General features: G+C 41.8%; 1 protein-coding gene across 1 annotated transcript; it reads left to right on the top strand.

The window, feature by feature from the left end:
• The first annotated feature begins 38194 nt into the window (after positions 1–38194).
• On the top strand, positions 38195–55312 carry SERTM1 (serine rich and transmembrane domain containing 1). The gene is made up of 3 exons (XM_027470533.3): positions 38195–38343; positions 45254–45352; positions 52689–55312. The coding sequence occupies exon 3, from the start codon at positions 52874–52876 to the stop codon at positions 53195–53197; it is 324 nt and encodes a 107-aa protein (XP_027326334.1). The 5' UTR covers positions 38195–38343; positions 45254–45352; positions 52689–52873; the 3' UTR covers positions 53198–55312.
• Positions 55313–72089: the final 16777 nt, after the last annotated feature.

Here is a 72089-nt window from a genome sequence, read left to right as displayed (position 1 = left end):
AATAAAAGTAAAGAATTGCATCAGAAGAAGTAACTCTCTAAATAAATTGAGAATCTAAGCTCAGGAGGAGCCAGCCATGGTGCTGCAGCCAGTCATTTGCATTTCTAATATTGCGCTGTGCTTTTGTTCCTATTGCTCTTTGTGTTTGCTGCTGATTGACAGCTCTGTGTCCTGTTGGCCATGCATAAAATTTGCTATTATCACATGAAAACTATCATAGCTCAGGTGACCATTATATTTGCTGCACATCTAGAGAAAGCATTGATGTTTCAGAGAGGCCATTCCTCATCTGATGATGAGGACACTGGTTGGTTGGGACAGCCCTCCTACAAGCCACTGAACAGATGTCTGATAACATCTGGCCAACCAGAGCCACAGAAACTCAGTGGAGGAAGCCAGAAGCTCAGCTTTGGTAACTGGGATCTACAGAGCTGAGCTCTTCTGCTGCTAGAGGGATGGTCTGTTTGTTGCCATCACAAAGGTGGGACCCAAGGTCAATTTTTCTCTTCTCTGGCTCTGAAATGGCTTGTCCTTCAAGTCTAGTAGGAGGGATTGCAGAGACTACAGCTTGAACGCTTTCAGCTGTCATAAAAGCAAGACCTACTTTTCCTCTTCTTTGCTGACAGCTGCACGCTAGACCAAAGGGTCAATAGCAACACAAGCACGCTCCTACTGAAAGGTGCAGAAAGATTTCAGCATGCCCCCGCTTTCCTTATAATTTTCCAAGCTGTGAGTCAGCTCTGGGAATTGAATAACCCCATCACATAAACTGCAAAGAAGAGGTCCTGTCTGTATGTATCGATGGAGACAAGCCATGACTGTCTGTGACCTTGCTCATGATACATTAAACAACCACTTCAATCACAGTCACTCCACTGCTTCCAATTCGATTCATTGCTTGAGCATGAATTTTTCAGGACTAATTACATCTAATCACGGGTGACTTGGACACGTGAGCAAACTAAAGGTTCAGCAGCAAGGCATGAGATGAATGAGAAATTGGTTGGCAAGGACAAAAAGCCAAATTTTAAGCTATAAACAGAGAAAACGTAAAAAATTTCAAAGAGACAGAGGAAAGCTCTGACTGTCCAGGAAAGCTGGGAAATATGCAGGACCCACTTTTAATACATAAGGTGGTTAAGAAAGGGGAGGCTCTCTTCATCTTTGTTTTGAGCCAACTGACAGGATGCAGGGGAGCATTCCTTGACTGAGTTGCCTCAGATCATGAGGAAGGAGGGCAGCAAGATAAGGTGGACTTTGAGGAAGGAAACTGCAGTAGACTCAGGCAACTGATGAGTAAGATCTCAGGGGAGGCAATCAAACTGAAAATGAAGTAAATGGCTATTTCTTTAAAGAAATACTCTAAAGTGCATTCCTGCCAACTGTCCCAGAGGGGAGGAGGAATAAGTTTAGTAAGAAGTTAGCCTATCTAATTACTGAGCTCCTCATTGACCCAAACTCAAGGGGGCACACAGAAAGAAAAATGAGAAATGATTGCTGAGTGCAACTCTAAAACATTAACATTAAGGTGAAGGGAAATCAGAAAAAGAAAGGCAGAAAGTAAGATACTTTCTATCTCTTGTTATAGCATAATTTCTTGTTAGCTTCTGTAGGAATGGCAGTAATAAGGAGATAAACAGGAAATGTGTAATCCATTATCAGTAGAGGGGGAAAGCTATTAACTGATTATGCTTAATGTCTTTTGCCCGCATCAGTGTTATTTTTTGTTTGTTTTTTTTGTTTTGGTGGTGGTGGTGGTGGGTTTTTTTTTTGCATCCCTTAGTAAAAAAGGTTAACTGCAATCAATTGGCTAATCATTTCATACCCATGACAGAGCGACAAGATGCACCTTGGGGTATATCATTGCTGAAGCAAGCACAGACCTGGGGAAAGCTGGGAGAGAAACGGGCTCCTGGGAGACTGGAAAAGGCATGGAGAATGCTGAGCTTGGGTGAGAAAACAGGGAAGAGCCAGGCATTTCCTGACCTGATAAAAGCTTATCTTCAGGTCCCAGAAAGATCCTGCAACAAATAAGCCAGCTCTCTGGAAGTACTTAAAATAAAGCCAGGTATATCAACTCTCATGGGTTTGCTGAGATTACTTAGGAACAAATGTCCCACTCCAAAGATAATTTGGTAGGAGATGGGTTGTGTCACAATCAGCTGAGATGTCCTTCAGCTCTGTGCCCTCCAGGCCTCTGTCAGAACCAGGGTCCAAGGACCTGGCACCAAGTAGCCTTGTGGACAGAGGGGGCAAGTCTGATGAGCTGGGGGAGAAAAAGCAGTGCTTCACAAGCAGGGCTGCCTGGCAGCAGCATTCCCACAGGGGTATGAGCTATGTTTAATGGTAAGTGTGACAAGGTGAAGAGTCACGTGTGCTTTTTGGCACAGTCCCTTGGAAATTTTGGTGGGCATTGATGTCATTCAGACAGTGAGACATCAGCAGCTAACCCACGGGGCAAGCCAAAGAACCCAGTCCCTGCAGCTCCTCCATGTGTGAGGTGGGATTGGATCTGAGACCTTCCTGATCTCCCCAGCACTTTGCTGCTTTTGGCCCAGCCACAGAAGTGAGTCTGAGCAGCTCCCAAACATAAGCCCACTAACATAAATCTCTGTAAAGGCCTTGCAAGTGCTTTTCTTATTTATCACAAACATGATATTGATAGAGGAACAGAAGGCAATGAGAAAAGCAAGGGAAACTCAATTTGTGAGAAATATCTGTGAAGCCAAATCACTGCTACCCATGCATCCTCGTGGGTATAGGCCTTTGTCATGACAAGCTACTGCCAAATTTTCACTCTGATTACTGTAGTCCAGCCTTGCCAAATCAGCTCAGCCAGTGGAGCCACATATTTAGCAGGCAACGAGACTGGCTTCCCTTAGAGAGTGTTTTGCGGATGGATGGAGCAGTGATGGCATGAGGCAGGTGCAGAAACCATCCCACTACCCTTCCAGTGGTGGAGTCTCTGAAATATTAAGTTAAACGAGAAAGGTTTGTTGGGCAAGAAAAAGTGGCTCTGAGGAGCTGTGGCTCAGTGAAAGCTGGCACCAGCTGTTATTTAATGGGTCCAGCTCAGATGTGCATGAGGTAGCTCTAAACCAAAGAGGTGGCCCACATGGTGGTAGCAGGCCAGGTGTAACTTCTTAGGTTCTGTGTGGCTGGTTTCCAAAAATCCTGTGTGGGGCTGGGAGGATTCACTGGTTACTGTATTGTCATCTAAAGCATTCTCCCTACCTCAGAAAGGATTTTATTTACATAAAATGAAGCTTCAGCCTGGTTATGCCATAAAAATAAGACCCGACTGCAGAGTGTTTGCAAATCAGGCACAATCCTTCTGTGCAACCTTTGACATGAGGTGGTTACTTCTCATTTTGGTATGCAAAGTTTGCCTTGGCCAGACTGCTGAGCTGAAAAAAGCACATATGCCACCCTCAAAGCCCAAAAGCAACACTGCCAATTTCACAAGTAGTTAAACTAACCCTGGAGGACTCCTGCTTTCTGAGGCAGGAGCCAACCGTCTCTAATAGGTCCTTTCCATCCCCAGCTTCTCTGAAGATGCAGTCTTTGAAGACTGTGACTGACAGGCTCATTAACACTGAACAGCCTCAAACGCACGCAGAATAATGCGGTGAGCTAATTAGAGGAGCACTGGGATAAAGAGAGCATGACAATACAATATTTCTGACGTTAATTAGAGGAAGGGAAAAAAAGCAAGGCTGAGCTTCCTGACTGAAACACAAGATCATGGTGAGCAGTCCTGCAGGATGCTGAGGACTGGGGACCACATCCAGCAGGGCCTGTGTGGAAGGGGGAAGTGCCCAAAGCACTGAAAAAAAAGATGGGAAATAGGTTGTAGAAAGGACCAAAAGGGTAATTCCTTTCTGCCTGTTTCCAGCCTGCCATGTAGGTTTTCATTCATGCAGACAAAGACAAAATGTAAAGGATGGGGGAGGAGAGCAAATCTAACTCCCAAATACACAAAACTCAGGCTAAGAGTAAGAAAGAACAAGAAATAGAGAGCAGCTGTAGGGCTTGAAAGGCATTAACATGGGTTTCTGTGTGTCTTAACCATCTCTTGCAATGTTTAAAGAATGAATCCATGCTTTTTTTTATCCCCATTCCTGGCCTCTGGCTCTCTCTAATTGCTTCCAGTTGGGTGTCCCCAGGACACATTTTTCCCAGGTGTGCTCCTGCAACTCTGCATGCTGAATTTCCTCCCCATGGGGTTTGGCTGTGGGCGGATGCTGGGGAGAACCAAGCCCTGTGGAAGGGCAATGCCAGCTGCTGGCTCTGATGGGAGCTACCTCCAGGCTGACAAGGGAGTCAGGGCAGTTTTGGGGAGCAGGGACAGCTCCCTAAGAAAAAAATGAGTACAAAGCAAATGCTTGCTCTTCCTTCTTCCTATCTGTGTCACTAGTATGAAATACATGCATATCTGCATGTGCCTTTTCTCTTTTAAATAAAAGAGAAGGAAAAGCACCGGTAACTTTCAGAGACTAACCCTGTGGATGTACTGAGAGGTCAGCACAGATGCAACTGCTGTGTACATCCCAGAAGGCAGTACAATTTCACCTGCCACATGCAAAACAGATGGGAGATGACGTGGTTCACAGCAGATTCAACCCTCTGGTAACCTGCTTTCTTCCTCATATCCTTACATCTCTTTTGACCTGGACATGATGTGGCTTTTCTTATTTTGGGCTTACACTTGAGAAATTTCTCATATAAAATCAATAGATGTCTTTTTATCTATTGTGGTATTAAACTATTATTTGTGGTATCTTTATATTTGATTAAAGGCCAAGGGATTGAATGTCACACTTCTTTGGTGTGTAAAACAATCATCCTCTCTTAAAATTCATTATTTTTCACATAACAACTAATTGTAACATTTGTCATAATTATTTTATGCTTATTTCTGATTAAATAGCTTAGAAGAAGCCAGACAATATGGTTCATCTAGGGATTAGAAAAATATAAATAACAGAAAACTCACCAAAACAAATTTATCAGGGAGAATGTGTCAGCATTTTTTAAAGGCTTTTATGACCATCACATCTCAGCTCTGTTTTTATATTCAATGACCAAAGGAAAAAGAGCTGTTATTCTGCGAGGCATGGTATATGTGTTGCATAAGACTTTCTGAAAACACAAGAGATGGTCAACCAGCTGTCAAGGTTACTTCAGTTAACTCTGTGCAAAGAAATATGTTCTGCATACATGTAAAGCTTAAAATCTGGTGATGTGACAGCCTTCCAACGAGGGTGGATTTCAGCAGGAAAAGCCTGTCACTTCCCAGCAGTGGAGATGTGGTCCTTTCCATCTGGGGAAGCCAGAGTCCCCTTGTCAGCTCAGCCAAAATGGTGACAAAAACATGACTTTGAGAGCTGGAAGAAGAGAGATTCTTTCTCTCTCTCTCTCTCTCTGTCTCTCTTTCTCCCTCTCTCTCTGTATTCCTCAGGTTTTATGCTTGCAAAGCTCTAAGATGTAAACTCTTGTTTTGAATAAGAATTAGAAACACAGAGGTTTTAGCTCACTCCCTCCTTGGCCAGCCACTGTTTGGAAACAATAATAAAGAGGCGGTAAAGAGGATAGTACATGTAAGAGTGGGCAGGGGGTGAAATTCAGGAAAGCATCCTGTCTTTGCCCGTAATTAGTGTCTATTAAATATCCTGCTGCTTCCCTGGTGGTGGCTCCTCAGCAGTGGAGGTCTAAGTACTCCTGAGCCTGTCCACAAAGAAGTTTTTCTTTAACACAGCAAAACATGGGCAGCACTGAGCACATTTATTTACCTTATGCTCTCTATCTTGGCTTCTATATCTCATACAGTTTGTTTTGTTTGTTTGTTTGTTTTTCTCCATTCATTTCTTTCCTCATTTTTCTCTCATTAATTTTATGAGAAATTTCCTACCTTCTTTTTTGTCTCTACTGAAATCTCAAATCATGTAAATAGCTGCAAATACATGCTCTATTTGCAAAATCATAGGAAAACACTCACATCTTCAAATAAACCCCAAGAAGCAAATAAAGAAATATGAAGCACAGAGAGTTCCTCTTCCTCCAAATCTGAAAATAAATAAATAAATAAATACATAAATAAATCAGATAACAATGAAATCAAAAGCTTTGACATTGCTTCCTGTATTTTTATCACTTTACAGAGCCAGAGCCAACCTTTGAGAAGTTCCAAATCTTGGAACTTAGAAATCGTCACCCAGTAAATAAAATTAATCGACTTAGGAAAAAAAGATCAACAGCCTGATCATATTATTCAATTCTAAGTGTTTAAATGCATTAATTACTGTCTGTATCTATTTGTGATCAGTAAATTTGTTCTGAAACTCTCTGTGAATCAAGTCTTTATACAACAGGGGACTGTTGCTCTCTTTCTGGAAACCAGGGGAGCAGGACAAGTAAATGAAGAAAGATATTTCAAGGGATTTAAAGACTGAACCAGACAAATTCATCAGTGTGCTAAAGAAATAGAAAGCACTTTTAGGAGAAAATACATGGAGAAAAATACCCTAGCATATGTATTAGAAAATTACAGTCTTTCTACATTCCTTTCCAGTTTGCCACTTTATTGACCTAGCAGGGCAATACATCTAATGGACTTTGAAGGTATCATCTCTGGAAGACTGCCAAAAAATCAGTCAAGTAAACTATTCTTTTATAGCACAGATGATGTCATTTAAATATATATTTCTCTGTGGTCATATGTTTCATGGTGTGTGTGAGGAACCTCATTCCACTGGTTAAGCACAAATTTATTTACATTACAGCACTTCTGTAGAAAAAAAAAAAAAAAAAAAAAAAGTTATTGGGGTCCAAGTGAACTTAAGAGTACATAAAACACCAGCCCTGTTCCCAAATGGCTCATCAGACCACGTCATCCTGGCTAAACACATCCTAACCCAGCAGTCATGATTTCATCACTCTCTCACTGGATTAGCAAAGATGAGCAAGCAAACAGAACTGAATTAATCTCTGTTAATGAGTTTTCCTCCCATTTCTGTTATGTAATGCATTGCTAAGCCCTCCTTTGTCAGGGATCCAGATCCTTCCCTTGCACACCTTTACAGCTACCAACAAGCTGCATAGGACCAGGATGGCCGGAGCTGTTAGACATATGAGTATATAGTGCTAATTCCTTCTTTGATCTTCAGTAGCAATTGTTGGCTCCCAATTTTCTGGAAATATCTGAGAGATGGAGACCTATCACTTTCTTTGATAAAAGATATATTTAATTCTAGCTATGGATATTGAAAGATAAGTGAACTTCAAACATACTTATTGGCCATCAGATGACCTGATTAGAGCTCTTCCAACTAAATTTTCCCAACTATCTTTTGTATATATTCTATATACAAAGTAGAGTTGAACCAAGTCAGCGTATCTGTTTGTCCTTTAACCTCATGCTAATGACAGACATAGGCCTGGATGTATACACATACACTACTGATGTAAAGGAGAATGACAGCTTTTTTTCACTGTAGTCTTGCTGACTTGTCTCTGTGTTGAGATGCAAAGACTGTTATCTGGCTAAACTCCAACACCTGAGTCACAGCTCAGGATATGTTTCAAAATCTACTTAAGCTATTTTTTCTTATAGCTCATCATAATTTGGCTACTACCTGCTAGTGAGCTATGTGTCTGCATAAAGCATGACTTTCAGTGAATTTATTGTGAATTCTCATTCACCAATTAATCACTTCATCCTCCAATAACTATGCTATGAGAAAAATTAGCTCCTACCTTGCTTTTGAATTGGAAAGGTATGAAATAAAATTGTTCATTTCTTTACATTGAGTGACAAAAACTGTTAAGGATAAATTGAGGACTGTGCACATCCTTGGAGAAAAATGCCTGACTTCATTAGAGTAACTTGTCTCTCATAGTCTGGTTTTAAAGTCATTTCAGAAAAATAGCCTAATCGTCTGCACAGAAGCTTATATTATATGGTATTTGATCATTTTATGTTACTCATAAAAGTGGAAAGTTGCTTGAGTACACCTTCTTGGCTAAAAATCTTGCCTTGGGGAAAAAATGACATTTTTACTGATAATTAGATGGTAGGTAGAATAAATAAATAGTATCTGGAGAAACAACTTTTAGAGGACAATTACATTTTCCTGTACAACTAAAATAAAAAGGCTGAGACACAACTGATAAAAATTTACAACAGCTGTAAAATTGTTGTGATTTTAAATTTAAGCATTGAGAAAGGAGTTATTTCCTTGTTAGCACAGTAACTTTTTTTTTTTTTTTTTAATGTGAGGCTAGAAATATTTAGAAAGGTGAAAACATTGTTCAGAGTGTTGTGATGCTCTATTCAAACGGTCAAAGAGCTGGTGGGAGTACTGAAGAGGCTAAAATGAAGGCAGATTACTACTGGTACTAGGACTTTGGGTACCTCTGTCACCAAAGCATGGGGGTCACTAAGGAGTGATTATAACAGATTAGATGACCAACACAGTTTAGTTGTCTATTTCATAATGAAGTGGATCACCAACTACAACTGTTTGTCCTGGTCCCTTGACTTGGACAGTCTGGTTCAGAGTCTGCATTGCAGGTGCCGTGTTTGGCCATACCACTCCCATCCTTAAAATTCACAAAAAGGGATGGCAAGGCTGTGTGACCTGCAGCAGCATGAATGCTCCCAACGAGGCTGGAAACTCTGCCCATCTGCAGGAACTAGAGAGGAGCTTTCAGGCTGCGTTGCAGAGGCAGAGGTTCATACCTCTAAATATGTGTGAAAAGTCACTGTAAGAAATAGTAGGCTTACTTGTATGTGCAATGGTTATCAAATTGGAAACCAAACAATGCTTAGCTCAATTTTCTTAACTGTAATGTATGTCATTGTATTCCCTGAGTTGTCTAATTCAGGCATTAATTAATACCTTATATGGTAGGAGTACTGTGCCACACATCAGGATACCCTATTCTGTTGGCTAACCACTATTTATATTTACACCACATCACCATTACAGGCTATAATGTTACTTTCCTTGATCTTAAAGTAAATGTCAGGCATTAGGATTCAAAACAGCTTGAATTCTGTAGCTATAGTACCAGTTGTCAGAAATGTAGCTCTCTAAACTTAGTCTAAACACATTCTCATTTTAACACATCAGCTGTATCAGCACATCAGAGGGTTTGCTACTTTGCTATCTAATTAGGAAAAAAAAAAAAACTGTTTTTTTTTTTTTTCTTGGAAGTAACATTCATGTTCCAATCTCTTCTACTGCAACTATCAAACTCCATTTCAGAAATTGAGTCCCCTTTGATTTACATGACTACAATTGCTGGAATTTTAATGGAGAGAAAATAGATCCTATACATTAACAAGTAATAGGGAAAGACAAAGGAATTAATTTATTTTAAATATTTTTCTCCTGTTGTTAATCATGGGTATAAGAATATGTAGAAACCTACAACCTGAAGAGCAACGCATGGCAGAGTCTTTTAAATGTTTTGGTGTCTATTCCTATTTCAGGACTTATGATTTTGGTAGAATTATAGAAAAGTCAAAGTGAAGGGCTATCAATTCACTGTACTAAAAAGATTCTTCTTCTTTCCTAGGCCATGGAAAGGATGCCAAGAGCAAGAGGCAAGAAAGTGGAGTCCATCTTACTTGAAAGGTAGGAAGGAACAGAACAAGCCTGGGTCAAATTTCATTCTTCTGTCATCTAGTGCAGCACATGTCCAGGCTGCACCATACTTAGGGCAAGTTACCTAGTCATGACCTCACTGCCTGAAAAGTTTGTATTCATATTTGGGCTGTGGCATGGAAGGTAGATAGCAGCTAACTGCTGGAATTTCTGGTTTTGCATGTGATCTCATGCAAGACACATGTTCTGCTGAGGCTGATGATATACAGCCAGTGTGCTAGGTACAATTATTACCTAGTCCCAAAAAGTATTTGAAAGTTTGTCAGCACCTGACTTACAAATCAATGCAGGAGGTGCAAGAGATCTGTGGCAGTGCAAGTAAGTGTTTAAAGTGCCATAAACAAATGGGGTTTAAATGCAAACAATTCTGAAATTGTAGTTTTGGAAAAATTGAAGGTGGGAGTGCTGCAAGCACAGCCCCCCTTTTGATGATGTGTGGATATTTAGGTTGATGTTGAATATTAAGGAATACTAATTAACTGGACTTAATTGTTTGAGAGAGTCTCCCACCTATTTTTTGAGCTCCAGGAGTTGATGAGCCAGCTAATGTAATTATCACCTTTAGGAGCGGTCACTAACTAGTCGCTACCAAACCACTTAACCTGGATTGCAGCCTAACCCTAACAGATTGCAAGAGATCTCTTTCTGCAAGCCTACACATACCATATACCTAACATAGTTTTGCTGCCATGTACATTGAGCAAGCAGGGAAAAACTAACTGACACAGACTTAATACAGTGCTGTGCTACTGTATTGGTGCAATGCTATCCAAGCCACCAAGTGTTCACAGAATCACAGAATCACAGAATTTCTAGGTTGGAAGAGACCTCTAGATCATCGAGTCCAACCTCTGACCTAACACTAACAAGTTCTCCACTAAACCATATCACTCAGCTCTACATCTAAACGTCTTTTAAAGACTTCCAGAGATGGTGACACCACCACTTCCCTGGGCAGCCCATTCAAATGCCTGACCACTCTTTCTGAGAAGAAACGTCTCCTACTTGTTTTAATTGTTGAAGAGTAGTGCTCTTTTTTCAATTCTTTTTTTTTTTTTTTTTTTTTTTCTTTTTTTTCTTTTTTTTCTTCCTAATCATTGAAGAGTACAGGGCATGAAGTTTCCCTTCTTCCACTCACCAGGAACATCACCTGACTGCCAGGACTTTTCAACTATGATGGAAAGAGGCTTGGCAACTACATCAGGCAGTTTCCTCAGGACCCTGGGATGCATGTCATCGGGTCCCATAGACTTGTACCTGTTTAGGTTCATCAGGTGGTCTCGAACCCGCTCTTCGCTTACAGTTGGTGGGACTTTGAACCCCCAGCCTCCATCTACGGGTTCAGGGAAATGAAAGACTTGGGAAGATCGCCTACCAGTGTAGACGGAGGCAAAGAAGTTATTGAGTACCTCAGACTTCTTCATGTCTGTCATTACCAATTACTCAGATACAGAAACTCACTGCTAATAGAAGAAACTAGCCACCTATAATCGCTGACACACTCCTATTTTCACCCCTCGGTGTATTTTCACAAATGTTAAAGGTGCACTGTGGCCCCTGGGGGCTCCTGCTGTCACCCCAGTGCAGCAGCCCAAAGGAAGCTGGGTCCTCTCTTGTGCTCTTCCACGAGGCTCTGTGCAGAAGGGATGCCACCTCTGGCACAAGGGCTGGGGGATGGGAAAAAAAGTACTCACACAAGCCCTGAGAATTGGCAACAGAGTGGTTTATTGCCGGCATGTCTATGGTGTCTGGGGGCTCCAAGCTAATGCTTGCGATGGAGCCTGTGCGACGACAAGTAGGGGGCTGGCCGGACACTCCTGAGACGCCGTTTTTGTGCACGGAGAGCAGAGAGAAAAGATGCACCGCGGTAGTCCCAGGTCTGTTCTGGCTGAGGTATATCCACTTCCATTGGTTCGTCCACGTTTGCTGGAGGTTCCACTTCCATGGGTTCCTCCGTGTTGGGCAGAAGGCTCAGCCAGTCCCTGCCTGGGACTGCCCAACCAGGATGCCTTCCATGCGTAAGGTTTCCAGGCTGGGGTGCCGAACCACGGGCTCGTCCAGTTCCACCCCTGTGTGCACTGCCAGGTTGATTTCTGTGCGCGGCTCCGATGTTGCCATCTTGTTTGTGGCCGTGGCTGGGTCCCGCACTGTGGTATGGATGATAGGCGTGCCTGTGCTCCCCGCGGCTGTCTGCCTGGTCCTGCTGCCTTCTCCCCGTGCTGCCGTTGTGCCCCTGGTAGTAAGGCGCAGACCCGCTGTTGCTGTGTTGTCTCTTGGAAGGACTGTTCATGGCCTGGAGTGCCTGATGACCGAGTCCATCGTTTCTTGGCACAGGACGCACAGTGTGCCTTCCATCTGGGAAGTTTTGAGACCGGGGTGCTGAACCGGAGGGTTGTCCACTTTCACGCCTAGGTGCCATGCCACTGTGTGTTTGTTTTCCACGCGTGGGTCCGCTGCTGCCATCTCTGTTACGGCCGTGGCTGGGTCCCGCACTGTGGTATGGACGATAGGCGTGCCTGTGCTCCACACGGCTGCCTGCCTGATGCTCCTGCGTTGTCCCCGTGCCCCCGTTGTGCCGCTGGGAAGGCGCAGGCCCCCTGTTGTTGGATGGCTGAGGGGCCGGCCCGTTCCCTGCGTCCTTGCGGTGCCAATGGTAGCGCTTATAGGTGTTTGTGGGCTGCATGCCAGAGCTCCCTCCTCGGGCACTGGTGTCAGTTGTGCCGCCAGCGCTCTGCCTCCACCCGTAATGCTTCTCCTTCTCGTCAGCTGCCTTCTTTCTTGGTGCTTGCTGTGACTGCATAGCTGTCTGCTCACACCAAAAAGGGCTGCCTCTCGCTTCGCTGCTTTGGCTCTTCTTTGCCACACAAGTTGGCTCTCAGAGTGCCTAGAAGCTCAGCGAGTGGCGGGCCAGTGGCAGGGGGGGCTTTTTATAGGGCCCCGAGCAAAGGCGGGGCAGTGGTGGCCACTGTGACCTCAGCCAGCCTCTGTGACGGAGTTGCCCATGCGTGGCCAAAGGCAGCTGTGTTGGGAGCAGCCTGGAAGATGGCCTCAGCTGGAGGAAGGAGGAGGGTTGGGGGGGCTGAGGGCCCCTTTTCTGGGGCTGGGTCCCCCGGGCCATTTGGCTTGCCAGGGAGAAAGGCTGTCCTTTGGCCACAGGGACTGCCCTCCACCTCCCATCCTGTGCCCTGGCTTTATGTTTAACACTGATTTTTATGTAATTAGCATTAATTTACAGAGAGGAACAGAAGCAAGGTGCATCTTCAGCCCTAATTTCCATGTGCGCTTTGTGTTCTGAGTGAAGAATTTCTTCCTCACATCACATCTAATCTAAGTCTTCCCTCCATTTACTCAAAGCCATCACTCCTTGTTCCGCTGCTACACTCCCTGACAGAGTCCGTCTCCAGCTTGCTTTTAGGCCACCTTTCTAGATTAGGTTAGGTGGCAAAACCGCAGGACCTTGCAAATTGCAGCCTGATCTACCTTGTTCCACATGTTCCACGCAACATTTTCCAGCTCAGGCTCGATCCTCTCTCTCACCAGTGTAACAGAGAAGCATAGAAACAGTCAGGTTGGAAAAGACCTCCAAGATCTTGCTTACAAGCTAGGAAGACACAGCACCATTTTCCAGTCTACATGTATGAAAACTTGTTTGGGTAGCAAATAAAGACACAAGTGTTATCCAGAGTTTAGCTGTATGTTTTGTTCTTCAACTTCATCTTGCTGTAAGACAGACCTGGTTTCTCAGACACGCAGGAGAGCTCTCTATAGAGCCTCTGGAATGGGCAAGTAGGTACAAGTGGGAAGGAATCCAGCCTGATGGTTGCCTTCATGCCGCATTACAGGGCTAACAGTTTGAAAAACCTTATAGTAACACCGTGTGCCTAAACTGAACCTGGCAGCCAGAGATGCTATGACTCCAGACTGCCATGCTGCTCAATAAAAACAAGCAAAGAAACAAAAGCAAAACAAAACAAACAACAACAACAAAACAGACAAAAAAAAAAAAAAAAAGAAAAAAAGAAAAAGAAAAAAAAAGACACAACCAACCCACAAACAAATACGTCGTTTAGAGCAGAAAGACTTTTCGTATGTAGAATAGTCTGAGGGGGAGCAGTGTTTTGCTGAGAAGCATAAGGTGGCATGTTGTGCTTCCTTTCAAGGGTAAAACCTCCATCACTGCATACCGTAAAAGTAACTTTTGTGTTTTTCAGGAGGAAAAAAAAGGTTTAGCAGTATCTTTGTCCTCCCATTCTCAAGACAGCACTGGGCACTGCAGCCCTGCAGTCATCCTTGTAGGAGCTCCAGACTTGCAGTCTCAGCCTGTGCATTGCTCTATTGGTACATATTGTGGTTTGTACATGCAGGTGAACAAAAGATGGCTTTAGTGTACTGTCTAGTTGTTGCATTCAAGTAAAGATGACAATCAAATTGAAGACTGTGGTAGAGTGGAGAAGCGTGAAGCAAGTTGCTGTATATCAAATTGCTCAAGTGGTCATGTTTACCTTTTATTTCTGCTTGCAACATTACGGGACAGAAATAAAAAATATGCTGTGCAATATATCCTTTCTGCATTTGCATAACTTACCACTTCTAAAGCAACCATTCCATCTAACGTAAGATCTTTTCAGGTTCCAAGTTCAGAAAGCGGCTATTTTTATCACAGAATCACAGAATCACAGAATTTCTAGGTTGGAAGAGACCTCAAGATCATCGAGTCCAACCTCTGACCTACCGCTAACAGTCCCCACTAAACCATATCCCTAAGCTCTACATCTAAATGTCTTTTAAAGACCTCCAGGGATGGTGACTCCACCACTTCCCTGGGCAGCCTGTTCCAATGTCTAACAACCCTTTCAGTCAAGAAGTTAAATTGTTGAGCAACAGGAAGACATGAAAAGACTATGCTCTGGCTTTTCATAGTCTACTGTGACCACAGGAGACCAGCATTCAGAACTGGACATACTTTACAGAATTATGGCCTTGTAATATGTTTGGTCTTCCCAAACACTGCACAAAGAAAGAGGAAATAGAAGGGAAGGTGGTGGGTGGCTCAGATATGTATTTCATGACCCTCAGCATCCAAAGAACCTGATAAAGAAGATCAAGGAAGTTGCTTGGAAGCTTAAATGAAGAAAATAAGCAACCAATGAATAACACCAATGATCAGAAAGTGTGCTGTGGGTCAAAACAAATTTTGCACTATTTTTTTTAAATGAAAGAAAAAAAACAAACAGTAATTTTCTCGGGTTATATGCAACCAGGATGAAAGTGAAAAGTTAAGATGCAAAAAAACCTCCAGGAACCTTAAGTTTTATTAGGCAAACAAGGACCACATGACTTATGTCCACATGTAGATAAAACTGAGCGTGGAGTGTGAATTCTCTCACTGGATAGACAAGGCTGGAAAGGGCAAGAGACCTTCTTGCAAACAGAAGGTTGTTAATCATACATGGATGAAAAAAAATTACTGTGAAAATAATATAATGTGCTAATTAATCCTACAAGCAGAGAGGAGTGTTCTCTTTTTTGCACCTTATCAAAATAATAGAACACAGACTGCTCTGCCATTTGGTTTAATAGGCTCATACAATTTGCAAGCAAACTCAGGTCTGGTTAAAGAAAAACTCACATAACAGAAAAGACACTAATTCTTTTTAATATATATATATATATATATATACATAAATTAAAAATATTTTTAATTTAGTCAAACAGGCAGACATTTAAAACATATATAATCCCAAGTACTAGTTTTCAGCATAATTTCCAAAAAGTCTGTGCAATTCATTTGCACTTTGTGGTTAATCACTGTGACTGACAGAGTAACTTGACTGATAATAAACTAAAATATGCCACAGATATCTTCTTTGCTGAAGCATGATAAAAGTCTGGACACGAAAAGCCTTACTTACTGCAGGCAGAATTATTTCTCCCTGGAAATGTAAGCTCCTATTTGTAAGTATTGATTGCAATAGGCTCTTTTTGCCATTCACAACGAAGCTGTCTCAATATGAACTGGAATTACTAGTCATGGTGGTATATTGGTAAAACAGGTCCACAGAAGTCAATCTGTCAAAGTGAAATTGGACTAGGGAACACATTTTACAGGAAAACCATCAGTTAATACGTGAAGTAGAACAAGTTTTGTATCCCTTTCTGTCCGCAAACATCACAGCGTGTAGAAAGCCTGATCTGCACCATCAGATTTTTGTTGAAGAGATTTCTTCCTATAAATGTGAAAAAATGGAACTGTGCAAGTTCTGAAGCGTGCTCAAAACCAGAACTGCCCCAGTGAATGCAACAAATATCAATTCCATCAAAGTGATAAGGGGGTGAGGAAACTAAGAAAGCTTCAGCAGTGGGGGGAAGCATATGTTAACAAGACATATGTGGGTATTTTCTTGCATAATGTATCTCTTTTAGCAAAGGAAATAAGGAGAAATGTTTATAGTTTCTGCAAAATATTTTGAAATAAGAGAGAAGCCCTTGCTCTTGTGCTCTGCACTGCAAGGATAATTTGTGTCATAAAAGGTCTGTATCTGCATTTTTTGTATTAGGCAAATTGTGTTCCCCCAGATATAAGTATTGGAAATGGATCTCTCAAAAATAATAGTGGCATTGAAAGAAAAGTAGGGCACTGAGTTGTTTTTTTTTAATGTGAAACTGTTATGACCTGGGTCCTAAACTGTTTAATGTCAAATGGAACCATCAGCAAATACACAATCAAGTTGTCTTCTAACACATCCCATAAATACTTATTTGGAAATAGGATTTTTGATTATGGGTAATGGAAAGGTGGAAGTTGTAGACGTGGATTTTCTGTTTAACAGAAGTAGAGGTGTGTGTATGCAGAGGCATACAGATGGGACAAGCATCTATAACAATGTCTAAATTAGCTCCAGCTAACATAGAGAATCACAACACAAAAATGCACTTGATGTTAAAAAGAAAACAGTTTTAGTAAGAAATTATTAACTAACATGGGAGCCTAATTAACTAGAAATTAGTCTTTGACCCTCAACAAGAAGACACTTGCAGGAATTAGCAGTTTACAAAGGGGAAGATGGTATTGCTTAGTAACAGTCATCTTAGAAAGTATAAGTCACTTTGCTTGTAATGTCCTTACTCCAGACTTCATTTTCACTCTCCATATACAAGACAGCGTGGGCTGAACTATAATTACATGTTTTCCAATCTCTGCAGTGAATTCATTATCTAAGGGGAACCCCACTGTGAGAATGAATTTGGCACTGTATATAAATAAACCTGCTTTTGACATAAGATACAAGCCCATTAGCTTGAAAATGGAAAGCATTATTTGATTACAATTATGGCTGTAATACTAACATCAGCAATTGCATACATAAAGTAGAAGAAACATGAAATGATTTTGCATGTGATGTTGATTTAGAAACACATCTCTCTCATATGTGTATGAAAATTAACGTGGCAGTCCTTTGCAGTCCCAAATGCTCTGAAGCTGTAACACGACTTGAAGTAGTGGAAGTTTCTACTATTGCACCATGGAGTAGCTAGTGCAAACCTGTTATTCAGATATGTATCCGGCTTCTTCCATTAGAAGTCTGTTGGTGCTAGAGTAAATTTACAAAAATCAGTAAGTTACACGCATGGTATTCACAATTTATTGAGGTAACACCAACAGAAAGAGCAGCAGAAGTGGTAATTATTTATCTTTTTTATTTTATTTTTTTTTACTGGTGAGTGAAAGCAACGTGACAGATTAGTGAGTCTCCAAATATTTATATTTTATATATTTGATATAGAGAAATTAATTTACTTCTTTTTCTGCATTTTAATCCCATTTGCTTTTGTATAAACTATGTAAAACCACAATTATATCATCAATTCCTTGCCTTTGTAGTATGACTTCTTATTGAAATTAGTTAAATTAATTAAACTAATCAATTAAACTAATGAAATAGTTTAACTTTGGAATCTCAGTTCTTTGTACATACAGATCCAGCAAACACAAGATCGGTTTTCTTCTGGTGCCTGTGAAACAGGAATGTTTTGGTAGGTACAGTTAGCACAAGGGCCTTTGAAGGTTTGCCAAAATCTGAGCTATTAGGAACAAACCAAGATGACAAAAAGGTGGATGAGATCTGTGAGACTGTGAAGAAATATGCAATTTAAGCAAAACTGATGGCTGGAGAACTGGATGAATATGTAACAACTCTAACATCACCCATTCTACTGGTAATATATGGACTATTCTTTTTCTGCTGAGTACTATTAAATGCCACTGACTTACAATGTTTATGTGACATGTTATTGATCCTCTTTGGTTGAAGAACTGGAAGTTTTTTTCATCAGAAAATTTTTTGCTTACATGCTGGTAAAAATGCTAAAAAAAATAAAATTTACCCCATTATTTGGGAAGGGAATATCTGTTTTCTAGATGAAAAAAAAAAAAAAAAAAAAAAAAAAAAAGCTTACTTAATACATATGACCTCTTAAAGCTGTTTTTTTTCTTCTACCAAAAATATACTGTTGAATACCAGTAATTGTGTTTTATACCAACATGCTAGAGTTTTAGGTGACTTCAGATATTTGCACACAGTGACAGCCAATTCCTATGGTGTGCTTCTTCTTTCACAATAAAAGCAACACCAAGTCCCACGTCCCATCCCTTCGTCATATACCGAAACTACAAACTTGTGGTCAGAAGCAATTTTCTTCGTAACAACATTTGGGAAGAAATACGTGACTGATCCAGAAATAGGTTTGATATTTTGAGGTATGGAATAGCTTTGCAAGGACATGAAAAAAAAATAAAGCCCCATTTCAAACATGATACTCACAAGAGTAAGGAACACTTATTTTTACAGTGACTATGGAGCTGGGCCATGTATTATTGCTGTGATCAAGATAAATCTGCTTCCTAAGGGAAGTGAAGAAATATATCCTAAATGAATTTTAATTTCAAGGACAAGACCTCAGTCCTGCAGAAGCCTGTTTATTTAGTCTCTTTCGCCATGCAAGAAACTCTATTAACCCTCTAATGAGCAGAGGCAAGTAGGTTGGAATGGGGATTGTGTTTTCTTATTAGGAGTTATTGCAACAAAGGCTCTTATATTACAAGAAAGTGAATTTTACAGATTATATTCCTGACTAGCTACAGACATAGAGCTGATACAATCTTTTCTCATCCATGTGTAATTTCCTGCCTTTTTATATCTTTTCAACATTGTCTAGTTTCAGTAAAATTTTACAGAGGAGTGTAAAATCTTAAAATTACTAACCCCCATTAATTTCATGCAAATTGGCAAGGCGGTGGAGGAAGCAGATTCCAATTACTTAATGGACTGAAGTGAAGGAAAGGCTGTAGGATGAGCTCTGTCACATTATCAGATGTTGGAGAATCCACAGGAAAAGAAGCCATATAGCTGAAGATGACTGTTTGGTCTTCTGGTATAGACAGAACTACAGCTTGAAGAAAGAGGCAGCCACTGCTTCAGTAAGCATCTGTCTGGCTGTGGCACAAAAATACTGACACTTTAGACCTTAGTCTGGCAAATAACTAAAAACACAATGTTCTTACCTGCATTTTTATATAAGCTATGCCTTTGTAACACAAACACATGGTGAAATTTTGCACTTCTCTATGTCATTTAGGCTTTTAATATTGCTCATAATATTCTGTGAAAGCAAAGAACCCAAGGCGTGTTAATGAAATCTGTTGATAAAGATGAGGAGAGAAAACAAAAAACTGTCTGAAGAGAAAACAATCTGAAACTGTTATAAAGGGTGTCTGCACAAAAGAGAGTTACAGATGAGAATATTTACCAGAAGACACAAAGAAGTGTGCTGGACTGATCCTTCCTGAGCAAGCAGAGCACTTGGCTGCTGCACTGCACATGGGCTACAAGGAATTCAGAGAACAAAAGCTGATGAAGGTCTGGAGAAACTCTTACACCAGCTGACGTTTTTGGCATGATTTCCTCTGTCACCATTAAGAAGATGTACAAGACACATTATAGGAATATTTTAGATTTGAAAAAATGTGATGTCTCTTTTCCATATTAGGTTGATTGAAGATGCTAGCAGAGGCTTCACTTCTACCTGTGAGAAGCAGTTTAAAAACCCTGATAGTCAGCAGAAAATATGAAAGAATGCATATCATAACAAATGTGTAAAACAAAACATGAATCTGTTTCAAATAATTCAAAATAAAGACTACTTTACTACTTCTGCCAAGCATATGCATATGCATACAAACACAGCCATAGAAAAAGTCTCTTATGCAACCTATTTTTCTGGTTAAAATTAAATGTTTTCTGGATTAAAAAGCAAATAAGCACCTAAATATCCTAATAATGGTTGGACTAGTATATTCCCACACAAATATATATTTATATTCATGTATGTAGTGCTTTCTAGCAATACAATTGTGCAGACTTATGAATGTATATGCGACATATATATATGCTTGAACCCAGGAATATTTCTATAAAATACAAGCAGTTATAAATCAGACATTAACTAATATGGATTTTATTTATTTTTATATTTTTTATTTGTTTGTTAAGGGGAAGCATACTAATGGTCCAACTGTAAGTCAGACTGTAAAGCAGCAGAAGATTTGTCAGGATTTCTGGTGCCTACCTGTTAGGCTATGAGTTACCAGATATCTTTAGCACATGATCTGCTGTTCTTACGGTTTTATTTCTGGAGGGGGTTGCTGAGGATAGGCAGTGTTACCTGCAAGACATCTGGAATACGTTGTGCCTATGAAAATGTGATAGACCATTAAAGTTCTGGAAGCAATTGCTGCTGGGTCAGCTGGGCACAGACACCCTTCTTCCCCTTTGCTTATTCCTGCCTCAGATATATGTTTATCAGATTTATTAGACTGTTTTCAGCTGTAATCTGAAATTTTTCTTAACTCCATCCAGAAAACGGCACAACCTATCCTATCCCAAGAGTTCTACCACTAACAGGCTGCTTTTAAGCCTTAGGGGAACAAAACCAAACAAAACAAAGAACAAGAGAAATTGAGAGAAAAAAAAAGGACTTGTGCACAAAAATATTGTTTTGTTGTAGTTGTTCAAGAGGAGATAAAAGCAGTGAGGACAGAAGGGTTACCACTACAGATGGACATGATGGTACCATGTAAAAATCTCACCCTGATTCCCAGGGGCCAACAGCTGAAAAGAAAAAGCGTAAGTGCAGTGTGCTACACAGCAGGAAGAATAGGAACTAATGTATAATTCAGACAGTGTGTTAATTAGTGGAACATAGATTACAAGCCCTGGGAAATGATGGAAGAAGTAGTTTCTCTTTGAATTTAAAAGCATTGTAAACTTGCGCCTGAGGATTATTTAACAACAGATTTCCTCCTATCAGATAATTAATAATTTATCAGTTTTAAGGATAGGAAAACTTAAAAAAAAATAAATAAAAAAAGCATGAATATCTGAATCAGCCTAGTTACTCTAAAGGACCCCACATAGCCTCGAATGAAAATACTTTGGGTCTCACAGCATCAGAGGGGAGAAAGAGAAAGGCAGGGGGAGGTATCCTGGAGTTTGCATTCCCGATGCATTTAAAAGTCAGTTTAGCCATAATAAATCCCAAATGATTGACAGAAATATTTTCATATTTCCTCCTCACAGATCTGAGCTTGACTTTAGTCGCCTGCTACCCGAGTTTGGCAGTAATTCTGCCTGACACTCCAGTATTAATCACAATGCTAAATCAGCGCTCTTGGGCATCAGTACACATCAGTAATGCCAGCTGACATTAAGACCACACTAATTTCTTCCAGCTCCTAGGGAATGTAACATACAGTCACTCTCCTAGCATGGCATGCCCTAGGCAGGATGATTTTGCTGGGTGTTCACCATGGCACTAGGCACCATAAACCTCACCCAACATCCCATCACAATCCTTGGGCTTGGGCAGATGAACAGCCCCATGTATCCTAAAACTTCACTCTCTTTGCAGCCTTGTGCCAAGGCACAGCAATGCTCAACAGGCAGCAGCAGCTGTAATGCAAGAGCAGCTGCCCACCCCTCAGCTGGTTTTACTGCGCTCAGTAAATTGGAGGCCGTGTTATTGACTAAAGGCAGCAGAGCAGATCTTTGGGGTTTTATCGGAAGCAAGATGAATCTTTAGGAAATGCAGCTCCCTGTCTGAGGGATGCGGAGCAATGCCCGGTGGGGCTTTGAAGCAGCCTCACATTGCAGGAGTGCAGGGGAGTAACTGCACTGCCAAGCCGTGCTGATGGGCTGAAGAGCAAGAACTGTTAAGACTAACTTTATGCCAGAATAACTTTCTGCTACAAAAAAAAAAAAAAAAAAGCAAACAAACAATCTAAAGAAAATAAAAAAATAAAAAAATAAAAAAATAAAAAAAAATAAAAAATCAAGAGCTTCACTTAGAAAGGGAGTGGAAGGAAAGATATGGTTTAAAAAGTCTTGAAATTTCCCTTGATGATCAATGGGGGGGGGGGGGGGGAGGGAAGGAACTTGCTCCTTTGTAAAAATGAATGCACAAAGAATTCTGCAGCACAAAAAAAATAATAATAATTATGTTTTCCACTCTTGTTCCTCTCTATTTTATAAGGAATTTCAGGCTCCTAAATCATGCCCCTCATGTCTACACCCTTCTTCCTGCCAAGGCTTCCTAGAAGGTTTATGGAAGGGGTCACAGAAATGGCACCATGGGCTGAAATTTATGGGAATCAGATGAACAAAAAAACATTTTATTCACTGCTACCAGCCAGGCTCACTGTCCCTCCTGGCCACACTGATGGCAGATGTCCCTTCCCTTTTCCAGGTGGCAGGTGATGTGCTTCCCACCTGCCTTGCTGGCCAGCAGCCCTACATGTGCCTCATGCAGAGATGGGTGACCACCACCCCCAGCCCAGGAAAACTCGCCCTGGCTCCTCCTGGCTCTTTGCCCACCCTGTCCCTCCTGCTGAAACCCCATGACACAGATGAGGAATCCTTCAGCATCAGGACTGGGCTATTACTGTGTTTTCTTCCCAAGTACAGCAATGGGAAAATCCTAAAAATGAACATAAAGGGCTGACACATTCCCCTTTACCTTACCAAATAGTGTTGTTGCACTTCAGACTACTCTCCCACCTCCTCTCCATCTCCCTCAGCTCTAACCCATCTTATTCAGACTTGCAAAGAGCCATGTATGTCTTGGGATAAAGAATTAATAAATTAAGGAATGAATAATACTACCCAAAGAAGGAAAAGCTTCCAGCAGTGCCTATCTATTATTTATTTGTTGCCATCAAGTTAATAATTGCTGTTTGTCTTTCAGGATATTGCTTTATAACTGTCTGCTATATGTTTTTTACAGAAAAAAAAAAAAAAGACATTCGTTACAATAATAGCCTTTAGCTCTTGCACTTATGCCTTTAAAAGCATTACATAATGTTAATTATATGGTGTACATTAAACTCGTTGCAACAAACAGACAAGGTTATTTTTCAGATATCCAGAATGCATGCAGAATAGGGGCATTATGAAGACTATCACAGCACATCCTTTACTTTTATTTCATACTCTGAACAAGCTCTCTCCAAAACCAACCTGAAGCAGCCTGTTTGGCTCACTTGTTTCTGTGAAAGGCAGAAATTGTGTGAGATGGCCATGCTCAGATATCTCTGCTCTTTAAAATGCAGAGAACAGTAAGACCATAAGGTTCACCTCTGCATCCTTGGGTCCCACCTCCCACTGCCCTCCTGCTCCTCCCAGCCCCATTTGCCGACCTCATGCATTCCTGGTGGTGGTGTGGAGCCCCAGAAGAGGAACCAGAAGCTCCATCCTGAGCAGCCACGTCTGCGTGTGGCAGGTACCTTGGCACTACACAGAGCACTTTGATATATGAAACCATTTCATGGTTAGTTCAGTATTTTTATGTACTTCTGTATATGAAGTGCTGGGTGCAATTTAGTTTGAAGAATATATTAATGCTAATTAGACTTTATATTGTAAAAGATGATGCTCCATCATCAGACTGTGTTTAACTGTTGCCATCCCATTTTCATTTCTGATGATTCTTCCATTATTAGCATTTTTGATTATCAAAAGCAATGATACCTCCAGCCAGGAAGATCCAAAGAAGGCCGAAAGTCAAGTATGGTTTTTTTGTCTGTTTTGTTTTTGTTTTGTTTTGTTTTGTTTTTACCAAAATACAGAACTCAGTCCACTGAAGAAGAATCAAGTATCCTGGCTTTGATTCCCTTTGAATGGATGGGAAATTATCCTTTCGGCTCCATTTAAATTCATTGCTGAGTGCATGCTCACAACATGACTAGTCATTTTATCATCAGCCACCATCCTGCCTAGCTTTTATGTAAGATAACACTGAATGGTCCTATGATTAGGCTTTATATTGGCTACAAACATGGAAACTGTCAAAAAGCTTAAAGCCTATATGATGATTATTATTTTTCTGTATCTTACATCCCTTTTTGCTGAGGGTGTCACCTGAGAGAGTGTCACCTGAGAACTGGCAAAGATAAAAAGCAAATCTACAAACCAAGTTATTTTACTCTCATCTCCTGCAGTAGCAACAAGACACTTCACACATGATATCTTCTATTTACATGCAAATCTTAGGTTACTCCTCCAAGAATGTACTTTTGTGTAAATGTATTTTGCTCAAGCAACTGACAAATATCAACACTCCGTGGGTAAAATTCAAGTAATGTTGAAAGTCGAGAAATATCTCTAAGATTTTTTTTTTTATTATTATTATTATTAAATATAAAATGTATTGAGTAAGGTTTTTGTTTGTTGTAACTGATGCAATGTCAGAGTAGTTCATTTGATTTCACCTGAGGTGTTGAGGATGTATACTACCACTGCTGAGTGGATTCAGAGGGAACTTATTTTCTTTAAATTACAAGACCTTGATAATGAACATCCACCAGCAAAAGCAAAATGATACATCTTTAAAATTTCTATAAAATCTAAATCTGTGTACATCATGTAAAGTGTCTTGAAATTTGCATGTATCTAGCTTATTATTAACATTACTGAGAAGAATAATAGCACTCAATTGTTTTGGTTACATTCAGAAACATAAATCAATCTCAGGGTTTTCAGCTACTTGAGAAGAAACCACCAGCATAGCCACAGCTTTCAGAGAACATTCTAGATGAAAGGAGACAAAATTATACCTCAGAGAGGAACAATGTTCAATATTACAGTAGAACTACTTGATTAATAGAAGAGACTGTATGAGACCACTTTGACAGCTCTTTTAATTTCAGCCATAGCCCTGTTCTCCTGACACGCATAAACCACCACAGCAGTAAGTCACTCTGTTTTGCTCCTCCGTGTACAAAGTTTGGGTTGCTGGGATTGTGGCTATAATTTTAGTTACCCGGGTGGTGAGCTTTTAAAGAGTCTGCAGTCTATAAAGCTGGTATCAGGGCATTTCCCTCCTTTGACTTGCATCTAGTAATTTAATTTCTCTGCTTAGGTGTTCTTGCTGTGCTTTTGTTTCCAGAAAAGCTAATGAAATTAAGTGCCCTCTTGGAAATGCTTCAGTGTCTCCCAGAATAAGACTAAATGAATAAAAGAAGATTTTTAACTTTCAAAATAGCACAGCTGGGATAGATAAATGAAGGGAAGAGGGAAGAGGTGTATTTGTACATCACTGTTGACTTCACATAGAATCAAACATATTTGGACTCCGGGATGGTGACAGTCTTAGCCGCAAATGGCTGTTTGAAATACTGTAATTATTTCCCAAGCTATGACCAGAGACATCTACAGAACCTCAAATACCCTGGCATGGTTTCTGGTGATAAACTCTGGCCTTAGAATCCTGCTGTGGGATATCGAACATGAAGTAAAGGAAGCAGAACTTAATGCTTGTTGAGACCTTGCAGACCTCCTCAACTCACGACTTTCTCTGCTGTAGTCACTAAATGCCCACCTGGAACTGCACAGCCCACACAAAGCTGACAGAAACATTGATGTCTCTCCAGTTCAGCAGCCTAAGGACTAAATTCAGCCTGGTGCTTGCTTATCTCATTAGTGGTTTTGTAATAGCACCTTGCAACTATGTCTAAGATTAGGGTACTGCATAGACAGTTGCTATACTAACACCTAGAACATTTTATTTACTGAAAGAAAACACGTTTGTCCCCATCTTAATGAACTAAAAAAACATTGACTTTAATGGCTGTGGTCCAACATTCACCCTGGTGTAAAATATGGACTTGGGTACCGCCTGCAGTATCAGAGTTCAGGAAAAATGATCTGCTTTCCACCCCTGATCCCCAGAGCTGTCAGACCACTGGGAACTGTATGCTGTTGAGGGAGGTGCAGGCTGAAATGATACAGCACACTATAGGTTCAGGGCTCTGCCCCCAGCTCTGCCCCCAGACGGAGCTGCTCTGGGTAGTGGAGTGTGGGCAGAAGGCATCACTGCCCCAGCTACATCTTTCCCCTTGCTCAAGGAACCTAGAGGATCCAGATCAGCAATGAGAGGTACTTTCAGGAAACAATCCCATGGCCCCATCACTGCATAATGAGTGTAGGTGTCCAACATTTAAGTAACCAAAGCCTAATGAGATGAATCTATGGTAGATGCTCCAGCATCCTTCCTACTTCTCTCTACTGGCCATATCAAGGTCTGGTAAATAGAGACACTTGCAGTTCTGGTCATTTCTCTCTTGAGCTTAGAGGCTGTAGTCCAAGTGGGCAGAAGCACCATAGAAACCTGTCTGGTTATCTCTAAGCATCTCTGGGTTATTTGCCCAAGACCAGACAGAGTGGAGCAAGAATGGCACTGCCCTGCACTGCCAGCTCCTGAGCCCAGGACCCCATATACCCCGTGCACCCCACGAGGCCACTGCCCTTCTCCACCACCCAGCCCAGGGAAAGGAACTGATAGTTGTGGTCAGGATCACCCCAGGTTCCCCCATGAAAAACTGAACTCACAGCAGCATGCAGTGAGGTTTAAAGTCTTGGTCCCCTTCCTGTGCACTTGGAATCAGCTCCACTGATATGTGACCAAGTCGCAGTCTGGGCTGGCAAAATTGCTTGTTTGGCATCACGAGCTGCACTGTGGCTGGCACGTACCTGAAGGGGAAATAATTAAAGCCTCAGACAGTCTAGTTCAGTAGAAAGAACATCAGTCAGTGCAGCGGGGGACTGCTACAGGAGCTGTTTTTACAAGTTATTTAAAACTTAGGAGTTTGGGCATCTGGTGGCAGCCAGCAGGTAAAGTGGTGGGGCAGTGAAAGACAAAAAAAACATAGCTGAAAGACAAAACTGGGGGTCTGGTGGTTATAGCCACAAGGCCACCAAGAAGAGAAGCAAAGTAGATGGGGATGGATGCCCTGCCCTCTTCTCTTTCCTCTTAGGGAGCTGAAAACTGCTCACACAGCAGCATAGATAAGCAGTCCCTTGCTGAACAAGGTGCTCAGGTCCAAGCCCTGGACATGGGACTGTCCACACAGCCAGATGCAAGTGCAAAGATAATTATTATATTTCCAGCACTGCATTAACTTGAGCTTTCAAATCATAGTCAGAGGGCTTCAGCAAAATAATCATCATCATCTGGGTCAAGAGGTATTATGCTTTGCTGTGGATGAGATGGGCAGGAATCCTCCTTGCTTGGCACAAGGCTCCAAACCTCACTCAACTCACTCACAAGCTGCTGGGCAGTACTTCCATCCATCTGGATAAGAGGAAATTTTTAGACCTATAGCTCAGGTTAAGAAACAAAGGAGAACAAAGACTTTGCTATAAGGCAAAGCTAGAATTAGATTGAAATTCCAATATCATGGTTAATGTTTTGTCCCTGGATCCTATATTACTTACTCTGGCTTTTAGACCTGTCTTTCCCCTGACCACAGAAGTGATGCTTCATATGTATATCAACATACATTATTGAGAACAATATTAACAAATTGAAGAAAAACAAGAAAACATTCTGCTGCTGCCTCTGGTATCAGCTACTAACATTGTATACTTTCGTGAATAGGAAGCCAGGAGCTGTAATATCACAAATTACATGAAAGAAAACACCAGCAAGAGTTTGATAAGGATTTATCTGAGGGAAAGTGTGATGCCTTTGCTTTAATACAAGTGGTAACTTTGAGTTTTGATATATGTTTTAGTAAGGCTATGTCTCTGGAAGTTGTGCAAACAATGTGTCAAAGCAGTCAGTCCAACACACAGGCTAGCAGCCCACCAAAAGCACACTGGTACAGGTTAGAGTTATCACATGCATTTAATACTGTGACTTTTGTGACATAAGTTCACATGGAAAGTGCTGTGTTAATCCACTTAACAGAATGGTTAATAGATTGAGAAAATCAATCTTCCTTCAGATGCACTAGCAAATAACTAGAAACTGGTAAAACTGAAGACTTTGGTCATTACCAAGCTCGGCAAAATGTGAATAAGTGACCCTGGGGAAAGGCTCCAGTAAATGCCTTCTATTGACAGCTTGCAAATTTTTAAAACTGCTTTCCTGTGCTTTTCTATTAACTGGGGAAAAATTATTAAAAAAAAAAAAAAAAATCATATATTTGACTTCTCTCTGAGAATTCAGTACTGATGCATAATAATAACTCATTTGTTATTGTTAACCAATTTATACAGTTTAAAAGCAGTTTTTTCAGCTTAAGGGCAAAAGAAAATTACTAAATCAAATCCTTCCTTCATCTATGGAGCTATTTGCTGAGGACTTTGCATCTATTACACTCCAGTGTGTCTAAAACTTGAAAGGTTTACTAAATAGCTCTTGTTAGTGTTTTCTTGTTTCCAAATGTCGGGTTCTTCACAGTTCACGTGATTGTAACCAGACACATGAATTTATCTTGTACTGATAGGATTACAGGCCAATAAAACCAGCATCTTACTAGTATGTATGTATGTATTTACACTTGTGTATTATGAGAAGGCAACAAACAGAAACAGTTGCATCATAAAAAAAATAGTGAAAAAGTAAATCCATGGAAAATCGAATTCTAAGCAGTGATGGGTTTGCTGTTGTTTGCAGAGGGTGAAAAACTGGCACCAGCTGAACTTCTTCAATTAGCTATGAACAACAACTTGGAACAGAGATTATAAACCAAATCACAAATTTATTTTCTGTAGCTTTTCTGCTAACAATGAGAAATAGCTGCCAAGCAGAATCATTTTACAGATTTCAGTATTGGAAACCTGGCTCAAGAAAACTGCCTTCCAGACTGAGCAATGGGAATAAATCAGTCAGTTTGTGGATGACTGCTCCTTCCATGGGATTAGGTTCCTTATGGGGTTCCTTGCAGGTGGCTGGCTTTCCCTTTCATGCCACTCAGGAATCACTGGTGTGCATGGAACTGCACGTACACAATATAATATGAGAAGTGAATCATCCCCAGCATGCAGCTAGCAGCCCAACCTCCTGGAAATGCTACAACCAGCTATCTCAGTTTTCCCTTGAATATTATTGTCTTTACTGCAATGACGTGTTTAGTTTTGCTCTATTTTATTGATTAACAGCAAATGTTAAGGAAATAAAATATTCTTACAGCATCTTTCATTGGAAAAGCTATCAAATAGCTTAGCACATGAGAAAGGATGTTGGGGAATATGAGAGAGATCTCATCAGTGACACTGAGATAGCACCTGTCCTCCAAACTCTGCCTGTCTCTCCCAGCACAGAGCTGGCCCTCTGTACACCTTGAGTGATTTTTGAAAATAAGTAAGGTTTTCCACACTAGCAAACATTGAAAACCAAGAAAGGGGAAAATCCAGGATTTGGATTAATCAGACTGACAAAACACCAGACATTGTGCTCATGACACAACTTACATATGACTAAGTTAAGTGTTGCATTGCCCTCTCCCTGTTGTCTAACCCCCAATAATAGTCTTGCTTTTAGTCAGCTTGAGCCTGGGATGAAGAGCATAACCCTGAAATCTAATGTGACCTAGATGATCCTTCCTTTCACAAGCCTTTCTCTCCATGTGGCTAGAGCAGGCATCTTTTCTTATTGCTCCAGTTCAAACTTCAGCAGAGTTTTGAGCTTTCAGACCTCAAAGGTGCAATGTAGGAAGAGCTTGACTGTTAGCCTACCTCTGATCTGAAATAATATCAAATAAATCAGTAGCAAGAAAGAATTGCCTTTGGATAGATACACATAAAATTGGATGAGAAAGCATAACTATCGCTCTCCTAAGTTCTCTGTTTAAAACCTGAGGAGACACCACAAAGAAGAACCTAAAGAGTTGGGAATAAGGGAACTGTAGTTTGTAGGTGGTCTGAAGCATAATATCATATGTATTTATGCTTGCTTTAGGGTAAGAGGGTAAAAAACTGCAGAGCTCCACTTATTACAAGGAGATAAGGCCTTCCAGTGAAGAGTCATTTGCCTCTCTGTCTGTCAGAGTTAACGCTTCAGCATCCTTGGCTGCCATGAAGTGATGCCAAAGGCAAAGGACTCAGTGTTATGGTTGATGGAGAACTCTCCTCATGTATTATAAAGTGTGTGTTTAGGACTTCTTAGAATCTGACCCAACCTATTTAAACACTGTCTCAAACAAATAACAAGAAGAACAAAATGCTGTGAAAATTGCACTTGCCATTTGCATACCTGAGTCTTGGGAAGAAAGATAGCTTTTGGCCCTTTTGCATATCATTGCTGTCTCTGACCCAAGTTAACCACGTATTATTTACCTTTGGTATTACCAGACTATCAACTGATAAGGAGCCCGCTTTTTTTTTTTTTTTTTTCCTAAAGCTTTGAATGTGAATAAATCACAGAAAGAAGGAGAAACAGCTGTTATTTCTTCACTCTTGGTTGGTGACAGAAGCTGCATTTCATTATAAGGTTGAGATGAAAAACTCCTTTCCTTGGAATATAGTCTGGCTTGTATGGATGCTTTCTGAGGAGTTGGTACGTTATTCTACCTCAGTGCTGATGTCATAGCATTTTATGCTACCACTGAATAATTAGCTAGGGTTATCACACAGTTCATAGATTTCCTCTGATTCCGATGAAACCAGGGCACTGCTGGATAAGGCAACATTACCCCTCAGGGACAAAAAGAAGCAGCAGCCATTGACCTTTGAGATGCTAAAATTATCAAAAAATCTCTCACTTCTCTGAATTATAATGAACACTTTCCTTAGACTGGTTTAGGTTTTCCTCAGCTCAGAATCTATTACTATTTTAAAAAATAAAAAAAAAGAGAGAGAGAGAAAAAAAAAATAGTACCTTTTAAAGAGTTTTAGACCCCTTTGGGAATATTTCATCTGACACACATAAAGAGATGGGCTGCAGTAGCTGTGCCTACATTCCCTGGGTAAAAGGCAGCTCTGTGTGAGATATGTCTTGTGCTTTGGTTTTATTTTCCCTTCCGCTCTCTGCTCCTCAGCCAGCTCCATAGGCTTCAGACAGGAGGCCCCCGATGAGATTTGTCTCTGCGGTCATTGCTTTTACTATATTGTAGGCAGAAGATTCATCTTTTTACTGGATCATTTCTCTTTGTGATAGAGGTCCTGAATTTCATTTATACTTTGTCCACTTTGGAGTGCTCTGGCACTGTAATTGGGCTTTAAAATCAGCTCGGATCGAATTTGTACTCACTTTAAAGCACTTCTGCTCTGACAGAATGGCATAAAATGGTTGTAGAATACACGGGGATCAGACTTGCTATGTTTTGATTAACTAAGAGCTACAGAGCTATCTTTTGAAATTGCATCAACATTAAGACATCACAGGTAAAGGTAGCAGGGTAGCTCTGCCCAGGGTACATACAATATTCGTAAACAGATCATCTGATATAGGTGTAATAGTAACCAAGATTGTGTCCGTAGAAAGAATTAATATAAAATTATACCTAGAAAGACATTTTGAATGTATATGGTAAAGGAAAGAAGCTTTGATCTCAAAATTTGTCAGAAACTATTAAAGAGAATAGTGCTGGCTATTATGTGAACACAGCAATGAAACTGAGGAAATGCACTATGAAGGTGAAACCAAGCTGTATGATTTGGAGGCGATATTCAGGCTGTCAGCTGTACACAATAAAATGCACGTACTTATAATCTGGACACAACAACCCATCTGATTGTATCAATAAAGTGTATAGGTGTGTCAATGCGTAACATCATTTAAATACCAATGAGAAATAAGCATTGTATTGGCCCATGCAGTGGAATACTTTTAGGAAAGGCTGGGGTTTGCAAGGTTAAAGGTACAGAATAAGCCTGGAATTTGGAAAACCTGTTTTGGCACTTAAAGATTTTCTGGCCCCACAGTGAGCTCAGTGTGGGCACACAGCTCTGACCAGACTGCATTTCAGTGACCCTGACTTCAATCATCAAATAAAAAAGGGTGGGACTTGGTTTGTCCTGAAATACTTATTTTTATGCACCTATTTGCAGGTGTCTCATGTGACCTGAGTGCCCAAGATCCCATTATAGACACTGAAGAACATGGGCTCAGCTCAGTTGTGTCTAATGCCATTTGAGATGCCCTTATGCATCCTGTCTGCTTCCCAGTTATCAAGTAAGAAAATTGCAGGTTTTCATATCTACCAGCGTTGTACAATGTCTTTGGTACCCTCTGACATTTCAGATGTCATGGACCCTCTATGGGCGTCTGAATTAAACCCAAGATGCCACAGTTTATGTGTTTAATTTGATTTTACCAATCCTTACACAAAACAGAAATCACTTCACTGAAATCAAGGAACTAAAAAAATGGAAACTCAGGGCAGGAAAGTATGGTCTTGCTCACAGAGAGAAAAGTGCTATTAAGCATCAGAGAACACACACACAGCCTGATAACTTGCCCTGCCTTGTGGAGTAGCTACAAGTGGAGCTTGCATCATCGTAACGACCAAAATTCATTAGCCTCAAGACACAAATCTGCAACAAAACCAGTTTCTGCAGTTCCAGCTCATGCAGAACTATTCATTCATCATTAGGTATGTACAAAGTTCATTGCCTTTAAAATCAACTGCAGCTTTCCCACCTGGCTCTGTATTACAGGAGCTGCTGTTGGCCGTTCATGTGCCCTGGTTCTCACAAGCAGCAATCCCTTGACATGAAAAGACAGCACTGGCTGACCTTGGACATTATCTGTGTACTTAACGTACCTCGCTGCAGATACATCCTAACCAAAGAGCCGACTGAGAAACATTGAAAAGATTCTCAGATAAACGTTAACTATTAACAGGCAGAACTGATCCATGCCAGTGCTTCATACCATGGTTAAGCAGTGCATAAGGTGCTTGTCCTTTTACTAGCATGTGAATTTATTCATATCATACAAATGGCATTTAGGGAAATGAATTGTCCATTATTCCACAGGGCTCTCATTAAAGATAACTTCTCCTGTGGTTGCTTGATGGCAAAGTTCCTTCATGGATCAATAGGAAGCATGGAGAGAGCAGATGAACTTTGCAGTGACTACTTCTAATAGTGACTGCAGGTAATTAAAAAAGACTAGAGGTATTAGGAGTATTCTAATAGTGGTCTAACAGTAGTTTAAAAACATATAATAATGAAGTCAACTTGAACTTTAAAAATCGTTTAGAATAGTGGCTTTATTTTTTTAACAAGTGGCTGCTACGTGCTGGAGGAATCGGAAGTTAAACATTGACTCAATAGGTCTTTAAAGAGTTTTCCTACTCACAACATCGGTCATTATTAAACAGTAATGTTTATGCAAATTGTAGTACAAAAGCCTTTTCAGTATCCCAAAATGTTACCCTGCAAACTCATTAGCTTTCAGCCACTGTGTTCAGCAAAAAGTACAAGACAAGAAATATGCCAAATGCAGTGCTACAAGCTGAGGGCAAATCCAGGGGCTAGGACTATATGGTCAGGTTCAGGAAGGAGCCTCTAACTTACTGGTAAAGAATGAGGGGAGAGTCAGTGTTTCTGAGGAAAAGACTATTTGTCCAAATAGCAAAGGGGCTTATTTTTATCCTCGTTCTTACCAGACATGCATTCTCTAGATGTAAATGTTTAAGCTGGACAGATAAGGATCTGATATAGCTCATGCAGCCTCTGTGTGCCTCTGTCTTATGAGTGTAACAAAGCAGACCTTTCTGTGCAAGTCCCTAAATTCCCTAGATATTCAAATGGAGAAAATTAAATGGATTTAAGGCCATCACAAAAGGTCGTGTACACCTAACTCATAGTCTTAGATGAGTAAGAACTCCCTCTGGAGGTCTTCACGGTCACCTACCACTTTCTGCTGACAACAAAGTGAGTTTAAGCACTTCAAAAAGCCTAATCCTCAGAGATTTAAAATACGGCCTTGTTTGATGCAAAATTTGGGTGAACTGCACCCAACCAAGTACCTCAATATATATATTACAGTGCCTAGGTGGAGATAAAAAGAACCAGCTACAGATCCTAACCAAGAAGGTAAAGGAAGAAATTTGGATAAAACCTTTCTTTGCTGATTGATTTCAAAACAGTTTAAAAAGTTCAGAATTTCACGCTGTGGAAGCCCAGAGAATGTTGGCACTGTATCAGGGAAACATATTAAGAACCATCAAAGCAGTAATAATAATAATAGTAATAGAAATAGTAACTTTCACATACTTTTCTGTGTTTTGTGTTAAAAACACAAAACAGACACGTTGTGTCATGGGAAACCTAGGAGTGGTTGGGATGACACAGAGCACTGGAAGCCCAACTGGACTAAGCATTGATCAGGCTGTGTCTCCTCAGCACGTCCTTTCCAGAACTGCACAGACCGCCATACCCACCCAGAGTGCTCTCCATACCTTCAGCCTGCTGCTTTGGGCTTTAATGCAGAGTCACTACATTGTTGACTGTTGCTGCGTTCAGAAAATATTTATAGTAGCTTTGTAAGGGCTTTCTTTTGTTTATGCTCTTGCCACTTGAAGAATACCCATGCATTTTTCTGCTTTGCTGCTCCTTCATCCTTTTTTTTCAAACCTTCTCTGTAAAGATCTTCTCTGTCCTCCTGTTCCTGTTTAATGCTACATCTGAGCATTTAGCTACATTTTGAGATACATTTTTCATAAAAGACTGTCCGAAGCAAGGGCCAGCTCACACTGTGCTGTTTGCACAGAAAGCGAGGAGGAAGAGCAAGTTAATTACTTTGGAGCAGTCGTGCTTCCCACTACCACAGCCCCTGCATGAGGTCCTGACGCAGCTGCCAAAGAAGCCTGCGAGAGGCAGGAGCTTGCTGACAAGTCCCCTGGTGCTGCTGTGAGCAACGCCACTGAGCAGCTCGCAGCAAATGAACAACTCACAAAGAGCGGCGGGACACCGGTGATGTAACCCTTGCTAAAAGACAGCAAGAAATATCAGTGACCCCTGAGAAGCACAAAAGCCTTCCTGCCCCATTCTCCTCTGCTGAACAAATGTGTGCCCAATCCTTGTTGTGCTGTTCGCCTCCCTATGAGAGGCACTTTGGGAAAAGTGGGAAAAAAAAAAAAAAAAAAAAAGGATTCTCTCTCATCACCTAAGTGCTGGCATCTTTTTGTGGCTTCACAGGCTAGGATGATGTGTCCTAACCTACACTGTGATAAATACCGAGCAGACCTGCATCTGGCTTCTGAGTTTCTCCCAGCACCAAGGATTACCAGTGGCCATGCTGGCTGCACTAGGGTAAGCACATTCATCAGCAGGAAGCACTCAGGAATCTCCTCATTCCTCAGTGGATTAGGGTTTGAACTGTAATCACCGGAGTGAGACAAGTCCAGGGGATCACGGTTTGTTTTCTTTAGAAAGCACTGATTTTTTGGCTGCTGCTAGTGACTGCATGCCTGGCTTAGCAGCCACTTCGGTTCTGTTGCATTTGTCTTCTCTTCCTTTCTTCCTGCTTGACCTCAGGGGAAAATTCTTGCTGTTTGTCCCAGCTTGCAATTACACTGCTGGAATAATTGAGCGGTAATGAAAAGAAGCATTTCTCTCGCCTTTTTTTTTCATTTTGGGTTGCAAACATTTTGCTTTACTGCTTTTGCTTCTCCTGTCTCCTCAGACATTTGTGCCTGGGCCCCTGTCTGTATGACAAATTGATATTGAGAAGTTTAATCTACCATCTGTGTCTGTTTATAGCCGGTGACATCCCAGACACAGGACTTGCACCAAAGAGCCCTCTAGTCAGGGTATACAAATAAGAAAGGGTATGGCAAACTCTCAATATTTTGTTAATATGGTTTCAGCAGGATTTTTCACCTCTATAATCTAATAATTGCTAGTAGTGTGGTAGGTGTCTACAATATTTCTTTCCTTACAGTTTTAACAGGTTTCGTGTGTTATTGCTCCAACAGTTCATGCAGTCAGTAAGCCACTGCCACACGCACCCCTTTCTGCAGAGGTTGCCAGCTGAGCTGAGCCAGTGCTCTGCTTTCAGATTAGGGATATTGGGGACCAAATACTCAATTTTGACCCTGAGCAGCCAAGCCTAAAAACAAACCAACCAAAAAGAAAGAAACACCTGACTTCCTTTTTCATTGCTGAAATATGGAAAGGGAATTTTTGCCTCCTGAAGGTTATAAGTTGCCCCCTTAATTAATTTTCAGAGAGCATTTCATTAATAATAGAAAGGAATTTATTGAGTAAGCAACAGCAAGCAAAACAGCACTGGGTGGCCGGGGAGTCTCAGCTCCGCCAATGGCGCGCACCTCACCCCCACCAGGGTCCCTTTTTATATTTTGGTAATTCCGGGATTACGCAGCACATCCTGGTATATTCTGCAACTGCGTGCACTGTTGCTAGGGGGTCGTCTCTGTCCCTCTGGTGGTCGTGAAGATGAAGGCCGTAGTCTTCCTCAGCATTGTGGTTCAACTTCTTTTTTTATTTGGTCATGTTGGCCCAGAGTGAGACAGGAAGGCAGGATGTTGATACACTAGTTTAGCAACTTATCAGGAGATGGTTACATGAGCTTTGCAGCAGGGTCTTTGAACAAAAGAGGCAACTGAGATGCAGAAGGAGAGAAGGGGAGGGGGTTCTCTTTTTTGTTACATTAAGCAAAAGAATTTTCATAGTGTCTAGCCAAGCATTATACAGCTCCTTACTTCAGCAGGGAGTTTTCACAACTCCCGTTCCTCAAACAGAACTCCTTGTTTTTATAATACAAAAGACAATGAACGAACATTTATTGTGTATTACACTGAAAGCCAAACCCATCTCTTTTGTATGCCAGTGAACTCGGGGAGAAATCTGGTTAGTTCTCTGGGAATGATTTTCCCTTTCAGGTTTGTATTTTATTTACTTATTCATGTGCATTGTTCCCTCCACGCTGGCTTTTTTTCATGGCATCCCAAGTTGCTCTTCCCCTGGAACCACGTAGACTGTGTGAAAGAAAGCACATCTCACAGAAGTGCCTCCGCAGCACATCACAAACTGCACAGCTCCCAAAGAGCAATTTAAAATGAAGAACAACCTTTTCCAACATCCTTTTCAGAGCTGCACGTGGACATTAGCCAGACACAAGACTGAGCTGCGGAGGGTGCATTAAACTCCCCATCTGCTCTTCACACTGCTCGCCGCTGATTTATAACCCACAGTAAAGTCATTTGGCCAAAAATAAATAAATAAAAAAATCCGACAAGTGCACCAGAAGCCAGCTGAGCCTTCCCTCTGACGGTGTCCCCTGCAAGGAACAGGTCCCAGCCAGGTAGCATTTTCCCAATATTTGATTCAAAGTATATGATATCTGCAGGTAAGTCATTCTCCAAACAAACTAGGAAAGGCAGATTTTGTTCTCGTTTACATTACTTTATAGGCGTTACAGCAGTTGGTCTTGGCATGACTATTTGTTTACCCTTGTGTAAACGATGCCTCAGTATCCTTGAGGGCCTCAGCAGCTGGCCTGAGAACTCGGAAGAGTTTTTGGAGAGACACCTGCAACTTTTCACCTCCTGGGGCAAAAAAAAAGACTGCTGTCCTACCTCAGCCTTTTGCGGGGCCCAGCTCCTGGCTGTGATGCTGTGACCTGTCCCTGTAGCATCCTGGTGGGGTGGCTGCTTTGGGAAAGGGCCAGCCCCATGAGCCAAGGGGTGATGCCTTTCAAACACCAACAGGCTCAGTTATGGGTCTGATGAGGGGTGATGGGCTTGCACAATGCAAGTAGCAGTCTGGGAAGAAGGGGCTCAGAGGAGACCTTATTGCTCTCTATAACTACCTGAAAGGAAGGTGTGGGGAGCTGGGGGTTGGCCTCTTCTCACAGGTAACCAGTGATAGGACCAGAGGGAATGGCCTCAAGTTGCACTGGAGAGGTTCAGGTTGGAAATGAGGAGATATTTCTGCTCAGAAAGAGCAGTCAGGCACTGGGATGGGTTGCCCAGGGAGGTGGTGGAGTCACCGTCCCTGGGGGTGTTCAAGGAGAGGTTGGACGTGGTGCTTGGGGACATGGCTTAGTGGGTGACATTGGTGGGAGGGGGGTGGTTGGACCAGATGGTCTCGGAGGTCTTGTCCAACCTTAATGCTTCTATGGTTCAACGACATCCACCCCAGCACCTCGCAGGCCTTTCACCCCCTCCACCAGCCCGAACACCTCACCCAGCCCCCCTCCAGCCCTCTCCCCGCCCGGGGGCTGGGGTCCGGCGGCCGCCCGCGGGCAGGGGACGGGCGAGGGGCGGGCCGGGGGCGGCGCTGCCGCGGCGGCCGTGCGGGACGGCGGCGGGAGCCGGGAGCCGGGAGCCGGGCACAGGGGAGCGGAGCCGGAGCCGGGAGCGGTGAGCGGGGGGCGCGGGCTGGGGGGGCTCGGAGCCGCGGCGTTGGGGCTTGCCCTCTCCCTGGGCTCGTGTTGTGAGGTTTCTTCTTTTTTTTTTTTTTTTCCCTTTAATTAATCATTATTTTAAGGGAGGTCGGTACTTCATTATTATTATTATGTTTATTATTATTATTATTTATCTCCCATCCTTCCTAAAGCCCGCTGTGATTTATTGGGTCTGGCAGGAGCCGGTCCACCACAAAGTGTCTCGTACCCAGTGTCGGTGGTCGTGGGGACAGTGGGGTGCTTGGCCCCTCGTGTGCCACAATCAGGGCGTTGGGTTCGCACACCCATTTGTCCTAGGGCCTGCCTTTGGTCGCTCCCCAAGGCATTTTGGCAAGAACTTGGTTTTGCCCTCGTTGACCCCATGGGCTGTCAGAGTGCTCCCGTAGCAGACTTTCTGGTTTGGGAGAAATTGCTTTTGCCGGGGACAGAGAGAGCAGGAGGCTCCCTGGAGGAACGTGGGGCCGTGGCTGTGCTGCTCCTGGCAGGAGGGATGCTGAGGGAAGCGAGGCACAGGTCGGTTTCTGTTGTGGTCTTTCGGCGAGATGCTGCAGGCTTTGATGGTGCAGAGCATGGGGTCATCGCTGTGCAAGCACGTTTTCGGCTCTCTGGGCAAAAGCAGAGATTGCCACGCGTGTGCTCTTTCACATTGTTTGCGGGAAGATGACGGCAAAGGAATTGCTCCCTCTGCAAATAAATTCTAAAACGCCTGTCCTGTGTATGTGCCGGGAGAGGAATGGAGCTTAGACAGCACAACGTGTTAAAACAAAGCAGGATGGATGCACAGAAATGTGTCCTTCCCAACCACCTGGTGCCTAGCTAAGAGCTCCTGGCTGTTGCAGCATCATCTCTGTAGGGGTAAGGAAGTTTGGGACAGAAAGCAAGCAAAGCAAACTCTTCCTATCTTGTGTATGCTAAATAGTAGTCTGAGGGAGATTATGAACACAGTGGTAAAAGGCTGAGCATTTGCCAGATTTCTTGACATGTATATAAGCAAAGAAAATTAGGAATGCATAGTAAGTATTATTAAATTTAATTTGGAGGTAATTGTAGCAGAATGGTACAAAGCTGAACAGAAGAAATGTGTAAAACCTGGAGATACAGGAGGTGCATAGTGCTGGCAGCTTTATTCTGAGAAGGGATCTGGCTGGAGGGTCATGTCTGTTCCCTTACAGTCTTGCCTTTTGCAGTCATTTTGACCCCACTCTGAGTTTTCTGAGCCTGAACAGACTGAGACAAAGGATGACCTGAAAGCCCTGGTGTCCTTCTCTCTGCCATAATGCCTACAAAGGCTTGTCCCCGTCAGGGATGGACGCTGCTGCTTGTAGCTGGGTACGGGCTGCCTTCCTTCCCCACCTTTCCCTCAGACTTTGGCCATGCACATCACCCAAGGTGAAGGAAGAAGCAGCATGTCATGCCCGCCTCCTTCATGTTTCCCAGGCTTTCCTCTGCCTGCTCTGGCGTGCAGGCTTGCCTGCCTGCAGCCTGCTGCTTGCTGTGCATCGCTGGCAGCCGCAGAGATGCTGTAGGACCTTGAGCTGGTGGGGAAGGGGTCCGGGGCTGTTTTAGCACCCAAATCTGCTCCAGTACCATCACCAAGTTGGTGAGTGCACGTGTGTGGATATATTTGGCTTAGGAAGTTATTGCCTTTTGCATTTCGTTAACCTTTTCAGACGTAACAGGCTGACCCGGGTAGCTTGTGTCTGCCAAATGTCTTGGTTCGTAATTGGGTCTTAGTGGTGCAGTGCAAGTTATAAATTGTATTCTGCAAATTCCCCATCAAAGGCAGGAAGCAGCGCAGTTTTCCTCCTGGCGCCCCGTCTACGTAGAAGCAGAAGAGGAATTAGCTCAACCACAGAGCACATCGAGAAGTTACTGAAAAATACGATGTTTCTGATAGGTTTTGAGACTTGGAATTTAAATATTAAAAAGTCGTGACATTTACATCTCTCCCTGTAAAAATCTCTTGCAAGCACTCCTCCCCTTGTGTCTTTGCGACTGCAGTTGCCTCGTTTTCCTGGTTGGCACGGAGGAAATCCTGTTACGGCTCGGTCCATCCACAGCGCTGCTGCAAAAAGCCACCTCCGTGTCTGCCGCTTTGGCTGCGTCTCCCCTTCTGCCCAGTCCTGGTTTTGCCCCATCTCCACCACATTGGACATGCCAGCTGCAGGCTTCACTTTCAAGCATCCTGGCTAGTCCCCCCGTACATGGCATCTCACCTCTCCTCCTTTTCAGGACAAAACCCCTGGGATTTGGTCAGCCCATGCTCTCAGCATCCACCTCCGTCAACCTAGTATCTCTGTATTTCCCTGAGCTTTGCCTTTTGCTTGTCTGTAGCTTCATATGGGTGCCTTGTCCACCATTTCATTAATTTCCTTGGTATGTCCCAACACGTTTGCTTTTGCTGTGATGCCTTCAGCAGCTGCCTGGTGAGATGCTGAGACAAGCCCTCACCTGCACTGCCGCACATCCCAGTCACTGGGATTAGTCTGGGGCTGGATGTGAGCACAACAGTGTCCTCTAAGGCCAGGACACTTGAGAGGCAGTGTTGCACAGATAACTCTATCTACCACCAGCAGAAGCTGCCCTTCTGTGGTCTGTGATTAGTGCTAGCTATCTTTGCTTGCTCTTTCTGACATTTCAGGTGCAACCCTGCCCCCTTATGCTTACACATCACAGCGTGGTTCACAGCAGCGTTGTGTGCTTGTGTAAGTTACTGCACACCCCTGTGCAAGCAGTGAAAATACATGCATGTGAAGCACACACCTGTAGATATGGTAATGCCAGAGTCTCCTTGTCAAGGGAGGCAATGCAGCCTGCGCTGGTAGAATAAGAATGGAAATATTTTTGGTTATACGCAGAGAATCAAAAGGAAAGGTTCACCCCTTACGCCTCTTGGTAAAGCAGGTACCTGAGCTGGAAAGCAGAGTTACAGCAACCAGAGGTACTGAGATAGTACATCTGTGCCTGAAATTCACCTGGCATTTGAGTTCTCAGCCTCAGTACATTGTTCATACTGTATCTTTTTTGGAGGAGAAAAATTTCTGAAATAAAATGATGCATTAACAAAGGTTTCTGGTGAATACACTGTACAGTTCCTTTCCTAGCTTTATATTGTGCCAGGATTTCCAAGGAGATTTAAACGAAGTCTGCTTGACATTTTAGGTCTTGATGTAGACCATGTACTCTGTTTTTATAAAATATATGGAAGACAGGGTGTAACCTGAATTTTACTGTAAAAACGTGTTCTCTTTTACTCTGGATTCCACTTCCTGCATCATAACGTCATTAGTTAAGGGCTAATAATCCCATTCTCTAGCTCAGTAGCCACTTCGTGTTCATCAGAGCCCCTTGGAGAAGCCTGCAGGGAAGGCTCCTAAGACATGCTGGAATGATGTGACCGCAGGGGTAAACGTGGCCCCTGTGGAGCACCAGGGATGGGGGCTCCCAGCACCTCCTCCGGCATCAGGCAGGATGCTGTGCTGCAGCACCGCTGGGGTTAATAGAGACCTGAGAACTTCCAGATTTACCCACATTTAGCCCTTAGACTGTATTCCTGGTAGGTGAAGGGGATGGTGCTTGATCTTCCTGATTTTTTTTTCTCCCTCTGTTTTCCCTGGAGGAATGCAAACCAGCGGATCTGAGCCCTGCAAGTTGTCAGCTTCACAGGTGAGCGCAATGGAGAATGAAAGCAAGCCCTGATAATCATGACTGCTTGCCCCGGGGCTTGATATTTTATCTGGCAGGTTTTACTCTGAGTAAACGATGCGTAGGAGCTGGAACACTGCCCCAGGAGAAGTCCACAGAGGTTCAGGGAGAGCCAGCTGCCCTCCGGCCCTTTGGCCAGAGGCGTGGAGCCCAGTACCCGTTCCCTTGCATCCTTGCATCGGATACAAAAGGTGGTGATCAGGAGCTGCTGTTAAGAATCAGGCACAAGCTAGCAAAGCTTAATTAATTTCTGTTTGCTCTGAGGTAATTGCATCCACGCACACATGCTGGGTGGCTTCTTGTCTAGAGAGGCGCATCAGTGCTGGTGGGATCCTCCGCAGAACAGAGGATCTGCAAGAAGGGGCATCGGGAACAGGGTAATGCAGCAATGAAAGGGAAGAAAAGCCAGGAGCAGCTGCAATATTTTCACGTACTCCTTCTACTGAGGGAAGTGTGCTTTAAATGAAAATTGTGGGTTTGTCTTCCTTCGTTTTGCAATGTAAAAACGTGCAGTCATCCCACCCCACACTAAATTTTCAAATGAAAGTTTTGAATTTGTGTTTGTAAGAGATTGAACAAGAAGTCACTCCATAAATTCAGAAATTAGGGAATCCCAATCCCATCATTTTCTCTCTCTGCACGGTCTCCACTTGCCAGCTTGCTGCCTCCACAGGTACCCATGGAGGGGTGTGTTGCTTTGGCAGTGACATCTGGGTCCCTGTGTTTGCCTGCAGAAGTCAATTAGAGAGATCTAAAGCCATCAGGGGGAACCAAATGGCTGTTTGAACCTTAGTGTTTCCTCTTCCTGATCATCTGTTGTCACTAAACCTTAGGAGCTCAAATGCCTTTGAGGTTTCTGCTTGGGGTTGAATTTGGCTGAAGGTGACTAACAGGGACAAAAGTTGCTCAGAGTGGGATGGAAGGGAATAAGCTGGGACTGGGAACTGAGACATGAAATATGAGTACTTGCTGTGGTAAAACAGACTGAGAATGGGATTTTGGATTTCTTTTTTATTTTTTTCCAGTTATCTCATTTTTCTTCCCACAGGAAGTTTTCAACAAAAGTGGGAAATACATATTTTCAGCAAACTAACACAGGCAGGAGACTGATTTCCCCAATGACTGTGTGTCCACTGGGTGAGATTCAGACTCACACTCCCATGGGAGGCAGAAACACGGAGGGCCCCATCTCCCAGATGTACAGTGATGAGACTCCTTGCCCCATTCACATCCTGAGCGGCATGGGGAACAGCTAGATCCCTGCTCCCTGTGTGTCTTGTTAGCAGTGGGAGAGGCAGATGTGGTCAGGCCAAGTCCTGCTGTATCAGAACGTGGTCAGCATGGGCCTCAACTGGGGGCTACTGCTGTAACTGAGACCCTCAAAAGTAGCTGGGAAGGGTGTTAGACTGCTGCAAGAAGGATGAAGGACTACATAAACCAAAGGAGATCCTGTAGTTTCAGTTCTTGGTCTTCTGGTCCAAATATTTCTGTGTTCTTCCGAGGTAATTAAAAGCTCAGACCTCGCTGTCTCACTGTGTATGCTATCCATTTGAATATGAATACGGACATTTAAAAAGCCTTGAGGATGCATTGTGTTTCACGCTGCATCTCTGGCGTGTTTAATCAGCTCAAGATTTCCCAGGCTCCATTCCCTTCCTCTTGCTGGGGACTGGGGCATTGTGCTGCATGAAGGGCTGGATGGGCAAGAGCAGTGCTCGGTGCATGTCGGGAGAGATGTGCTAAAGAAGATCCTGCAGAGACAAAGGAGAGCTGGAAAAGAAGCAAAATCATTTATGTTTGTCATGTTCCAAGATAAAGTCTCTGCTGCAGAGGTTTGAGCCTCCTTCCCCAAGACATCCATTCTGAAAGAAACAAAGGGAAGGGAAAGGATCTCTGCTATGAGCAGATGAAATTGCAGGGCATGGGATTGAGCTCTTTATTACATGAGGCATATTTGCCCGAGAAAAGGTTTACGGGGGCTACAAACCGCTCTCCATGGCAGTAGCAGCACCTGGTGGAGCCAACATGCTCCTAAGCAGGTTCTGGGGTGCACTGCCCTCATGTCCAGGCACCAGCTGGGTCTATCCCTGGGGAAGCTGACCTGAGGGTTTACCTGCAGCCACACACCTCTCCTCCCAGGCTGGGAGGTGGTCAGGAAGCTGTCTGCCTCTCCTTGGGTGGAACATCATAACACAGTCAATGTTATCAAGTGCAATGTTATCAAAACATTTGCATTTCAACGATGCTGACTTTTAACAGCTGCACTAGATAATTTTCTTTATTGAACTTGGACTGGCTTAAACCATAAGTGATTCAGTGATGGAAGGGATGAAAGCAACATAACAATGCATTAACATTCATCCCCAGAGATCTGCTTCTCTAATGCAGTTCAAACCAAATGTGCTGAAAGGGTAGCGCTTTGAGACAGATAATGACTGTGCGAGTGTCTTTTCTTTCCTGGAGAAGAGGATCGTCTTGAAAGTGGCCATACTTTTGCCTTAATCTGTGTTGTCTGGGATTGTTTCTTCAAACATAAAATCAATTTAGTTTGTTTTATTAAAGACAGTTCAGGGGCCAGGTTTTAATTTTAAGTATTGAGTGAATTTAGCATGCAAAAATCTGCTATCTGTGCTTGTGCACATACAATATTCAGATGGTGTGTTTCAGGTAAGTGAATTTAAACTGCAGTTTGTCTGAAATAAAGAGTATAAATAAATAATGGTGTGTAATCCAGAAAGACCTGATTCCTGGCAGAAGCCTTTAGGTGATGACGTGAAGTGAACTGGAATGGAGATGTGCAGCTTCAGCGCTTAAAGCAGCACCAGGTGACAGCAGGCTGTCCTGGTGCAGGAGTACTTTGCAAAAGAAGAGGGGCAGGGTGTTATCCAGACATGTCTGTAAAGAGGAGATCAAGAGAGAAGCATGTTTTTTTATTATACATGCAGTGCTGTAGCTGGACAGCAGAAGGATGTGGCTACCAGAAATGAAAAACATGCCAGGACTCCATTCTCCTTGTTTTGCCCTGAAATTTCTGCCACCGTTCATCCCTGTTTGTTTGTTTGTTTGTTTGTTTGTTTGTTTGTTTTATGTGTGTGTGTGTGGGGGGGAGGTAATTAATATATTTATTACTAAACTCTTCAGCTTTGATTGCTTTTTTATAGGCACTCTTCTCAGCATGCAGTCCCTTTAGATTTGGGCGTGATAACCATCCACATCCGGCACATTGGACATTTGTCCTACATCCCTATATCATCCCGCTTGTAAGTATTTTATTCCTTGTCATTGTTTTCTTATACTTTTTAGAAGCAGACTCATCTGGCAGTGACTGAAGGGGTAGAAGCTCTGGGTCTGGTCCCAAGTCATGATGTCTTTGCTTTACATTGATATAAATAACTGCATAGGGTGCAGATCCATGGGAAATGTAAATGATAAAGGCATTTGAGCCTATTTGAATGAATTAAGTATCCTTATGTCTCCAAGAGTTTCCTTTTCCCAGCCCCACACAAAACCCCAAACAAAATATAACTTGATTTTAACCTGCAACCAAGCCATCTGGGCTCTTGTCTTCTTAAATTTTAAAAATCATACATTTAAATCATATTAGATCATAATAAAAGATGAAATTAGATCATAAATTAAAGGGAAGACCTTGCTTGTGGCAGGAAATAGTTTTTCCTTTTCCTTGTGTGCACATTTTATTGAGTCAATAGGTGACCGATCCTGCTTCCCAGGGAGAGTGGCAAAGGAATTCAATGCTCCTGGAGGGGTCTGGGGACATGAAGAAACAGCACCCTATTTACTTGTGGTCTTTCAGTTGCCAAAGGCATTTATGCAAGAATAAGAAGCATTAAGGATCATATTCTTGCCAAGTGAGCAGTCATTGTTTGCCTTTCCTACTGAATCATTCTACATTTTCAACTGAGTAAAATACTGCTAACTCCTCTTCTGCCTAGCACTATTGTCTGATTCAGTTGCAAGATGCTACATTTTTCAAGTCTAGAGCAAACTAGCTGGAGGGTTCCCTGTATGTAAAGTTAATTTGTTTTTTTGGTATGAGCATGTAAAAGTATTTTAATGGCAATAAATGTTTTGTGTTGCGTATTAGTTGGATACACTAATAGTCTAGATAGATGTGGTGGTTCAGTCCTATATGCTAAGGAAATAAATGCATAAAACAAAGGTGTTGGGGAGGAAGATTAGAAAATGAAACCAGAAGCTTGCTGGCCTTCATACATAAATCAAATAAGCAAAGGTCATGAGAAATCTTAATCTTTGTAACAGATCTAGTGAAAACTTGCTGCTAGCTTTTGGAAGTAGTGTAACAACATGATAACAGGACTGGGAATGGGGACACCTTTAAACATCAGGAGGTTTTAACTGGCATCGTCTGGGCTCTCTTCTGGCTCTCTTCTGGGAGGCTGCACAGTTATTATCCTGCTCTATCTGCTCTAACGCTGAACAAAGGAGATGGTGTGTTTTTTCAGGTCACAAGGGGATGATATCATTATCTGTTCACTCCTTGCTCCAACTTTCCAAAAGGGCAAAAGACAGCAGAGAACACACTCATGAGTCCTTTAATCGAGATAATCAGTGTCATCTTTAATGAAAGTCCTCTGCCTCCCCTCTCCTATTCAAAACAAAGAACCGTCTGCCTAATACAGAGCAAGTAATTGCTGCTCAGAGCCAGAGTACCATCTTACAACCTATCTCTCTTTCCTAGCCATTTCCTAGCGAGATTACCAGTCGGTAATTCCAGTGCCTTTTGCTAGCCACCAGATCACCATCAAGGGGATTGTCCCAGGACATCCTTTGTGGGCATGTTGTTCCACAAAGACCACCCAAAGAGTGTCCCCATGGGTCCTTACTGTGCTATTTATACATGAAGATGTCCAGTGCTGGTTTTTGGCTTCTAAAAGAAAGCAGAAAGGAATGCAAACAGGAAGATTTGTTTCTGTCCCTTGTGTTACCCAGCATCTGTACGAGGCTCCTTGGAGGACTTGTGAGCAGTGCAAGGAGCAGCCGCATCCCTGATTCCCTCCGTGTTTCTCCCTGCCTCCCATGTGAAATCAATGGTGGGGCTGTGTTTCTTCCACCCACACCTCTGTGTCCTTTGGGACACACGTGTGTGCAAGCTGGAGAAATGGATCCACAGGAGGACAGTGCACACAGGGGGAATGGAGCCTGGTGTCCCAAGGCTCCTTGGGCAGATGCCCATGGGTGAGCTTCACCAGTCCCTTGTTGGATCATTGAGCAACTCCCTGCTCTCCCCAGAACCATCTGCTTTAAAGAAGATTGTAGATATCTAATTTTTACGTTGCTTTCATCCTCTGCCTCGCTGTATACATTGGGCTGAAATCAGCCAGAAGGGTTTTAAGCTTTTAGGGAAGGAAAGCTGATGTGTCCCTTATTGATGTCTGAAGGGAAAAGGGAGCTCACTGTTGCAACTGTTGTAAAAGAAAATTAAGCCCTCCACTGTTAGGAGTTGTTTACAATAAGAAAAGGACTTTTTAGGATACTTTCTACCTGCAAAGGAAGAGCTGATGGAAGATCAGGACAAAAATCTTAGTTTATCAAGCATAAAAACACTGATTTTCTTTGATGTCTGTTTGTCTCTCTGCTTAAGCACTTTGAAGCCTCTGAAACAGCCAAGGTATTTCACAGCCTGTAGTCACAGAAAGCCAGGAAGAACCAAGAAAACAAAGCTTTTACCTATGGCTGATAAACTCCAAATAAAATCATAGAATCGTAGAATCATTTAAGTTGAGAAAGGCCTCCTGTTCTTCAAGTTTTAGGGCCTCGGTGTTAGGGAGTATGCACCATTAAATTATATTTCACTGTGTCTGGAGAAATAGAGTTGTTGCATCAAGATATGTAGAGAAATATAATACCGGCAACTGGATGGTAAAAGATTTATGATCCTGAGGCTGTGCAAAAGCTCTCTGTTTACTCCATGCCATCTTGGGAGAGTGCTGCAGCCCTGTTTGAAATTCACCTTAGACTGAAGAGGGTGATGACGACTGATGTCTCAGTGATGCTCAAGATTAAATTGCATGTATTACATATAATTTGGCACTCAGAGCATATGCTAATTAGCGAGGTCTCTCCCCTTGACCACTCTGCAGTGTTCTGAAGAAATAAGTTTTATGACAGGTGCCATCAGAGGTGCAAACAGTTGATAGTTTTGGCGCAGCTACCCAGACACCATGCTTCACATCAGCAGGGATTTAGCTCTTACGTGGTGACAACCTACTTAATCCTCACCTCCCAGTTTGCATTACTTTTGGTAAAGGTCATTTTGTCTGTCTCCCCCTTACTATGGAGAGAAGAAAAGATGAAAAACTGCAACTGAGGCTGTCTGCAGAATCTGTCAGGTAGCCCTGCCCTTGGAATAGGAGTGGGTATCACCTGTGGAAAGTGGTTTATACAGAGGACATGAATGGATGAACAATGTGAAACTGCAGGATAATACTTGCGTAATGGTTCAATATGAAAAGTGAGCATTTATAAATGACTCCATGTATCTAGTGAAGCCTTTCCTTGTGTGCTGGCACTCATATTTGGGGACTTGAAGTAACAGAATAAGGTTTTCTTCTCTTTTATATCTAAAATTAGCAGAGAGTGGAGGTGGAGTCTGTGCCTTCTTGATGCAGGGAGTAGTTTTGCTAAAATGAGTGAATCTGTATCAGCAATTTGTCGGAGCAGCAAGGCTGTGTAACAGTGGAGTAGCAGCAGGGCAAAAACTCAGCCAGAGTTGGAAAGACAGAGTATGGCCTGGGACAGCAGTCAGGTTGGGCTCGATGACTCATGAAGCCTCCTCAAGCTGTGTGTCCCTGTCCTGGGTTGACATAGGTGCCTCTGAGAAGGTCATCTGGATCCAGCTACATCACAAATATTGAGTCAATTTTCTCATTATACTTTGAAGTCAGTAATAAACTTCCTAATCTTTTTTTCTGGGACCAGCTTTGGCCTTGACATTGTTCTATTTAGTTTTCAGAAATGCACAAAACCTCTTACCAAGGAAAAAGATGAAGCCAACATCTGGCTTCTCTGGGGACTCTTCCTCTGGGAGGATTAGGCCCCAGGAGAGAGATAAATGGTTGCACAACTTATCTTCTTGTCTTGGAAGAAGCAGGGACCTGATAGCTGTAGTGCACTGAATAAAGCTGCTCTTCAAGGCTGGGAGGTTTAATGTGCCTCGTGGCAGAGGTTCATGCACATTTCAGTCCAAACTACTCTTGCACCCCTGTCCCTCATGGCCCAGCAGCTGGCAGCTGAGCCACCCTGGCTGATCTCCAGCCTTTTTTTGCAGTGCTGGGATAGCACCAGGGAACTTCATCAGGGATCAGGATTGGGCCCATTTTATTTCTGTACACATTTTGTACCTATCCTGTGAATGCTCTGCAGATGTTATGAGCTCATATGTTCACACTTCTATAGGATGTTGCTGTTAACTTACTTCAACAGGGTACAGATGGTTTGTAAAAATCCTTTTAGGCTGAGCAGGACTCTATGTTTCAGGTCTTTATTTTTTTTAAATGTGTAATTAAAACAACACACTACAATTTTTTTCTTCCTAAAATATCACCTGAAGAGTCACTTTAGCTGAAGCTTTATTTTACGATGAGATACAGTTACAGATCACATCCCTATGCAGTGTAAATGAGGCAACGAGGATCTGGACCATAGTCATTTGGAGTCAGAGTTTACAGAGCCTCTGATCTCACCACAAAATATTCAGTTAAAAATAGCCCAATTGACATTGTAAGACCTATAAAGGCTCTGATCTAGCAAGGCACTCACATCTCTGCTTAACTGTAAGCTTCCTATTTAAGACCATAAATTTTCTGCTCACTTCAAAGGAAGTCCTATGCTGAAGCTCTTCCTTGTACCAGGGCCAAAACCATTAATGGTAAAAGTAGAACAGAGCAGATTTCAAATTTGTGAAGAATTTAAAGGCTTTTAACTTCTGCCATATTAAAGAATTTATGTGAATTAATTCCTTAAGTTATTATAGAGAAATTCAATTATTAATGGATCTGCTTTTCATTACGACGAGTAATCAAGGATAAACATCTTCTATTTCAAAGCTTATCTCTTAAAAAGGATAAATTAACTTTAAGACACTTAACTACTTCCAGAACATGAAATGAACATGTATTGTACCATTAGTTAATTTTGGATCACTGAATTAAAGATAGTTCAAAAGGAGTATAATCTCATAAGGATCTCTCTGTTCAGTGTATTGTGATTCATCTCACAAGGTACAATAAATACTGTTTCTTGTTGGGGTAAATACTATTAGTGTTATAAAAACGGTTTCCTTAAATATATTTTATGCATTTGTATGAGTTGTATACCACAAGGGTATGAATATTTTATCTGGCGTTTGCAGATGCACTTTTGCACTCCTGCGTATCTTGTAGGCTGTTGGGATGCTTGATTAAGACTACCAGAAGCTCTGCAATAAAACAACATCTGGAATGTAACCTTTTATCCATCAGAGTATTACGGATGTGAATATACTAGTAAATTAATCCGGGCCATAGGCCTGTCATCATCTCTCCTGTTGAATTACTAGCACACTTCCTGGCATGGTTTTGGCCAGCTACTCCTCTCCAAGCCATGCCTGGACATATGTGGGGTTAGGACTGTCATCATTCATCCCCAAAGGCAGCTGCAACTTGGCCATCCTGTTCATGGGCATAAAAGGGAGTTCAGATGTCTTCATGCAGTATGCCATGCAACTTGTCTCTGACACCAAAGAATAGTCTTGACCTGTTTTATGCAGTGGTTTAGATGTCATTCTGAGGTATAGAAAATAAATTTAAAAATTTAAAACATTAAAAATTTAAAACTTTAAAATACAGGATTAGATTCTACCTACTCCTTTACGTAGTCTTTGTTCACTCAGGGCTCTTATGGCTTTTTACAGCCTATAGTATAACCTTCTAAATTTAATTTACAGCATGGAAGTACAGTGAGTACCTGGGCAAATAACTTAAGTGGCTGCAAAGCATTTTCAGCGGGTTTCTCCAAGGCTTCTTGAGAAGAAACGGCACCAGCAGAAAAGTATCTAATCCTTCCTGAGGATTTTTAGTTTAGACTGAGGGGTTTGTGCTCAAAGAAAGTGTTAAAAATTGTCACCCTCTTGAAGAAAGAGGAACTTTATCAAGTTAACAGAAGTAATATGGTTACAGGAGAAATTAGAAGGCAGAACATTGCATAGAATAATGTTGGGATGCTTCCATGGAAAGACTTCAGCAGTTGTGTGACACACAGAAGGAGACCACAGACTACCACAATACTCTAAGGGTCCTATTCTGTCTTTCTTACTGTTGCTGACAGTTTGCTATCTATGTTGCCATGAAAACCAGTGGGATTTTCCTCAAAACCTCTAGCTGGGAGTTAGAGATAACTGTATAGAGCCAGGCCTAAAACAAGGTTGAGATGCTGGGAACTTAGGACTGTATGGATATTGTCTTCTTAGCGCAGAATAAATCTGGGCACCTTTTCTTGCCATGCCAAGTATCTGCACTGAAATGTTGGCCACAGATGGGTGGATAGAAAGGTTGCATAAGGATAATCATATACAGAAAATGAGCTTCGTTTGCTCCCCACTTATACCTTGCATTATCTATTTTGTATCAAAACAAAGGCAATGGGTTTCTGTGTATAATTCAGCTACAGCATGTAGGCTTTTTACAAGCAATTCTCTACCACTAAGTTTCCTCTTACTCTTCCAGACAGCACTTGGGGATTGACAACATTGGTTTAAAAAGAAAAGAAAAAAAAAGCAGCTCAGCATACCCTGATGCACTCCTCCTGTTTTAGTCTGACCTTTGCCAGCACCAGAGCTTCCAGGTTTCAACACAAAGAAGCTGAAGGCAAAGCTTTGCTGCCCTTAGACAGACCCCTCATGTTTGCTGGGCTGCCAGGGCTGCCTGTTTCCTCGGGAATTTGCTCGTAGGTGTCAAAAGCTGCAACACTTCACTGAAACGTGTCTGCCATTGAGATCACCCTGGCAGCATGAAAGCAAGATGCATTTTGATCTTTGAAACCATTTGATCCATTTCATAAATCTATAGTAAGAAGCCAGGTCTGGCAGATTTTCTCACTGTGGTCACCTCAGGCAAGACAACAGAGAATAAGTGGGCAATGGTAGTGGATTCTGTTGTGGAATCCATCATGGCATTGAACAGCCTTCCTCTAGGTTAAAAAGCTGATGGTTTGAGAGGGATTTTTCATTCCTTGATTAGCTTTTATCCACAAAACAAATAACGTGTCTATCCCACATAAAGTACAAAGCTATTTTGATTGGGCTGTTCCTCAGTTAAAGAATTCCTGTTGGGAAAGGATCAATTTTAATTTGTTGATAGGTGGGATTTCTCTTATCACTGCATTTTGCCATACAGAGATGTAAAGATAGAAGTTAGCTAATGCCTTAAGAATTGCACCTCACTGCTAAGGACTAATAACTCTTAAGAACTGGATTGTCTCAGGTACACATTAAATCACGTTATCTGCTAGTAAATTAATCTTACATTTTTTCCCTTTTTTTTTCTTTTTTTTTTTTTCCCTTTTTCTTTTTCCTCACAGTTCTGAAGGATACAATCTTCCACTTTCTTGGGTTTGATCAGTAAAGGATAAATCTGATCACTGGCTGACTTGTTATCTCTTCGTTGTGATGGGAAAATGCTCATCTAAAATAAGCCCTCTGTTATGCTGCTAACACTGCCTTTGAATCCAAGATCTGTGGTGATTTTTAAAAGGCAAACCCCAAGATGTCGGAACCCGACCCCTCATCTGGATTTGTAGGAAACATGGAAAATGGGACTTTTCTGGAGTTATACCCCACATCCCTTTCAACTTCCGTGGATTCATCACCAGGCCGTTTATCTAATGTCTATGTCTATGTTTCTATATTCCTTAGTCTCCTAGCATTTCTCCTTTTGTTATTGATCATTGCACTTCAGAGGCTGAAAAATATAATTTCTTCCAGTTCCTCTTACCCAGAATATAACAGTGAAGCTGGAAGTTCTTTCACTAATTTAGAAGTCTGTAGTATTTCTTCCCAGCGGTCTGCTCTTTCAAACCTTTCTTCCTGAAACTAAATGAAGGGGAATATGTGGGGAACGGGAAAGCTTTGTCTAGTTTCTCGGGGAGGTAGTGCATGCAACATTTGCCTTAGAAGACTATGATGAAGAGGTGGCTTTTAAAGTTTCCTTATTTTTCTTTCTTTCCTTTTCTAGTCTTCATTTTCCCTTTTACTAATGTTGCTTTTCATTTTGGATAATGACTCTTAATCATTGTTTCATGCCTGTAACTGTGATGCTGTCTTTTTCTCACACATACACAGTGTTCATTAGTATTCCTGACAAATTGTAATATGGTTCTAACCAGATGTGTCATTTTTCTGCTCTAGTTGTGACTCCTTTCCTTGTTTTATATCAGTAATACTCTGAATGTTGGTTTTTTTTGTTTGTTTGTTTTTCATTTTTAATTAAATAAGAATTTCTGGATTAAATCCCCATTGCAAAAGTATCAAAAATTAGCTTTAATTATAAATATAGTCCTTGGGACAATTTAAAGTTGTTGCTATTGTTTCTTTTGTAATTTCCTTGTTGTTTTTTTTTCAGTATTTATTGGTGTTTATGAAACACAACTAAAATCCTTTTCCTGAAGAATGTTACTTTGGTTTATTTGTACTTAAATCTTTCTGTATAAAGTGTCTGTGTTTCAGTTTTTGAATTGCTGAAATCTTTGGTTAATTTAGTAAAGCGACTACAATAACTGCTCACTGCGGAATGTGTAAAGATATTTTTGGACCACAACTGCATATAATTTGCCTAATGACTTGTTCCTCTGGGGGGCAGCTTTTGCTGCTGAATCACAAATATTGCACAACTCCTTTCCATCCTTTGCTGATCACACAGCCTATTCGTGACGGGTACCAGTACAAACTGATGCTTTCTTTTAGATCCGCTTACTGTGACCATCGCTGCTAGCTGAATAGCACCTGTGACTGTCCTTTCTTTAGGCACAGGATGTTCGTACCGATTTATGCAGAGCCAGCAGGGACAGATATTACTTGTGTGGTGAAGGCTTACTGGGACAGATTTTGCCTTGTAATTTCATGAAGGCACACTGGTGTGGACACAGGGATGTGCGTAGTTGCCATCCAGACCTGTGCTTTGACACTAAGGAGGTGTGTAATAGATAACTAGCAGTATTGTGCACAGGATCCTGTGTTCGGCTTTGAATTAAATCAATCCAAATGATCAAAAAAAAAAAAAAGAAAAAAAAAAGAAAGACTTGAAATGCCAAAAGTGATCTATGAGGATTGCAGCTCTATAGTATGCCATGTTATTTCTTGTAGTCCTTGTTGCAACACATGAGCATAGCCCAGTCCTGCCTCAAGCCCCTGCATATTCACCTATAATGGCAGTGTCCAAGTCAGGAGACAAGAGGAAGGGTGTGGAAATGTCCCTGCTGTATCTGTTCCTGGTGCAAGAACACATCTAGCTCTGGGTCATTAACAAGGCACGTTCTGTCATTAACTATGCAGTCTTTGAAAGAGGAAATTGGAAACTCCAGTGTGAATATAATCATTAAAAACACAGCTGCTCCATGCCAAACAACATACAGATGATGTTGGAGTTGCTGTTTTCCATTTTTCAAAGTGAACCTACAGCATGGTAAGTGGTAATCAATTATGGTGTTGATTAGCACCTTACAAAGGTCAAAGAACTTGCTGACTAGCAGAGGAATTAAGCCCAAAGAATTTCTGAGCCAAACTGTTCTTATGAATATATTTAGTCTCTTGAATATTTTATTCATCTGGCCAAATATTCCTTGTAAGTCGCTTTTCACTGTAATTGATGGGGAAAAGAGTTTACTATTGGAAAGTCATTGGGAAAGATTTTTCGTTTCTAAAAGCTGTTCAAAATCCCAAATGTGTAATAGAATGTATTTTTGTGTTGACTTGTAGATAAAAATAAATGAACTTTAAATCAAGACAGAGCAGCCATTCCACTATATTCTCTTACCTACAAAGTCGTAAACTTGTTGCTTCCTTTGCTGCAAATGCAGGAATTTAATCAAACCCAGAGATGAGACCACAGTCTGACAGAGTTATTTATTACCAGTGATATGTTTCTTTTTACTAGTTTATGTTTATGGATGTACAGACATTTCATATTAAATACAGACTGTTGAACATCCATTGGCTTTGTTCAATGAACTATTATCAAACGCCACAAGAGCAAAAATTATTTTTTCAGTTTGCACAAAGTAGAAGAGGTGACTGAAAACACACATTTGATTTTGCTTTGTAGTTTATTAGATGCTATTAGCTTTTTTTTTCCACTCTGCAGTGACATATGGGACTATATAGAGTCATCATGTTTTCAGCTGAGTTGCACCTGTTCTTCTCAGGACAGATTTGAGTAAAAACAAGTTGGATCCAACAGAACAGCATCAGGAGAAGCCACAGGCAAAAAGCACCATGCCATTTTGAGGATTGCTAAGCACTTGGCCTTCAAGAAAAAAAAAAAAAAAAAAAAAAAGGAAAGGTTAAAAAAAAGAGAACCTGACCTTGAGTTCACTTGAGCTAGTTGCAGGGATTTTCCATGATGGTAAATTGAAAAACAGATTAGATTATTCATTTTTATCAAAAGTCTGTGTTTTCTCTGTCTCCTTCTTTCTGTCACTGACACACCACCACGCTTGGAGGAGTGGGCAGGGAGGAATCTCATGAAGTTCAGCAAAAGAAAACGTGAAATTTTGCTTAGGGGAGGAACAACCCCATGCACCAGTACGTGCTGGGGGCTGACCAGGTGGAAAACAGCCCTTCAGAGAAGGATCTGCTGGTTCTGGTGGACCCCAAATTGGCCATGGGCCATCAATGCAATGTTGGTGCATAGGAGGCTTCATTATGAGGAGCACTCTGAGATCTACCTGGAGTGCTGGGTGCAGTTTTGTACTTCCCAGTATAAGAGGGATGGGGTGAAAATCCACCGAAGGGCCATGAGGCTGATTAAAGGATTGGAGCACCTCCTACTTCAGGAGGCTGAGAGAGCCAGGGCTGTTTACCTGAAGAGGAGATGGCCCCAGTTAGCTCTTATCCACATGTTTAAGTATGGTCCTGGGTAGCCTACTGCAGCTGACCCTGCTTTGAGCAGGGGGGTCTCTAGTGGTCCCTAGAAGTCCCCCACCCATGCTGTGATTCTGTCACTGTCAGTGCAAAAACCTCAGTGGCTTCTATCTCCCTGCCTCCTCTGGTGTGTTTTCCCATCTCAGGAGCTGAGTCTTTACTGGGGATGATTAGTTCAATACTTTGTAATTAAAGGGTTGTTCTGCTCTTCCTCCTGCCTGCAGTCATACACTTTTCCATCTTTTCCACTGCCTTTTTGTGGAGAGGGCTCACAGGCAATTTTTGCCCTTGGCCTTTTTGGTTTTGTTTTGCTGTTATGGTGGTTTTTGTTTTGGTTTGGTTTGGTTTTTACTAAGCTCTCTGATTGTGACTGTGCTATTAGCTCTCAGCTAAGAGACTGCATGGCTTCAGATAGTTGCAATGCATACCTGGAAATTTGTAGAAAGAAAAATAACAGTAAAGCATGGATAAGGAATGAGTTTCTCAATCACACAGGGGAAAAAAAAAAATCCTTTAGTTTGACATAGACGTTCTGTTTGGGCATATTTAATCCAAAAGTACCTGTTGAAGCCCATGGTAGCCTCTGTTTCTAAGATTAGACTTTCTTACACTGCTGGCCACCCTGATCCCACAGCCAGGTTAACCCATGACATTTACCTTTCCTCACTTTTAACAGATTTTTCTGATCCTCTTCTTGATATAGTGTCACACACTTCACTTAGCAGCTCTGCAGCTGTGTAGAGAGTTTATTCCATTGAATAAATTTTCTCAGCCCTTCTGTGTGTGCCAGCTCACCTGAAAGAATTTTCTCTGTAAGCTTAAATTCTTGCCTGTTTTTTCCTACCTTTTGACTTGGGAATGACTCTTACTCTCCTTCCATGCAGTTTGTTTGCCCTCTTCTTTTGCTATCTGGCCCTGTGGGACTCTGGTGAGGCTGAATCCCCAAGGAGCATCATTGTGTTCTGCTGTACTTGAGCTTTTTTCCTTTAGTCTCCTTTTCAGTGAGATTGCTGGGAAACACATCTGCATGGGAAGGTCCCATACACCTTCCATTCTCCTTGATGGGACTGTTTTTGCTGCATGTCTCACAGTTATCTGAGGAAAGAGTGTGAACTGCAGCCCAGCTGCTTCCCAAGCTGAATGGCTTTTTCATGTCTGCAGCCCCTCACAAGCTCCCAAGGACAACGGCCCCACGCTGTGGCTACAGCAGAGGATTACATGCCCCAAATTCAGGGTGCAACAGCAGCCTGAAGATGTTCCTTTTTTATTTTTTTTTTCCTGTCTTGAGTCAAGGCTCAGTGGTTACTGATGAGTGAGAAATAAGTGCAAAGCATTCTTACTGTATTGGAGGACTTCAGACTTTTTTTTTTTTGGTTTGTTTGTTTCCCGGAAAAGTCTTTTCTATGCCAGGCTGATGAAATGGATTAAATCCTTACTGGTCCCCTTTTCCCAAATGGCTTTCTCAGGATTCAGAGGACGGAAGCAAACACAGAGACTTGCAGATGATATTAAACCAGGACAAGCTTCAAACACCTGCCAAGACAGAGGAATAATACCCAGGCACCTAGTGAGAACAGAAGCTTGGCAGGAAGCAGAATGAGATGCAGCCTGAAAAACATGCAAACTAATGTTTGAGGTAGAAATAAAGTGGAAAAGAACCATTCAGGGGGTGGGAAAGACATGGGCAGCAGTGACAGAAAAGCATATTCTGATGAGAGAGGGCAGGGAATTGGGCACAAATGAGTGATATTGCAGCAAAAAGTTAAGTAGGATTACCATCCCCCAGGAGGCACAAGGTCCATTTTCCTCCCATGCTCAGTGTGGCTGCCACAGGGGGACATGGGGACAGGCAATGTGTGGTGGGCACCAAGGTCAGTACCTGGTCAGGTTGCTTCACTGGCCCATGGTCACACACCTCACAGCACCTCCCTGGGCAACAGCTTTTCTGCTGCCATCACTCTCTCACCTCTGGCAAATTATTTTATGTAAAAGGGCATGTAAGTGTCCTACTTCTTCCCATGCATTAGAGCTTTTTTTTTGTGTGTGTGTCTAAAAGCTCCAAAGAATTAAAAGCTCTTTGAAGGGCTATGAAGATGATGGAGGGACTGGAGCACCTCTCCTGTGAGCAGAGGCTGAGAAAGCTGGGACTGTTCAGTCTGAAGAAGAGGAGGCTCAGGGGGATCAGTGTTTATAAATACCTGAAGTGAAGGAAAGAAGACGATGGAATAAGACTGTTCTCTGTGGTGCCCAGTGCCAGGTCAAGAGGCATTGGACACAAACTGGAACACGAGGTTCCATCTGAACATCAGGAAGCACTCCTTTATTGGATGGGTGATGGAACACTGGCACAGGTTGCCCAAGAGATTGAGTCTCCCTCCTTGGAGATCTTCAAAGGCCATCTAGACGTGCTCCTTGGGCAACCTGCTCTAGGTGTCCCTGCTAGAGCAGGGTTTGGACCAGACAAGCTCCAGAGGTCCCTGCCAACCTCAACCATTCTGTGATTCTCTTTATTTTTCAACAAACCATGCTTAATTTGGAATGTCACCAAAGGCCTTTCTCATTCCGTAACACTGCATCTCCACACAGCCTGGGCTGCTAGGCAGGCACCAGTCACAGACCACTGGAGCAGCCTGGCAGGAGCACCTCACGTCACCCCTGTAACATAGCCCATGAGTCTGCATCCCATGCTCACACTGAGACACTGAGGAGACAGAAGGACAGCTGTGGCTTGCATGTTTGCCAACTCCCCGCACCCTGGGGTGCACAGCTTCCTGAAAGGTGGCTGGGGCTGGCAGTGTCACCAGCAGGTGCCTCAGCATCTGGAGGTACAAGCAGTGCAGATCCTGAATTGGTGTTGCCAGCCCTACCACCTGCTGATTCCCCAGTTCTTACATTGCATAGCTGCAAGCTTCAACACATGTGGAACTAGCAACTCTTTAGGAACAGTTGTTTGCATGTCCACAGAGGGCTTTTTTGTGCAAAATACCTTTATCTTCAGAGTAATTTTTCATGTCATTGGAACACTGTTGGAAAACCCAAAGGTCTGTACCTGGTCTCTATGGTAAAAAGACTGGAGAATGAGTAACATATAAAGTTTCAGTAATTTCTGTAAAATAAAAGCTGCTTCATTGCTTTCAATTTTCATTCACGTTTTGAGAGGTTTTATTTGGAAAATAACTCTTCAGTAAGCATCTCATGTCTCTGCAGGGATAATTTTCCTTCATTATCTCTTCTGTATTTGAAAAATTTTCAAATGCACTTTTCCAGATTATATCCACATGTTATATTCATGAAGAAACGGCCAGATGCACAATTTCAGCCCTGAGTATAAAAACAAGATCCCTGTGGGGAAAACAGGTAAGACCAAAGTCTGACCTCACGGTGTTGTTCTGGAGACACACAACCATTGACAAGAGAAACACCTCATCCTCTGATGTTTCTTATAATTGCACCTGTAACACACATCTATTAGACCAGCTGCAGTCTTCAGGTGTTTTTCTGCCCCTGCTGGCATGTGGAGTCAAATGTTACAGACTAAAATGTTACTGGCATCCCATCCCCTCTTGAATCTCTGTTTGGTTTTGTTGGGCTTGTTTGTTTGCTTTTCCATCTAGGAGGCAGAACTTTATTTTGTTTTCCATATCATAAAGACTGTTAAAGGTAAATAAGAATATTAATTCACTGATGCACACTTCAGTTGTTTCCTGTATCATGTGTATGTGTTCGCAAGGGACTTGGCAGCTGCTTGTAACATCACCAATCCCACCCCCCAGAATAACCTCCAGGAAAATGTATTGGTAAACTCTCCATTGTATTAGAGAACGTTGTAACTCATGTTGAAGTTAAAGAAGATTGGACTGACAGATATATAATTGCTTGGATCTACTGAGAATTCAGAACAAGGCAAGCTGTTTGACCAAAGGCACTTTCTAGCATCAATCTCATCAGTATTCATTATGTGGAAGTGTAGGCTGCTGTGATGAAGAATACCAGATACAGTAACTTGAACTTCAGCAACATCAAAAGCAATTAGTTAGGTACTAGAGTCAGAGTGCTTCATTCAAAGTGGAAGGGAAGAAAATGAAAAAACATAGCTTTGCGAGATTTTGCATTACAAAAATGATTGTAATTTCATGATACAAGGGTGGTTACAGAGAGAAGGAGAATGTGAAAAAAATAGCAACTGCAACACTCAGCCAGATTCCCAATAAATGTCTTTGTTCAGCTTGGGTTGAATGGTTGTCAAAAAGACAGAGTTCTGCCATTGCCCTCTCCCATGCCCTAGTCTGATCAGTCGTCCTCTTAAAAGAGCTCTAAAGTCTGTCTAGCTCAGAGCCTAAGCAGGGAAAGCTCATAACTATCCGTATCCATTCCTGCAGAAAAGATATCAATCATCCTTCTGTTGTACTGGTACAGACATCAGGTAATAAACTATAGGTACATCCTACAGAGACTGTGGAAACACCATCCCTGGAGGTACTTAAAACTCACCTGGGCAAAGCCCTGGCAGATTGCTCTGAGTTTGAGGTTTGCACTTTTGTGAGCAGGGGTGTGGGCTAAATGACCTCTGTAGACCACCTCCAATTTAATTTTTCTGTGGTTCCATGAGTTAATCTGAGGCCAATGCTGACTAAGGGAAGATATTAATGGAGAAATACAAAAATTGTCCTTTGATATTAGTTGAAGCACCACTTTTTACACTTAGTAAAGTCTAGTTCTGAATAAAACATATGTACCCTATTATGATTTGAGCACTTTCTGTGTTTATTCTTGATATTCTCATTTCAAAATGTTTTAAGAATCCTACTGAAAGCAGCAGCTGTGTTATTTCACACACATTCTCCTAGTGCAATGCGAGGAAGATGACGGTTCAAGTCTGCAAAGGAGACTGCCACCATTTTGAGCCCTGAAGATCACTAGCCCTAAAGTAACACCATGCCTTCAGTGCAGAATTAATTTTTGGTGTGCCAGCCCTATCCAGTTTCTCAGGTGGGACATCAGCCCAGTCTGCCATATGCCACCACTTTGCTCGCTCTCTTTTCCAAAATATGTTTTGCATAAGTTTTAATACACCAGTTTGTGTTTTTGCACATTGCAATTGAGAGAGGTGAGAAAACAATAATACTACAAGTATGACTTTGCATTACCTTTTTTTTTTTTTTTCTGGTTACATGTTCAGCTTTCACTAGCCTTGTTATTCCTCATAAGTTGTATTAAAATAGTACTCAGGGTGACTGATGCCTCATTACAGTGGACATCCTGAAACACAAGGATGGAGCTGTGCTCACCTCCACATCATTTCAGTCTAAATGGTTTTCACTTCAGTCATGTTCATGTCTGAGGTCCATTTAAAATCAGCCACTGTGCTTATTGGTCATTGTTTCCATCTGAAGATCCTCTTATTATTCAGTACCATTCACCTTATTATATTCTACAAAACCCTTACAGCTAAAGACAAATGAAAATTGTTATGCTTAAAACAATGCACCTGCTTAGGAAGCAAGGCAGGAGGCACTGGTTTCAGCAGGAGAAAAAAAAAAAAAAAAAAAAAATATATATATATATATATATATATATATATATATAATTTATTGTGTTTTTGAAACAAATGATGTGCAGGCAGTAAGCAATGATTTTACCAGAATTAACCTGCTGCAAACATTCACACCTGTGGGAGCATCCTATGCAGATGTTTCTTATCTTTCTTATCATTTTTATTATTATTATTATTATTATTATTATTATTATTACTATTCCCTGAAAAATACAGGTTACAGTTTAATGGTGGTTTGAATAAAACATAGTATAAACTGAAGTGTTTTATAATGATATTTTTGGAGCAAGCACTACTCTGAAAGATTGTTTTGAAATATATTTGAATATGATTTAAATACTTCTGATTTAAAAAGAAGCATCCAAACACGTCGAGAGGCAGGAGACCTTTTCTCTATTAACACCAGTGACAGGACCCGCGGGAACGGGGTTAAGCTGAGGCAGAGGAAATTTAGGCTTGACATCAGGAGGGGGTTCTTCACAGAGAGGGTGGTTGCACACTGGAACAGGCTCCCCAGGGAAGTGGTCACTGCACCGAGCCTGACTGAATTTAAGAAGAGATTGGACTGTGCACTTAGTCACATGGTCTGAACTTTTGGGTAGACCTGTGCGGTGTCAAGAGTTGGACTTGATGATCCTTAAGGATCCCTTCCAACTCAGGATATTCTATGATTCTATGATTCTATGGCTGTACACATCGAATCAAACAATTTTATTTAACCTAAAAATAACCTAAAATTGGACTTAAAAAAAAAAAAAAAAAAAAAAAGGCCATGTCTTTGTGAAGAAAATTTACTTCAGATTGGCCTGTGATTATTTTTTTTCAATTATTTAACTCATCCGGAAAAACAAAAAGTCAGTTATTTATAAAACTTTAATCTAATTTTCTTTCATGACTCAATCCTAATGCACGCTTGCACATAGACCTCCTGTTGACCTCCATGGAAGTTATGCATCTAAATGGAATGCAAAGCCAGACTCAGCAGACAAAATTAGTGTTTTTCTAATTGCTTTAATTGGTGTTTAATTTTTCCGCTGTTTAGAGCCCAAGTTACTTTTAATGGGAAAAAGAAATCTATGCTGGAATGAGAACGTAATCAGATAAGAAGAATGGATAACATTATAATAGAGCTCCAGAAACAGAGCAATTGGTAAATGTGAATGTTTTCATTTGAGTTACAAATACCACCAATTTCCATTTCCGTTGCCACTTCAACTAATTTGTATTCAGAAAACCACATCCCTGAAAATGTGTAAAACATCTGTTTTGAGAAACCGAGTGTTAATAACTAATACGTGTGCATCACCATACATAGAGCTCCTGAGCTATAAAGATTGTCTTCATTAAGGACAGTGATTCGTGAGTTGCTCACAGGATGGATCTAATCACATTATTCATTAATTCAGCAGGGCGGAGAGGGGGGAATAGTTGATGATGATGGAAGTATGCTGTTTTTTTCAGATGAAACAACATGACAATGACTTTAAAATGCTCTCCAAGAAGGCAAGTAGTTCAGGAAGCCCTCTTTTCCCCTATTTTCCTTAGTTCCAGAAATTACTCCTTACCCTATGTACATGGCACTTTATGCTAAGCAATCTGAAACCCTCTGGTGCAGTAACTAGGTGTGACTTTACCTCCTGCTGATTTACTGAGCCTAGAAAAACCTGTGCAATAAAAACCACAATGAAACAGTAGGGTAATGTGACAGCAGTAAATAATAAGCATACCTTTACCAATGCCCTTTTACTGAATGCTATCAACTTTGTTTAGTATGCAACACAGGCCTTCTGCTGATAATAGGTAACATCTGCCTGAGATCAAAAGAGTAGGGAACAAGTATGTCTTGCAGGCAGACTCCACGCATCCTGGGTGTCTGTAGTACATTTTAAGTGGAATGGGTGTATAACAAAAATCATAGCTGACAAGATGTATTTTCAGACACATACCTCTCATCTTGAAATCAATATGCAGCACCTCATTTGGGCTTGGGGTTTGTAACAGTAATGAAATCTTTGTATCTCCAAGCATCTTCTGAGTTCTAGTAAATTCACTGTGCCTATCTGATGAGTATGCAATCTGAAAAGTCCCTGCTGTTAAATAAGGATGAGCTGTAAATACATTTTTAGGGAATATGCTTACTAAGTAAGATAAAGATCAATTACTTTCAGTGCTTAAAGGTGGTGTTGCAGCAATTCTTTACAAAGCCGTTTTATGAAATGCTTGTATCACTACTGCAGGTGCTATCACCATTCACTGGAACCACTTAATTTCTTCATTTCTATGTTAGTCATTATTAAAGAAAGCTACTCTCTCCACTCTCCTGGAGTGGATCCTGCCCATAAAAACAACCAACCAAACCAAACCAAACCAAACCAAACCAAACCAAACCAAACCAAACCAAACCAAACCAAACCAAACCAAACCAAACCAAACCAATCCAAACCAAACCCCTCAGCCTTGAATTAGGTGTCTCTTCTCCTATACGCAGGCACCGGGAAGGATATGTGATCAAAAATGGCATTCAGAAGGGGGCAAATTACTGCTCAGACTGGGAGAAATGGGGATGAGGAATGTAGCACAATCATTTTTCCCTTTCCTAAGAGTTGGACAACCTGAGCTAGCATGTAGGAAAGGCACTACTTTCATACTACATCTGGAGGGAGGCATTCCTCTTTTCATTTCTGGAAATGATTTTTCTTTCCCATGAAACTCAAGAAAAGTCTTCTCAGTCAGACAACTGGCAGGGAACTTTCAGCCAGAAGGAACACAGCATGGCAATAGAGAAGTACACAAACAGGGTGTGGCAACCAAAAACTTTGTTACTTGTATTAATAATAATGGGTTGCTATATCAGATGCATCTTCATTAAAATTTCACAACACAATCCTAATAAAGTTCAGTATGATAAAATGATTAACAGCTCATAGTTAAAGTATCAGCATATGCTTACCATAAATTAACACTTGTGAAAGCAGTAGTCTTGGTTCCTTGAGGACATCAGGCTTTTTGAGACTCTTCTACTGTCCACAGCTGTATTACAAAAGCTAAAGAAAAGTTTCAGTGATTTCTATGAAATATCTGCATCCATAATCTGATACTCAAATTCTGAATAATTTGTATCTCTGGGCTAATGTCCAGTAAAGAAATTGTTAAGTAATCACTTCAAAAGCAATTTCCTTCAGTGCAGACTAACGTCTATGAATTTTAATAGGTCATAAGTAGCAAACATTTTGTTTCATGGTATGGTTTTCCTCCTCTAAAATTAAATCATTGCCAAATGTTCTTGAATACACATTAATACACTTTTTGATTTAAATGAATTTGTAGAAGCCAGGCTTTATATGGTGGGATCACCTCAGAGATTATTTTTTCTTTCTTTTACAATAGTACTGGTATTATTCTGAAATATGAATTCTGAAAACATTATTTTCTAACTTATATTAGATAATTTCTGTTTTGTTTTCATAGCACCCCACCCCAGTCCTGCATGTGAACAGTCAGACTTCTGCACCACTGCATTCTGGTTTTCTTTGGTTTCCCCAAAGATTTGGGGTTTTGCAGAATGGAATCTCAATACTTTAACTAATATACTTATTATTTAGGGATTATTTTGCTCCCCTGCAAAATCCAGTAGCAAAGTCATGTCATTAGAAAAATATTCAAGAAACATGCTTTTGGACTTGTCAAGGCTATCATTTTGCAAAAACTATGGACCAAAACTAGCCTTTTTATGACAGTTTTCAGAACATCAGTAAGAACCCCCCTTGCCTTCAGATAGCACAGACTATACAGGCCCTATGAAAATCAGTGAGGAAGAACAAACCTGAGCAATGACAGCACTGTGGTGCATCTTGAGCAAGTGAAAGAAACACAATAAAAGGGAAGACAGCAGGATCAGAGCAAGGAGCTGAATTTCCACAAGTCACCACTGAATCACAGAATGGTTTGGATTGGAAGGGACTTTAAGGATCATGTAGTTCCAACCCCCCTGCCATGGGTAGGGATACCTCCCACCAGACCAGGTTGCCCAATGGCCCATCCAGCCTGTCCCAGAGCAGAACACAGTGCTCCAGGTGGGGCCTCAAGAGAGCAGAGAAAAGGAGAATCACCTCTCTCACCCTGATGGCTATGCTGCTTTTGATGCAGTCCAGGTCACAGTTGGCTTTCTGGGCTGCAAGCCCACATTGCTGGCTCATGTTGATTTTTTCATCCACCAACATCCCCAGGTCCTTCCCTGCAGGTCTGTTCTCAACCCGGTCATTGCCCACCCTGTATTCATGTTTGGGATTGCTTTGGCCCAGAAGCAGGACTTTGCACTTGGCCTCGTTGAACTGCATGATGTTCACACAGGTCCACCTCTCAAGCCTGCCTGTGTCCCTCTGGATGGCATCCTTTCCCTCCAGTGTGTCGACTGCACCACACAGCTTGGTGTCATTGGAAAACTTGCTGGAGAAGCCAGATAATAAAAACCCAACTGGTAAAGGTGTACTAAAACACAGTTTTCTTCAACAAGAATAAACTCAGAAACTATGTCACCCCAGAGACTTGCCCAGACCACTCTGTAGTGTTCCTGTGGAAGAAAAAAAGGGAAGGTGACCTTGTGCTGCCTTGAGCAGCTTCGCCTTCTGCATCATGCAAAGGAATATGGGCACCGATCCGTGCACAGATACATCGGGGTAAAACAGGTAATATGAAAGGTGGGAATGTGTCTATCCTTCCCCCATCCTCCTGTGTAGTCACAGCCTCAAATTTACCACCAAGCTCCTGGATCATCATCAACACAAATGTGTGGAGAGTGTGGACTTCCTAAAGAATATATGTGTAAAATACAGATTTGTCTGACATCCTGCAAATGTTTGCTGATGATGCCAAAGGAGTTCATTTTGCTTTCCCTCACTCTCATGCACACTTCTATATATTTGCATGCTTGTGTGTATGCCACAAAACTCCTCCGTTCTCTATATCACTTCTGTCTTTCTTCACTGAATTTATCAATAGTTTCTGGGAAGATACTTAGCATCCCACACAATATTGCAGCTCCAGTCACCCCATGGGCATAAAGAACTTTTGCTGGATTTCAGCTTTGCAAGGAGATATCATTGCGTAAACAGCCCCAAATTGGCCATATAACCTGAGGCAACCTTACATTTAATCATTTTTTGTTCCTCAACACACTGAACCTTGTTATGCTGTTGCCCTGGTTTTGTGGTACTGCTGGGAATCTCTGTCTCAGCTGAGCTTTCCTACATGCAGTGTCTCACCTTTTTCCAGTTTGAAATTCTTTTTTTTTGTTGTTGTTCTTCCCATATTTTTCACAAATCATTGTTATCTGTTTGCCAGCAGTGCTGTAAGGTCACGAAAGAGGTTGCCTGGGGCCCTCTCCATGTTAGACTCAATATTTGAGTCAAATCTAAACAGGACTGGAGGAAGTAAACACAGATATCAGGGGTTTAACCTGTGGATATACAAGCTACAGAGAAACTGTTACCCCTATCCTCCAAAGCATCTCTGAGAATCCGAAATCAATTAGAAACTTTGAAAGCCTGGGCAGAAGGAAGATGTACATGGCACAGTCAGAAAACTGAACCCTGGTCCATCCCATTAACCCCAAGCCATCTGTTCCCTTAGCATCTTTTCACTAGCTCTTTGCCTCCACTGTACTCAACTTGTTCCAGTTTTGCTTGCCCTTGAGATTTCTTTTAATACTCTGTTTACTCCCTCTTCCAGATCATTAAGTAAAATGTTAAATAAGCTTGGATGTAATACCAATCTCAGCAGTAAGCCACCAAGCACCAACTTGATACATTAATGTTTATCATTACCCTTTGTTTACAATTCAGGGAGTTTTCATCCAAATCAAAGTAGCTATTCAGACAATTATGAGAATAATATTTCATAAGTGACTCAGTGAAGTGCATTGTTAAAATGTAATTATATTAGTGCAAATTGTCAGAGCTGTATGCTACATCTGTAGATCTGTTGCTGTTACCTCATCTGCTTTCCTTCTCCCTCATTTGGCTTGTATCAGGAATAGTGCAGGCAGCAGGAACAGGGAGGTGATCGTCCCCCTGTACTCTGCTCTGCTGAGGCCACATCTCAAGTACTGTGTTGGGCCCCTCACTACAAGACAGACATCGAGGCCCTGGAGCATGTCCAGAGCAGGGCTACGAAGCTGGTGAAGGGCCTGGAGCACAAGTCCTGTGAGGAGCAGCTGAGGGCACTGGGGGTGTTTGGTCTGGGGAAGAGGAAGCTCAGGGGAGACCCCATTACTCTCTACAACTGCCTGAAAGGAAGGTGTGGGGAGCTGGGGGTCGGCCTCTTCTCACGGGTAACCAGTGATAGGACTAGAGGGAATGGCCTCAAGTTGTGCCAGGGGAGGTTCAGGTTGGCAATTAGGAGACATTTCTGCTCAGAAAGAGCAGTCAGGCACTGGGACGGGTTGCCCAGGGAGGTGGTGGAGTCACCGTCCCTGGGGGTGTTCAAGGAGAGGTTGGACGTGGTGCTTAGGGACATGGTTTAGTGGGTGACAGTGGTGGTAGGGGGATGGTTGGACCAGATGGTCTCGGAGGTCTTTTCCAATCCTAATGATTCTGTGATTCTATGATTTGCCTGTCTGAGACAGAACAAGGCCTAAGAGCGGTCGAGGGGCCTGGGCAGTGCATTGAGCCATGGAATACTGTGGAGAAAACACAGCTGGGAGAGACACAGACTGCTGTCTGGATGGGTAATATCTACAGTACGGTCCACTGGGGCTTCTGCTTTCCTTGCACAGGCCCATCCAGATCTTTCTCCAGCTCTGGGACTTCAATGAAGCTACTTGGTATTGATGGCATCTCACAGGCACCACCTCAATTCTCCTGGGCTCTGCAGGAACCAGCAGCAATGTGGCTACTCCCAATTAAACACTATGTTTCTGCATAAATATCACAGTCACCACATGATCTGAATCCACTGACTATTTTATATTTTCCAGGAGTCCATGGCTGGTTTGCAATTAACAGGTCTTTTATTAAGTCTCCTTTACTTCCTACACATTCTTTTTCTTTGTTACAGATATAACCTTTTTAGAATCAGAAATAAAACTCCTCTTGTGCAAATTCAGTCTCCTCCCTGACTTCTAGATGTTTTCCTTTATGGCAGCCTTTTTCAGGCAGGAAGTGTCCTTCATTAAAATGCATTCCATTTTTCATTTGTCCTTTGATCACTTCCAACTGCATTTCTATTGGCTTTTTTTACATACACCTTTTCTTTGAGAGTCTTAGCTGATTTTCTCATTTTGTTTTGCTTTATTGTTGCAAATATTTTTAATCTAATTTCTTTCTGTGAGGCTACTTAGTCTAGACTTCAAGATAAGGATGGTGAGTTGAAAATAAAAACAAAACAAAACGAAAACAAACAAGCAAACAAAAAAAAATCCTGAGATCTTTAAGAAATTAAATGCAAAAAGAACAGTGCTTTCTGCTATGAAGGCTTAACAGTTCTACAGGTAACCCCACTCCTGGCCACTGAAGACACTTAGACCCCCAGCTAGTGGCATGTAATCTCTAAGCATGGCAGTGCTAAAGCACAGTACACACCTTAGCTTTTATTCAGAGAGAACATTTGCTGAAATTGCTATTAAATGACTGAAAAAGTATGAAAATCATAGAAGGGCCCTGTGTTCTGTAGAATCAGACTCAGGTATTCATCCCATCACTTCAGCTGGTGCTAGGTTTATCTGCTGCAGTAAATTCTGGTCCTACATTCTGGTCCTGGTCCAATGGAGAAAATTCTATTCAACCAGAGGTAATGAAAAATAAATACTTCAAGGCATTTTGTCAACTCAGAGGCCTTACCACAAGATGCTGTGCTCAGTGAAAGAGCTGAATGCAGAATCAATGTCTTTTGCTTTCCTTAGTTTTAAGCACAAAGATTTTAACAGAAGTCTTCCTGAAATAAGGAATGTTTAGATGTCCATAAAGGAAAAGTTAATAGGGCATGAAATACTATATCTCAAGCTTGACTGCATTATTCAGAAAAAAAAAAAAAAAACAAAAAAAAAAAAAAGTTATTTCTTTTTAGAGGACTCAAAATTGTGCTTTCAAATATGTGGATGTGGTTGGCCACTTTTCTTTCTCAGTAGTCAACTACAGTATCCTTTGCAATAATTTGCAAATCTACTTCTTAAAAGTAATAGACAAATTTAAATTCATGAAAATTATTTGAAATAGTTATAAAAGCAAAATCTTCTTGAAAGGATTTTTGGAATATTTCGCAATATATTTTGGAAATATCAGTGTGTCGTATCAATGTAGTCACATCAGAGTGAATCTTAGACATGAATATATTTATGTAAATGGAAGAGAAATGTGGATCTGTCACTGAATTTGAAACTTACTGCATGAACTGAAAGCCTTGACAAAAGCATTGTTTTTGCAGTAGCTGTTTCCCTGCTCATGCATTTCAGAAGGAAGAGTTTTCATAGTGTTTGAGATCCCTCCTGCTGCAATCAGGCCATGCAGGCACCATGTATACTCTGCTGAGCCACTGTGCTTGGCAATAGAAATAACTGGCTTTCAGGAGCAGTGGTCAGACCTGCCAGAAGATGTGCCAGATACCTTTGCAAAGCATTTCAAGGGAGCTATCCTTGCCTCTGTTTCTAGTTTACCAGCCCCATCCATGAATCATTCTTTTTGTTTTGCGATTTATTTGTTTTATTGTACTTGCAGCCTGAAAGACATTGGAATGCAGGAGTACTGGGCAATCCCTGTCCCAGAGAATGCCCAGTGCAAACACAGAAAGAAAAGGAAGAAAAACAGAGCTATTTTTCTCTTTTGCAGCTGACTGATTAGGTCTTTCAAGCGGGAAGTTAAATGATTTTGCCCAAGTCATATTAAAGGCATACAGCAAATATGTGAATTGGACTTCAGTATTTTGAATACTTGGCCAGGGTCCCGCCTACAAGGATCTCTGGCTCTTTGAATATTCAGTTAGATATGCTCTGTGTCTCTCAACCTCTGTCTAAAACAGCAGACAAAGCTGTATTAGGTCAGTGCTGAGTTCCCATCTCTTTTATATATCAGCTGATAAAATGTCACAAAACTTTACAATATAAAAGGGTGCTCAAGATGAGGACCTGCATTATAATAAAGACTTTAAAATATTTCACTTTTCATTATCTTTTTGTTATGTTGATTTCTGTTGGTTTTGTTACTAACTGCTAGTTAGTCCAGAGAGCATAAGCATCTCCTACTGAAAGGGAGACACATGTAAATACATGCAATGGATCTATCTGTCTAAACATAAATGCTCCTGCATAAGGTCAGCTGAGTCACTGTCCAGGCTTCATCAGTGGCATTGAACAGATGAAATGGGTGGAAGGGCACTGAAGTTGTTTGTAAATACCTACATGTAGATCTCATATCTGAAAGCAGAATCCCACCTTAGGTACCTACAAGGTAGGCATCCACTCCTGAAGCAGCTATTGCAGATTCCCATGACAATGAATAGAGAGAAAGGATTAACGGAAACACACTTTCCAAGATCCAAAGCATCTGATCTGCTTCAGGTAACTATTTTCTGATGAGGCACTTCATGACTTAGACCTGAGTTTTGACAGTCAAAGGAGTCCAGAGTGAGCAGTTAGTTCAGATGTTGGTGCTGCAGAGGCTCATGCCAGGACAGGAGACTTCCCCACATGTCTGCTCTCTGAAGGCCCTGATGCTAAACTATCAGAGACGAGCTGTAACTCACTGTTTTTTCATTTCCTTTTTCTGGACATACCAAGGCCAACCAAACAGGGATCAAAGATTTATCTTTCTTAAATGACAGCTGAAAATACTAGTGCAGACAAAGCTTTGCTTTTTATAAACCTATTAATTCTACAGCTCTTTTTATCAATGGCTGCTGGCTGGAGCAGGTTTCATTCTTTTCGAAACTGGAAATTGACTATTAGACAGTTGAAAACAACAAATCTTATCAACAAAGTAGTGATTTCCAATGGAAAGATTCCTTTTGTGTCACCAGCCAAGTATCTATGTATATAGCAGGGAAAAACCACCTAGTTCTCATAATTTAAACCAAATAAGCACTGAAGCACTTTACTGATTTGTTAATGGCATGCAATTTACCACAATACATTCAAGATCAATATCAGCAATAGAACAGATAAACCACACCTCCTGCAGGAGAAGGAAGGTCCCTCCACAAGCCCCCCATACATGGAAGACAACCTCCAGACAGTTTCTTGTATTCAGCACACACACATACAAATTATGCTCACACTCTTGTCTTACGTGTTGTTATTCAGGCC

Source organism: Anas platyrhynchos, chromosome 1, assembly GCF_047663525.1.
Source record: "Anas platyrhynchos isolate ZD024472 breed Pekin duck chromosome 1, IASCAAS_PekinDuck_T2T, whole genome shotgun sequence".
NCBI classification, from domain to species: domain Eukaryota; kingdom Metazoa; phylum Chordata; class Aves; order Anseriformes; family Anatidae; genus Anas; species Anas platyrhynchos.
This window is presented reverse-complemented; position numbering and strand designations above follow the sequence as displayed.

Coding starts and splice junctions, on each gene's coding strand:
- SERTM1 (XM_027470533.3), top strand. CDS start 52,874: ATGTCGGAACCCGACCCCTCATCTGGATTTGTAGGAAACATGGAAAAT.